General features: G+C 58.2%; 2 protein-coding genes and 5 long non-coding RNA genes across 23 annotated transcripts in view; 4 read left to right on the top strand and 3 right to left on the bottom strand.

The window, feature by feature from the left end:
• The first annotated feature begins 7,157 nt into the window (after positions 1-7,157).
• On the top strand, positions 7,158-19,274 carry GTPBP6 (GTP binding protein 6). The gene is made up of 10 exons (XM_028842021.2): positions 7,158-7,522; positions 9,161-9,298; positions 10,792-10,862; positions 11,056-11,186; positions 11,824-11,891; positions 13,016-13,174; positions 14,592-14,800; positions 16,869-17,017; positions 17,240-17,392; positions 18,644-19,274. The coding sequence occupies exons 1-10, from the start codon at positions 7,174-7,176 to the stop codon at positions 18,765-18,767; spliced, it is 1,551 nt and encodes a 516-aa protein (XP_028697854.2). The 5' UTR covers positions 7,158-7,173; the 3' UTR covers positions 18,768-19,274.
• Positions 8,676-45,365, bottom strand: LOC114674777 (PI-PLC X domain-containing protein 1). 13 transcript variants are annotated; one of them, XM_077987996.1, is made up of 9 exons: positions 45,212-45,365; positions 33,205-33,352; positions 30,114-30,250; positions 29,236-29,364; positions 28,538-28,693; positions 26,898-27,081; positions 18,604-22,856; positions 9,596-11,361; positions 8,676-9,506 (listed from the first exon to the last, which is right to left on the bottom strand). In XM_077987996.1, exons 2-7 carry the CDS (start codon positions 33,329-33,331, stop codon positions 22,618-22,620), a joined length of 972 nt encoding a protein of 323 aa, XP_077844122.1. In that variant the 5' UTR covers positions 33,332-33,352; positions 45,212-45,365; the 3' UTR covers positions 8,676-9,506; positions 9,596-11,361; positions 18,604-22,617. The 13 variants fall into 13 exon arrangements, with proteins under 13 accessions (XP_077844122.1, XP_077844117.1, XP_077844127.1 ...); XM_077987991.1 differs by having other exon boundaries at positions 8,676-11,361; positions 18,604-19,212; positions 19,326-22,856; XM_077988001.1 differs by lacking the exon at positions 9,596-11,361 and having other exon boundaries at positions 8,676-9,521; positions 18,604-19,212; positions 19,326-22,856.
• LOC144338441 (uncharacterized) lies at positions 22,698-29,953 on the top strand. Of its 2 annotated transcripts, XR_013412610.1 has the most exons (4): positions 22,698-22,830; positions 28,581-28,682; positions 29,111-29,387; positions 29,573-29,953. It is a non-coding gene; the product is annotated as an uncharacterized LOC144338441 (long non-coding RNA). The 2 variants fall into 2 exon arrangements; XR_013412609.1 differs by having other exon boundaries at positions 29,111-29,953.
• On the top strand, positions 22,878-25,502 carry LOC144338443 (uncharacterized). The gene is made up of 2 exons (XR_013412612.1): positions 22,878-23,080; positions 24,723-25,502. It is a non-coding gene; the product is annotated as an uncharacterized LOC144338443 (long non-coding RNA).
• A 3,579-nt stretch (positions 45,366-48,944) lies between the features above and the next one.
• Positions 48,945-50,921, bottom strand: LOC144338440 (uncharacterized). The gene is made up of 2 exons (XR_013412608.1): positions 50,781-50,921; positions 48,945-49,032 (listed from the first exon to the last, which is right to left on the bottom strand). It is a non-coding gene; the product is annotated as an uncharacterized LOC144338440 (long non-coding RNA).
• Positions 50,922-52,048: 1,127 nt separating this feature from the next.
• Positions 52,049-66,260, bottom strand: LOC144338437 (uncharacterized). 4 transcript variants are annotated; one of them, XR_013412603.1, is made up of 3 exons: positions 55,010-56,196; positions 54,152-54,371; positions 52,049-53,118 (listed from the first exon to the last, which is right to left on the bottom strand). It is a non-coding gene; the product is annotated as an uncharacterized LOC144338437 (long non-coding RNA). The 4 variants fall into 4 exon arrangements; XR_013412604.1 differs by having other exon boundaries at positions 52,049-53,115; positions 55,010-56,131; XR_013412605.1 differs by lacking the exon at positions 52,049-53,118 and adding an exon at positions 65,989-66,260 and having other exon boundaries at positions 53,819-54,371; positions 55,010-55,633.
• Positions 66,261-66,671: 411 nt separating this feature from the next.
• LOC144338438 (uncharacterized) overlaps positions 66,672-67,692 on the top strand; it is a 1,247-nt gene continuing 226 nt past the window's right edge. Inside the window, exons 1-2 of the long non-coding RNA XR_013412606.1 lie at positions 66,672-66,886; positions 67,538-67,692. The exon at positions 67,538-67,692 is cut by the window's right edge and continues 226 nt beyond it. This is a non-coding gene — a long non-coding RNA (uncharacterized LOC144338438). The remainder of the gene's footprint in view (positions 66,887-67,537) is intronic.

Here is a 67,692-nt window from a genome sequence, read left to right as displayed (position 1 = left end):
CATGTCCAGCTCATTTTTTTTTTTTTTTAAGAGATGGGGGTATCAGTATGTTGCCGAGGCTGGTCTTGAACTCCCATCCCCACTCGGTCTCCCAAGGCAGTGGGATTCCAGGTGTGAGCCACCGCGGGACGCACACGGACACGGCTCACACCTGCCCCTGACACAGGTATTTCTGACCCCGAATGGCGGGGCGGTCCCTGCAGGATCAAAAGGAACCTGAGGCCTGCGGCCCTGCACCATCCACGTGCCACTGCACTGACTTAAAGCTTCTCACGGGCGGGCGCGGGGGCTCGCACCTGTCATCCTAGCACTTTGGGAGGCCGAGGCGGGTGGATCCCCTGAGGTCAGGAGATGGAGACCAGCCTGTCCAACGTGGTGAAACCCCGTCTTTACTAAAAATACAAAAATTAGCCCGGACGTGGTGGCAGGTGCCTGGAATCCCAGCTACTCGGGAGGCTGAGGCAGGAGAATCGCTTGAACCCGGGAGGCGGAGGTTGCAGTGAACCGAGATCGCACCACTGCGCCCAGCCTGGGTGACACAGCGAGACTCCGTCTCAAAAAGAAAAATAAATAAATAAAAAGCTTCTCATGAACGATGAAAACCAAAATTCCCATCGCGTCTGCACCGTACGGATCCGCCTCTGCTCCAACCAGCAGGACCACAGCTGGGCTGTGACTCAGTTTCCTTACGAAAAGCACCAGGGGTGACCAGGACTTAGTCCCCCCCCCGCCCCAGGTGCCACTCACATCCCGACCTGCTCTCAGGAGCCCGGCGGACGCGTGGATCAAACTCGATCGGAGACACGCGTCTCATCCCGTTCTGGGCGGCCCACACGGTGCTTGCCCAGAGCACGTTCAGCCTATGGTTTGGTTTGGTTTTTGCTGTTTTCCAAAGCGCTGGGATTCCAGGCGTGAGCCACCACGCTTGGTGTACGGTAGGTTTTAAGTTAAAAATGTCACATTGCCGGGCACGGTGGCTCACGCCTGTCATCCCAGCACTTTGGGAGGCCGAGACGGGCGGATCACGAGGTCAGGAGATCGAGACCATGCTGGCTAACACAGTGAAACCCCATCTCTACTAAAAATACAAAAACTTAGCCGGGCGAGGTGGCGGCGCCTGTAGTCCCAGCTACTCGGGAGGCTGAGGCAGGAGAATGGCGTGAACCCGGGAGGCGGAGCTTGCAGTGAGCTGAGATCGGGCCACTGCACTCCAGCCTGGGCGACAGAGCGAGACTCCGTCTCAAAAAAAAAAAAAAAAATGTCACAAGACAGGCCAGGTGCAGTCTCAGGCCTGGAATCCAGCAATTTGCGAGGCCACGTGCGGAGACCTGCTTGAGCCCGGGAGTTTGAGACCAGCCTGGGGAACACAGGCTGAGACTCTGTCTCCATGAAAAAAAAAATAAACAACAAAAAATCACACAGTAGCCAGGTGTGATGGTGCACGCCTGTAGTCCCAGCGACTTAGGAGGCTGAGGTGGGAGGATCGCTTGAGCCCGGGTGGGAGAGGCTGAAGTAAGCAGAGATCGCACCACTGCTCTCCAGTGTGGGCAACACAGCAAAATCCTGCCTTTAAAAAAAAAAAAAAAAACGTTTTCAGGCCGGGCGCGGTGGCTCACGCCTGTCATCTCAGCACTTTGAGAGGCTGAGACGCGCAGATCACCTGAGGTTGGGAGTTCAAGACCAGCCTGGCCAACAGTGAAACCCCGTCTCTATTAAAACTACAAACATAGCCGGGCACGGTGGCTCAAGCCTGTGATCCCAGCACTTTGGGAGGCTGAGACGGGCGGATCACAAGGTCAGGAGATCGAGACCATCCTGGCTAACACGGTGAAACCCCATCTCTACTAAAAAATACAAAAAACTAGCCGGGCGAGGTGGCGGGCGCCTGTGGTCCCAGCTACTCCGGAGGCTGAGGCAGGAGAATGGCGGGAACCCGGGAGGCGGAGCTTGCAGTGAGCTGAGATCCGGCCACTGCACTCCAGCCTGGGCGACAGAGCCAGACTCAGTCTCAAAAAAAAACAAAAACAAAACAAAAAAAAAAAACTACAAACATTAGCTGGGCCATCGTGGCGTGAACCTGTCATCCCAGCTACTCAGGAGGCTGAGGCAGGAGAATGGCTTGAACCCGGGAGACAGAGGTTGTAGTGAGCTGAGATCGCACCACCGCACTCCAGCCTGGGTGACACAGTCGGACTCTGTCTCCAAAAAAAAAAAAAAAAAAAAAAAATTCTTACAGAGAAGAGGGTCTCGCTGTTGGCCAGGCTGGTCTGGAACCCCAGGGCTCAGGCAATCCTCCTGCGTTGGCCTCCGACGGTGCTGGGAGGACAGGCCTGAGCCACCGCGCCCGGCCACCTGTGGCTTTTTGTCCCCAAAATCAGACCAGGAAGAGCCACAGCTCAGGCGTGAGCTGCCCGAGTCGACGCCAGGTGGCGCCCAGGCCCCGAGCCAGCTCTGTCTGCAACGCAGCCTCATCCCCGGACCTGCTCGTCCCCTTCGTCCCAGAGCTCGACCCCCCAGAGCCATCACCCCCCGACCGCAGGGCTCACCCTCCCACGGACCCCTGGCCGCGCTCTGGGCCTGCGTGGTGGTCCGTGGACTCGCTTACGGACACCCGTTCTGCTCAGCCTCCTGACGCCCTTGGATAGCTCGGAGGACACAGAGAGCAGGTCCTAAAGGATATCGATGGCTACACACACCTCCCCGAGTTCACCACCTCGGGGTGCCCAGAGCTCCTCCCACAGCACCTTTGAAGCTCTCATTCCGTCTCAGTCTATTAACAGGGCAGACGGAGCCCAGGAGATTGTCGGCTACACACACGCACGCACACGCACACGCACACAGACGGAGCCCAGATTGACGGCTACACACACACACATGCCCCTGAGCTGTCCACCTGGGGACGCTCTCATTCCGTCTCAGTCTATTAACAGGGAAGACAGAGCCCAGGAGATTGACAGACACACACACACACACACACACATCCCTGAGCTGTCCACCTGGGGACGCCCAGAATTCCTCCCACAGCACCTTCAAAGCTCTCATTCCGTGTCTCAGTCTATGAACAGGGAAGACAGAGCCCAGGAGATTGACAGACAGACACAGACACACACACACACACACAGATGGAGCCCAGATTGTCGGCTACACACACACACACACACAGATGGAGCCCAGATTGTCGGCTACACACACACACACACACACGTCCTGACTTCACAACCTGGGGATGCCCAGAGCTCCTCCCACAGCACCTTCAAAGCTCTCATTCCGTGTCTCAGTCTATGAACAGGGAAGACAGAGCCCAGGAGATTGACAGACAGACACACACACACACACACGTCCCTGAGCTGTCCACCGGGGGACACTCTCATTCCATCTCTCAGTCTATTAACAGAGAAGATGGAGCCCAGCAGATTGTCGACTACACACACACACACACACACACAGATGGAGCCCAGATTGTCGGCTACACACACACACACACGTCCCTGACTTCACCACCTGGGGACGCCCAGAGCTCCTCCCACAGCACCTTCAAAGCTCTCATTCCATCTCTCAGTCTATTAACAGGGAAGACAGAGCCCAGGAGATTGACGGCTACACACACACACACACACACACACACACGTCCCTGAGCTGTCCACCGGGGGACACTCTCATTCCGTCTCGCAGTCTATGAACAGGGAAGACAGAGCCCAGGAGATTGACAGACACACACACACACACACACACGTCCCTGACTTGACCACCTGGGGACACTCTCATTCCGTCTCGCAGTCTATGAACAGGGAAGACAGAGCCCAGGAGATTGACAGACAGACAGACACAGACACACACACACACGTCCCTGACTTGACCACCTGGGGACACTCTCATTCCATCTTGCAGTCTATGAACAGGGAAGACGGAGCCCCGGAGAGGCCTCCGTCCCGCGCTGCCCTGGCAAATCTGGGTTCCGAGTCTGAGTTCAGCGGTGTTAAAAAACAATAGTCTACGTCCCCCGCTTGGGGCCACATATAGCAAACCCTATTTACCGCATCCGGGCACATCACGATTCCACCTGCCGAGGCCCCCACCACTGTCCTAGGTCCATCCCCAGCTTGGCGACGGTTCCAAATGCCTCCCCCGACCGCCCCCCAGTCAAAGTCTCGCTCTGTCGCCCAGGCTGGAGTGCAGTGGCGCGATCTCAGCTCACGGCAACCTCCACCTCCCACGTTCAAGCGATTCTCCTACCTCAGCCTCGGGGGTAGCTGGGACTACAGGCACCCGCCACCACACCCAGCTAATTTTTGCATATTTAGTAGAGTCGGTATTTCTCTGTGTTGCTCAGGCAGGTCTCGAACTCCTGACCTCAGGTGATCCACCCACCTCGGCCTCCCAAAGTGCTGGAATTACAGGCTTGAGCCACCGTGCTTGACCTCAGACACCTTTTGGTGCTTCTTGTTTGAGATGTGGGGTCTTAACTCTGTCACCCAGGCTGGAGTGCAGTGCTGCAATCTGAGCTCACCGCAGCCTCCACCTCCTGGGCTCAAGTGATCCTCCCACCTCAGCCTCCCGAGTAGCCGGGACCACAGGCACCCACCACCACGCCTGGCTAATTTTTCTTTTTTTTCTTTTTTTTTTTTGTAGATAAGGGGCCTTACCATGTTGCCCATGCTGGTATCAAACTCCTGGGCTCAAGCAATCCTCCCACCTCAGCCTCCTTCCCAACGCATAAATGGGGGTGACACCTCTGCGCAGTCCCCACGGTCTCCCTCATTCTGTTTTACAACTACGGTCACATAAAGTAACGCAGAGAGGCGAGCCCCGTTATTCCCCCCTTAAAACGTAGCCTGGAGCTTGCAGGACGCGGGCAGGTGGTAAAGATTCAGAGGCCAATTGAGATCACACGATTTTAAGCTAATTCAGGTGATTCTTAAGCTAATCAAGGGCCCCTTTCACGCAGGTGACTTTAAACGAATCGAGTTCTCCTTTCACAGAACTAAAAGGGGAGGTTAATTTACACAAATGCGCAGGCTACAGCCACCTGTCCTTCCTAGGGACTTCGGGCTGAAAATGTCACCTCTCGCACCGTTAATCCAAGCCCTGCAGGGCTGTTAGGAAGGGAATTAGCAGCTGGGATACCCCCATCCTACAATGAGGGGGGTTTAGCAAACCCTCCTGAAATCCCAAGGCCACAGCTTCCTGCAGACGCTTAAGGAACATGCCAAATGCAACTGATCTCCTGAAAAATGCAAGCACTGCTGGTGAGGGCTGGGGTTCCGGGACGCTTTGCACACCACAGGTCACAGTTTGTGGGGGAGCTTCTCTGGGACCGGCTGACTCTTACCGTCCCCTGGACCCAGGGGGGCGCCGCTCGCATCCTCCTGGCATCTCCCAGGCCCCTGCCGCACTCACAGCTGCACCGCAGGGGCTCCCCAGGCTGGACTCAGACCCGCTGGATCCCATCCAGGCCCCCAGTGTAGACTCCGAGACCCCTGGGATGGACTCGAGGCCCCAAAGCAGACTTCAGGACCCTCAGAGCTGGACCTCCACCCTCCAAGGCAGCATTCGGAACCCTCACGGCTGGACTCGAGGCCCAAGGCAGACATGGGGACCCCTGGGAGGCGTCCGGGACCCCCAGGACAGGATTCCAGCCCCCCGGCCAGACGTGGGGACTCCTGGGCGGTGTCCAGGACGCCTGGGGCTGGACCCAAGCCCCCAAGGCTAGATGTGGGGGACCCCCAGGGCTGGACTCAAGCCCCCAAGGCAGACGAGGGGACCCACCTGGGCGGCGCCCGGGACCCCCCCAGAGCAGGTCCCCAGCCCCAGAGCAGAGGTGGGGACTCCTGGGCGGCGTCCGGGACCCCCAGAGCAGGTCTCCAGCCCCCAGAACAGAGGTGGGGACTCCTGGGCGGCGTCCGGGACCCCCAGAGCAGGTCTCCAGCCCCCAGAGCAGAGGTGGGGACTCCTGGGCGGCGTCTGGGACCCCCAGAGCAGGTCTCCAGCCCCCAGAACAGAGGTGGGGACTCCTGGGCGGCGTCCGGGACCCCCAGAGCAGGTCTCCAGCCCCCAGAGCAGAGGTGGGGACTCCTGGGCGGCGTCCGGGACCCCCAGAGCAGGTCTCCAGCCCCCAGAACAGAGGTGGGGACTCCTGGGCGGCGTCCGGGACCCCCAGAGCAGGTCTCCAGCCCCCAAGGCAGACGTGGGGACCCACCTGGGCGGTGTCTGGGACTCCCACGGGGGAACGCCAGTCTCCAAGGCAGACGTGAGGACCCCCGGGCGGCGTCCGGGACCCCCAGGGCTGCACTCGAGCCCCCAAAGCAGACATGGGGCTCCCTGGGTGGCGTCCGGGACCCCCAGGGCTGGACTCATGCCCCCAGGGCAGACGTGGGGACTCCTGGGCGGCGTCCGGGACCCCCACGGCGGCACTCCAGGCTCCAGAGCAGACGTAGAGACCCCCGGGCGGTGTCTGGGACCCCCAGGGCTGGACTCGAGCCCCCAAGGCAGACGTGGGGACCCCGGAGCGGCGTTCGGGATTCCCGGAGATTGAAGTCAAGCCCCCGAGGCGGCGTTCCGCACCCTCGCAATCAGACTTGGACTCTACCCAGCGCGGAACGGGGTAGGACGGGAGCGGGAACGAGGCGGGTGAGGGCAGCGCCGCCGGGGCTGGGGGTCCTGGCGCCTACACGGCCGGCAGCTGCACCGGGCGCCGGGTCTGGCAGCAGCAGCCCACGCCTAATGATAAGCGGCCCGGCCCCGCCTCCCCCGCCCGCGATGCATGCCAATCACCAGCACATGATGCGGGTTGACCAATGAGGAGCCCTCCCGTGCTGCAGAGCCCGCCCCGACCGCACGCCAATCACCAGCACGTGACGCGGAATGACCAATGAGGAGCACGCCTTGTGCTGGGGCGTGGCACTGGGGAGCCCGCCCCGGCCGCACGCCAATCACCAGCACGTGACGCGGGAGGACCAATGAGGAGCATGCCCTGTGTTGAGGGGGGTGGAACTGGGGAGCCCGCCCCGGCCGCACGCCAATCACCAGCACGTGACGCGGGATGACCAATGAGGAACACGCCCTGTGCCGAGGAGAGGCGCTGGTGAGCCCGCCCCGGCCGCACGCCAATCACGAGCACGTGACGAGATCGGCCTGTGGGCAGCCCCGCCCCACGGCTCAGCCGCCCGACGCGCCATGTGGGCCCTGCGGGCCGCCGTACGCCGGGGACTGCGGCTCTCCCGCGTGGGCCGCGGCCTCCCGGCTCCGAGGGCAGCCGCGCCGTCCTGCCCCGCGCGCGCGCTCGCCGCTGTCGGCCGCAGGGGCCCCGGGAATCTGGAGGGGCCATGGGGCGGAGGGCCGGGTCTGCGGGCGGACGGCGGCCGAAGCCGCGCGGAAGACGACGAGGAGGAGCCGGAAGATGCGGACGAGAACGCGGAGGAGGAGCTGCTGCAGGGAGAGCCTCTGCTGCCGGCGGGGACCCAGCGCGTGTGTCTGGTTCACCCTGACGTCAAGTGGGGCCCGGGAAAGCCGCAGATGACGCGAGGTGACCGCGGCGGGGCTTCCAGGACAGAAACGGGAGCTGCAGATCTGGGGGCGGGGCTCTGAGGGGAGAGTCTCATTGGTGGAGATTCAGGGGCGGGGCTCCGGGGAGAATCTCATAGGTGGAGGCGCAGGGGCGTGGCTCTGCAGGGAGGATTTCATAGGTGGAGATTCGGGGGCGGGGCTCGGGAGAATCAAATGGCGATTCGAGGGCGGGGCCCGGGAGATTCATAGGTGGAGACGCAGGACGAGGCTCTGAGGGGAAGAGCTCAGCTGGCGACTTAGGGGCGGGGCTTCAGGGGGCGAGGCTCTAAGGAGAGGATCTGATGGGTGGAGATGCAAGGGCGTGGCGTTGAGGGGCGGGGCTCTGAGGGGACGATCTCCTAGATGGAGATTCAGGGGCGGGGTTCTGTGGGGACAATCTCATAGGTGGAGGCAGGGGCGTGGCCCTGCAGGGAGGATTTCATAGGCGGAGATTCGGGGGCGGGGCTCGGGAGAATCACAGGAGGAGACGCAGGACGAGGCTCTGAGGGAAAGATCTGAGGTGGGGACGTAGGGGCGGGGCTTCAAGGGGCGAAGCTCTAAGGAGAGGATCTGATAGGTGGAGACGCAAGGGCGTGGCATTGAGGGGCGGGGCTCTTAAGGGAGGAGCTCCTGGATGGTGATGCCGGGGCAGGGCTCTGAGGGGACGATCTCGTAGGTGGAGGTGCCTGGGCGGGGTTCGGGGGAGGAGCCTATGGTGAAAGGGCGGGACTTATGGGGAAGAGGGGAGGCTGTCATAGGTGGAGGTGCGTGGGCGGGGCTTCAGGGGGAGGGGCTATGGGGTAAAAGTGATGGGGCGGAGCTTATGGGGAGGAGCACGTGGGGTGGGGAGGAGCTCGTGGGGCGGGATGGGGTGGGGTCGAGCCCGTGGGATGGAGCCCATGGGGTTTGATGGGGTGAGGTCGAGCCCGTGGGGCGGAGCCCATGGGCTGGGCTGGGCTGGGCTGGGCTGGTTCTCACTGATGGGACCCGTTTCTCTTGCCCCTGGGTTAGAGGTAGGCACGGCGTGTTTGGGGTCAGGGGAGGGAGGGTGTCCAGCGGACCAATCTGTGTCCAGTCCCCCCACCCCACTCCACTCCCCTAGGAGGAAATGCAAATGAATACGTCGCTGCATGTGCCAGAGTCTCAAAAACGTTGATTTTTTTCCCCTTGGAAGCCCCTGTAGTCGATGAATGGTTTTCCTCTACGGGTGTTTTCCAAAATGGTCAGTTCTTGGAACAGCGGAAGCCCCAAACTGCTCACAACATTGCGCAGACCTCTTGCCTCTCTCCTCCCAAAACCTGCCCACGGTTCTTCAGTAATCCCTGAGCACCCCCAGCTCCCCGGTTCCCTGCTGCGCCCTCCTGGAGCCCAAATTCCACGTAAGGCAGGGTCGCCCTCGTGTCCCGCTGTGGCTCCGGCGTCCCTCCCCCGTCAGATTCCTGCTTAGAGGACCTACGGGGCACGGAGTCGTATCTGGGGACAAACGCCGGCTGGGGGTGCGTTCTCAGGGGACATTGTCTCAAGGACAGGGGGAGGCCTCCCTGGGCAGGTGTGCACGGGGGCCCCGGGCCGACCCCAAAGGGAAGCATCTCTCACGCTGGCCCTTGTGTCCCCGCAGCCGAGTGGCAGGTGGCGGAGGCCACAGCGCTGGTGCACACGCTGGACGGCTGGTCCGTGGTGCAGACAATGGTCGTATCCACCAAATCACCGGACAGGAAGCTCGTCTTCGGCAAAGGAAACTTCCAACACCTGACAGGTGGGTCCGTCCACACCTGCTCCTTCCCCAAACCTCCTTTCCTGTCCGCTGCTGCCGAGAACATTCGAGCCAGACGCACTGAAGGACGGGGGTCTCGCTGGGCCGGGGGGAAAACGGCCTCTTGGGCTGCCCGGGTGAGCCGGGAGCACACACCAGTAGGAGTCGGAGGACGCCGAGGCCGCACCTGTGTCGAGACTCACAGCCGGCCCTGGAGAGAGTTAAACTGCTAAAGGTTAGGTCGGGGCGGTTTATAGAGTCCAACAAACAGGGTGGGCAGTGGACCGGCTGTATCTCCACCTGCTCCTGCAGCCCCGACAGCCAAATCCTCCTGCTGGGTGGCTCCCCGTGCAGTCTGTAAGGCCGGGGTCCTGCACGGGATCCTTGCGCTTCCCAGGTTTTTGACCGTCCGGCTTATAGTACAGAGTGGGGAAGATGCTACTCACTTGCCCAGGTCGGGGGTCCGCTTCCCTGGGTCACTTGCCCAGGTGGGGGTCGGTTTCCCTGGGTCACTTGCCCAGGTGGGGGTCGGTTTCCCTGGGTCACTTGCCCAGATGGGGGTCCGCTTCCCTGCCTGACTCGGATGCATGTCATCCCGGCCGGGATGTGTTCACCACGTCTGTGTGTGTGTCGCACCAGAATGTGTTCACCATCTGTGTGTCTGTCCACACTGGGATGTGTCCACTGTGCATGTGTGTCTGTGTGTGTCCCTGTCGGGATGTGTCACACTGTGTGTGTGTGTCTGTGTCTGTGTGTTCCACCGGCTGTGTCCACTGTGCATGTGTGTCTCTGTGTCCTTGTCAAAATGTGCTCACCGTGTGTGTGTGTCTGTCCGTCAGGATGTGTTTACTGTGTGTGTCTCTGTATATGTGTCTGTGCGTGTCTGTGTCCCTGTTGGGATGTGTTTACTGTGTGTGTCTGTGTCCCTGTTGGGATGTGTTTACTGTGTGTCTGTGTCCCTGTTGGGATGTGTTTACTGTGTCTGTGTCCCTGTTGGGATGTGTTTACTGTGTGTGTGTGTGTCCCTGTTGGGATGTGTTTACTGTGTGTGTGTGTCCCTGTTGGGATGTGTTTACTGTGTGTGTCTGTGTGTGTGTGTGTCCCTGTTGGGATGTGTTTACTGTGTCTGTGTCCCTGTTGGGATGTGTTTACTGTGTGTGTCTGTGTGTGTGTGTGTCTGTGTCCCTGTTGGGATGTGTTTACTGTGTGTGTCTGTGTCCCTGTTGGGATGTGTTTACTGTGTGTGTCTGTGTCCCTGTTGGGTTGTGTTTACTGTGTGTGTGTCCCTGCCCGGATGTCTTCACCGTCTGCTTGTGTATGTGTGTGAGACACACAGCCCTAGAGACACACCCTCTCCCACACCGACTTCCTGGATCCTGGGTCCCGTGCTCCTGGGGACGCCTGTGACCTGGGCACTCCAGAGGGCATCGCGGGCTCATCCCGCAGTCCAGGGACCTGGACGGCCGGCCTCTGACGCGACCCCCTCTTTCTGTTAGAAAAGATCCGAGGGTCTCCGGACATCACGTGCGTCTTCCTGAACGTGGAGAGGATGGCAGCCCCGACCAAGGTACCACAGAACGTGGCTGGCTGTTTGTTCCGTATTCCCCGTGATGAAGGCGTGGACGCCACAGTGTCCCGCCGGGCGGGGGACAGATGGGGACACGGTGGAGTTAATGACACAGACGTCCTCCTTCCTCTGCGGTTGGCCACCAGCGCCTGGCCTTCCCCTGTGGCTCCTCAGTCGCTCTCTCCTTTTGTAGAAAGAACTGGAAGCCGCCTGGGGCGTGGAGGTGTTTGACCGCTTCACAGTCGTCCTGCACATTTTCCGGTGCAACGCCCGCACGAAGGAAGCCCGGCTTCAGGTGGCCCTGGCGGAGATCCCGCTGCACAGGTATCGTGACGGGGTACCCGGGCCCCTCCGTTCTGTACTCACCTGTAGGTCGTTCTGGGGGTACGTGAGGAAGAAAAGCATCGTGGGGGGCCGGGTGCGGTGGCTCATGCCTGTAATCCCAGCACTTTGGGAGGCCGAGACGGGCGGATCACGAGGTCAGGAGATCGAGACCAGCCTGGCGAACACGGTGAAACCCCGTCTCTACTAAAAATACAAAAAACTAGCCGGGCGCAGGGGCGGGCGCCTGTAGTCCCAGCTACTCGGGAGGCTGAGGCAGGAGAATGGCGCAAACCCGGGAGGCGGAGCTTGCAGTGAGCCCAGATTGCGCCCCTGCCCTCCAGACTGGGCGACAGAGCGAGACTCCGTCTCAAAAAAAAAAGTGCCGTGGGGTCACTCTGTCCGGGGCCTGATGGGCTGGTTTTCCCCGACCGCCCACCCCAGCTCCCGGCGAGGTCCCCTCGGTCTGGGACACACGTCAGTCACAGCGTCTGAGCTACACGCAGAGCGGGGGCCCCAGCACCAGCCCCTCCCTTCCGCCCGGAGGCCCCAGCTCAGTGCCCCCTTCATCTTCGCCTCGACCTCTGCTGGGAGGGAGACGGCGTCCGCAGAGAGCGAGGCAGTCTCGTTCCCACGCCAGGTCGAACCTGAAACGGGACGTCGCCCACCTGCACCGGGGAGCCGGCTCACGCTACATCATGGGGTCAGGTAACTCGGCCGCGTCCCAGGGCGTCCTGGGAATGCGGTCGTCCGTCCGCGGCAGCCACCCTCAGCCCTGGAAGATGCCGACAGGGTGGGGGCCGGCTGGGGGCTCGTCTCCTGGTGGCATTTGAGGAGATAGGAGATGATGGTGGTTCTTTGAGGTTTTGCCCAAATAGGGAGTCACAAACCGGGGATTTAAACAGCAGAAACCTATACTCTCCCATCCTGGAGACCGGAAGTCTGAGATCAGGGTGAGGACAGGGCCGCGCTCCCTCCAGAGCCTCCTTCCTGCCTCTCCCAGCTCCCGGGGGCTCCAGGCGTCCCTGGGCTTGTGGCCGCATCACTCCAGTCTCTGCGTCCGTCTCCACGTGGCCTCCTCCTCTGTGTCTGTGTCTCCTCTTCTGTCTCTTAGGACACCCGTCATTGCATTTATGGCCTGCCCTAATCCAGGATCATCTCATTTCTAGATCCTTCACTTAGGACAAACACCCTATTTCCGAATAAGGTCCCGTTCACCGGTTCTGGGAATTAGGATGTGGACAGAGCTTTTAGGAGAACCACAGTTCCATGCACTACAATTGTATCCAGTTTCCTCCGGAGGCTCTAGGGGAGGCTCCTTCCTGCCTCTCCCAGCTCCTGGGGGCTCCCGGCGTCCCTGGGCTTGTGGCCGCATCACTCCGGTCTCTGCCTCTTAGGACACAGGTCATTGCCTTAGGGCCCACCCTAACCTAGGATGGCCTCTTGAGATCCTACAAAGAGCATATTTCGATATCAGGTCCCATCCCCAGGTTCTGGGACTTCGGATGTGAAGGGGCGTCCCTGAGCCCCACTCCCAGTGACGTCCCGGGCCGGGCCCCGGTCGGAGGCCTCCGTAGTGCTCGGGCCTTGCCTTTCTCCCCGAGTCACGGGAAGCCCTCGTGGGCCTCACAGGGTGGATGCGCCCGGAGGCGAGATCCCGTTCCGCCGAGCACGGCCCTTTCTCACGGAACGGGGCAGCGTCGGGCCGCTGCTGGGGAAGGCGGCCGGGCCCCCAGATGCCGGAGCAGGAGCAGGCCCCGGGCCCTCGCGGACCCTCGGTGGCACCCCCCGCTCTTGCGTGGCTCACGCCTCCCCGTCTTGGCTGCTTTTAGGAGAGTCCTTCATGCAGGTGCAGCAGCGTCTCCTGAGAGAGAAGGAGGCCAAGATCCGGAAGGCCCTGGACAGGCTTCGTAAGAAGAGGCAGCTCCTCCGGCAGCAGCGGACGAGGCGGGAGTTCCCCGTGGTCTCCGTGGTGGGGTACACCAACTGCGGTGAGCACCCCAGGGAGGACGCGCCCAGGGAGGGTGCCCCGGTGTCCGCGTGGGGTGCACCAGCGGCCGTGAGAACTTGCCCAGGAGAGGGGCGCCCCGTGGTCTCTCTGGAGGGGTTCACCGGGGCTGTGGTGAGGACGCCGTCTACTCCGTCCTCCTATCCAGAGCATTACCGCCCCGTCTACACCACAGGCTTCCCTCCATCTACACCGTCCTCCTGTCTACACCATCAGCACTGCCCCATCTATACCACCACCGTCTACACAGTCCACCTGTCTACACCAATGTTCCCTTCGTCTACACCGTCCTCCTATCTACACCATCACCACTGCCCCATCTGTACCACCACCGTCTACACAGTCCACCCGTCTACACCACAGCGTTCCCTTCGTCTACCCCGTCCCACTATCCAGAGCATTACCGCCCCGTCTACACCACAAACTTCCCTCCATCTACACGGTCCTCCTGTCTACACCATCACCACTGCCTCATCTATACCACTACCCATCTACACAGTCCACCCGTCTACACCACAGCGTTCCCTTCGTCTACACCGTCCTCCTGTCTACACCATCACCCCTGCCCCGTCTATACCACCACCCCGTCTACACAGTCTACCCGTCTACACCACAGCGTCCCCTTCGTCTATCCCGTCCCACTATCCAGAGCATTACCACCCCGTCTACACCACAGGCTTCCCTCCGTCTACACCGTCCTCCTGTCTACACAGTCACCACTGCCCCATCTACACCATCCTCCTGTCTACACCATCACCTCCCCTGTCTACACCATCCTCCTGTCTACACCATCACCACTGCCCCGTCTATACCACCACCCATCTACACAGTCCACCCGTCTACACCACAGTGTTCCCTTCGTCTACACCGTCCTCCTGTCTACACCATCACCACTGCCCCGTCTACACCATCCTCCTGTCTACACCATCACCACTGCCCCGTCTACACCATCCTCCTGTCTACACCATCACCACTGCCCCGTCTAGACCACCACCCCGTCTACACAGTCCACCCGTCTACACCACAGCGTCCCCTTCCGTCTACGCTGTCCTCCCAGCCACAGCAGCACCACCCCTCTCTACCATCCCACCATCTACGCCATTGCCAGATCTACCCAGACGACCCCACTCCCATCCACGCCTTCACACACACACCGTCTGCACCACCAGCTGCCCTGTGTCCACACCGCGGCCCTGCTGCGTCGGCCTGAGAGCGGCGACGGCGGCTTCGTCCCACGCGTCGTGTCCGGCCCGGGGGTGCCCGAGGGGCTCGGGGGCCGTGTAGCCCGGGGTGCGGCCACCCAGGAGGGTGCCGTGGTCTCCATTCGGAGGGCCCGGGTGCCGCGCCGGGAGCTGGGACGCGAGGGTCTCTGCAGCTCCCCGACCTCCACGCCCTCCTAGGGAAGACCACGCTGATCAAGGCGCTGACGGGCGATGCCGCCATCCGGCCGCGGGACCAGCTGTTTGCCACGCTGGACGTCACGGCCCACGCGGGCGCGCTGCCCTCACGCATGACCGTCCTGTACGTGGACACCATCGGCTTCCTCTCCCAGCTGCCGCACGGCCTCATCGAGTCCTTCTCCGCCACCCTGGAAGACGTGGCTCACTCGGTGAGTGCGGGAACGCCAGGGGCCGGGCGCTCGGACACCCAGTTAGCCAGGGGCCGGGCGCTCAGACACCCACACAGTGAAGGGCTGGGCGCTCAGACACCCAGTCAGCCAGGGGCCGGGCGCTCGGACACCCACTCGGCCCAGGGGCCGGGCGCTCAGACACCCACACAGTGAAGGGCTGGGCGCTCGGACACCCAGTCAGCCAGGGGCCGGGCGCTCGGACACCACTCGGCCCAGGGGCCGGGCGCTCAGATACCCAGTCAGCCAGGGGCCAGGCGCTCGGACACCCACACAGCTACAGGCCGGGCGCTCGGACACCCACTCAGCCCAGGGGCCGGGCGCTCGGACACCCACACAGCGAAGGGCTGGGCGCTCAGACACCCACACAGCCCAGGGGCTGGGCACTTGGACACACACACAGCTACAGGCCGGGCGCTCGGACACCCAGTTAGCCAGGGGCCGGGCACTCGGACACCCACTCGGCCCAGGGGCCGGGCGCTCAGATACCCAGTCAGCCAGGGGCCAGGCGCTCGGACACCCACACAGCTACAGGCCGGGCGCTCGGACACCCACACAGCGAAGGGCTGGGCGCTCGGACACCCACACAGCCCAGGGGCTGGGCACTTGGACACACACACAGCTACAGGCCGGGCGCTCGGACACCCACTCAGCCCAGGGGCCAGGCGCTCGGACACACACACAGCTACAGGCCGGGCGCTCGGACACCCAGTTAGCCCAGGGGCGGGGCACTTGGACACACACACAGCTACAGGCCAGGCGCTCGGACACCCAGTTAGCCAGGGGCCGGGCACTCGGACACCCAGTCAGCCAGGGGCCGGGCGCTCGGACACCCACACAGCGAAGGGCTGGGCGCTCAGACACCCACACAGCCCAGGGGCTGGGCACTTGGACACACACACAGCTACAGGCCGGGCGCTCGGACACCCAGTCAGCTAGGGGCCAGGCGCTTGGACACACACACAGCCACAGGCCAGGTGCTCGGACACCCACTCAGTCTAGGAGCTGGACTCTCGGGCACCCACTCAGCCCAGGGGCCAGGTGCTCGGACACCCACACAGCGAAGGGCCGGGCGCTCGGACACCCACTCGGCCCAAGGGCCGGGCACTCAGACACCCACACAGCCCAGGGGCCGGGCGCTCAGACACCCACACAGCCCAGGGGCCGGGCGCTCGGACACCCACACAGCGAAGGGCTGGGCGTTCGGAAACACACAGCCAGGGACCCGGCGCTCGGATACCCACAGAACTCGGGGCCAGAACAACACGTGCCTCCGGGGGCTCAGACCGAGTGTCCCTGAAGCCAGCCATGCCCCGGGGCAGAGGCTGAGCGGTGGCCCCAGCCTCACCCACACTCAGGGCCGTGTTTTTGCCGCCGTGAGCCCGTGTACAAACAGGAAGCCTGGACCCCCTGAGCTCCAGCGATCCTCCCACCTCAGCCTCCCGACTAGCTGAGACCACAGGCGCGCACAACCAGGCCCGGCTCACGTTTGTACTTCGTGTAGAAACCGTCTCGCTCTCTTGCCCAGGCCGGTCTCCAACTCCTTGCCTCAAGCCACCTCCCAAAGTGCTGGGGTTGCAGGAAAAACATTATTTGTATTAAGTGCATCTAAACAAACAGAAAGGAGACGTGGATACCCCGGCCGTATACGTGGTAGAAGTGGACACGGTTGTTTTTTTCCCTGCGTTTTTCATAGTTTGTATCAGGAACCTGCCCGTAAGAGGTTTTAAATGCGAGAAAAAGCATCCTTTAAAGACAAAAGATCTGACAGGGGGATGAAGCTGCCCAAAGCTTTGAAGACCCACCGCGTGGGCGGGTGGTGGTGTCGTCATACACGGCACCCCCTCGTGCGTGGGTCTGGGGGTGCAGAGCTGCTGACTGTGGCGTGGAAGGCCGGTCCCGGGGTGTCCGAGCGGCCTGCACATAGGGGTACCTCCCACTCCCAGCCTGTCGTGGGGAGCTCGTGCCAGCCCCTCTCCCGGGCCGGTCCGCAAGCTTGGGGTCGGACACCAGGAGCTTCGCAGCTCTGACCGCGCGGCCCGGCCCGCAGGATCTCATCGTGCACGTGCGGGACGTGAGCCACCCCGAGGTGGAGCTCCAGAAACGCAGCGTTCTGTCCACACTGCACAGCCTGCAGCTGCCCGCCCCGCTCCTGGACTCCATGGTGGAGGTTCACAACAAGGTGGACCTCGTGCCCGGGTGAGTGCGGCCCTGGTGCCCGCAGGCGTCTCCTTCCCCTGCATGCACTGGGGCCGGGTGGGGAGATGCCCCGTCTCCTCCTGTGAACCGCAGCGGTGGCAGCCGAGCACAGGGAGTTGGCCCCAGGCTGTACCCCGTGGGCAGCGGACTCCAGGGCAGGACCCTGATTTCGTCCGGCCGCCCTGAGGCTGAGCGGGGCCTGTGGCACCCCCACCCCGGCAGGTACAGCCCCACGGAACCGAACGCCGTGCCCGTGTCTGCCCTGCTGGGCCACGGGCTCCAGGAGCTGAAGGCTGAGCTCGATGCGGCCGTTTTGAAGGCGACCGGGAGACAGATCCTCACTCTCCGCGTGAGGCTCGCCGGGGCCCAGCTCAGGTGAGCGGCCTGCCGGGGCAGGAGACGGGATGGTGCTGTGGATGTGCCCGTCTCTGCCACTGAGGTGGGCTTTCGGTGGGTACGAGAAGAGCTGGGGGATCCCCCGAGAGCTTTAGGATGTCCAGACGCGATGAATGGGTTTGCATCAAATGGATGTTGGTGACTGCATACAACAGGTGCCTAACCTGTGCTGACAATCGAGGGATGTAGGTCTCCCTACCGATAAGCAAGGGAGCTCGAATTGGATGCAGTGGCACAGGCCTGTAACCCCAAGACTTTGGGAGGCCAAGGCAGGAGGATTGCTGGAGCTGAGGAGTTTGAGGCCAGCCTGGGCAGCACAGTGAGATCCCATCTCTACAGAGAATAAACAGTTAACGCCAGGCGCGGTGACTCACGCCTGTAAAATCCCAACACTTCGGGAGGCTGACGCTGACGCAGGCCGATCACCCGAGGTCAGGAGTTCGAGGAACCGGCCTGGCCCACTAGGCGAAACCCCGTCTCCACTAAAAATACAAAACTTAGCCAGACCTGGTGGCGGGCGCCTTTCGTCCCAGCTGCTCAGGAGGCCGAGGCAGGAGAGTTGCTGGAACCCAGAAGGCCGAGGTTGCAGTGAGCTGAGATTGCATCACTGCCCTGCAGCCTGGGCGACAGACGGAGACTCTGTCTCAAAAAAACAAAGCAGCTGATGGAGGCGCACACCTGTCGTCCCACCTACTTGGGAGGCTGAGGTGGGAGGATGGCTTGAGCCCAGGAGGTTGAGGCTGCAGTGAGCCATGACCGCACCACTGCACTCCAGCCTGGACTACAGAGCAAGACCCCATCTTAAAAAAACGAGCACGGTGGCTCAAGCCTGTAATCCCAGCACTTTGGGAGGCCGAGACGGGCGGATCACGAGGTCAGGAGATCGAGACCATCCTGGCTAACACGGTGAAACCCCGTCTCTACTAAAAATACAAAAAACTAGCCGGGCGAGGTGGCGGGCGCCTGTAGTCCCAGCTACTCGGGAGGCTGAGGCAGGAGAATGGCGTGAACCCGGGAGGTGGAGGTTGCAGTGAGCTGAGATCCGGGCACTGCCCTCCAGCCTGGGCGGCAGAGCGAGACTCCGTCTCACAAAAAAAAACGAAGGGAAACAGAACAGTCTGATGAATGAATAGTTTGGGCTAAGCTCTTTTTAGCATCATTATTTACTGTGAAACTAAGCAAATACTTACGGGTTCTGCTTGCTTCCGTACAACCCGCGTCTGTCCCCAGCTGGCTGTATAAGGAGGCCACGGTTCAGGACGTGGACGTGATCCCTGAGGACGGGGCGGCCGATGTGACGGTCATCATCAGCGACTCGGCCTACGGCAAATTCCGGAAGCTCTTTCCAGGATGAACGGACCCCCGCGGAGGGCTGGGGAGCTGTGGCGTTGCTGCTGTGTGTCGGGTGCAGCCGGGTGTCGGGTACAGCCGGGTGCCCCCTCGCTGGCTCTGGGCCCGCCTCGTTCCCAGCCATTTGCTGGGATGAACGCGCAGGCTGGTGTCACGGCCACGGCGCCCCAAAGGGGGTCTCGCCCGAGCGTCCACTCCACACGATTCCAGCGGGCCCTCGGTGCCTGCCGTGAACTGGCTCCCCTCGGAATGTTTCCGTAGCAGGACATTAAACCTGTGTTCTGACTTCTGTCAGCAGCGTTTCCAGTTCCTCCTGCACCTGTCGTGAGCCGTGGCCCTTGGTGGGCACCGAATGGCCCCTCCGCCCGTCTGTGTTCACACACGGTCTCATGTCCCATGGTGGCGTCGGGGCAATGACTAAAAATCAAGTTTCCCGACAGCACAGAGAACTGTTCCACAAAAGTAGAAGGGAAAGAAAACAGTTTTATTAAAGAAGAAACTTCAAACCAGACCAGGACGTGTGTCACAGACCATCCGCTAACAGATGCAGGGAGAATTTCACCTGCATGCAGGCTGGAGTGCAGTGGTGTGATCTCAGGTCTCTGCAACCTCCGCCTCCTGGGTTCAAGCGATTCTCCTGCCTCAGCCTCCCGAGGAGCTGGGATTACAGGCACCTGCCACCACGCCCGGCTAATTTTTGTATTTTTAGTAGAGATGGGGTTTCACCATGTTGGCCAGGCTGGTCTTGAACTCTTGACCTTGTGATCCACCCGCCTTGGCCTCCCAAAGTGCTGGAATTCAGGCGTGAACCACCGCGCCCGGCCTGAATTAACATTTTTTTTTTTTTGGAGACAGAGTCTTGGACTGTCGCCCAGGCTGAAGTGCAGTGGTGCGATCTCGGCTCACTGCAACCTCCGCCTCCTGAGTTCCAATGATTCTCCTGCCTCAGCCTCCTGAGTAGCTGGGATTACAGGTGCGCGTCACCATACCTAGCTAGTTTTTTGTGTTTTTAGTAGAGACAGGATTTCACCATGTTGGCCAGGCTGGTCTCGAACTCCTGACCTTGTGATTCGCCTGCCTCGGCCTCCCAAAGTACTGGGATGACAGGCGTGAGCCACCGTGCCCAGCCACCATACTCAGCCTCACAACTTGATTTTTTAAAACCTCTGACCTGAAAAACGTGCCCTATGAATTAACTTTTCCTTTTTTTTTTTGTTTTGACTTGGAGTCTCGGACTGTCACCCAGGCTGGAGTGCAGTGGCGCGATCTCAGCTCATCGCAACCTTTGCCTCCCAGGTTCCAGTGATTCTCCTGCCTCAGCCTCCTGAGTAGCTGTGAACTACAGACACCTGCCACCACGCCTGGCTAATTTTTGTGTTTTAGTAGAGACGGGGTTTCACCCTGTTGGCCGGGCTGGTCTCGAACTCCTGACCTTGTGATCCGCCCACCTCGGCCTCCCACAGTGCTGGGATGACAGGCATGAGCCACCGCGCCCGGCCTGAATGAACATTTTCTAAAGACGCCTCCCGCCTGCCATCCTGAAAGCCACCAAAGCTGTGTTGGCTGCACTGGTGGTGACCAAAGTCATACACAAACTTGACTTTGTCTTCGTTGACTGAAACGATCTGTATGAATTCGGGGGTGGTGTGGAACGCTCCCGACAGACCCCAGGGTTTCCCGATGGGGATTCGGGGCCAGTGGAAGTCAGAGAGGTTCCCTGCAACTTTGGCGTCTCCGCAGGCCCTTCCCGAGCCCTGATCCAGCAGAGTCGTGGGGCTGACGTAGCCATTGGCTGCTCCCCAGGACTGCGTGTTTCTGGATCTGGGGCACCTTCATTTCCCCATTTCCCGGGTGGCAACTGGGTACCAAAAGCGGAAGCAGGTTTTTGGAAATTGAGTCATTAGGTCCCAAAGAGAACCTATTCCAGCATGGACTGGATAACCCTCTTGAGGACCATCCTGAGAAATTCTGACGTCTGCTGTTACACCATGAAATAAACGGGAGACCTCCTCGGGAAAGGGGAAGAAAAGTGGTGGCTGGTGTCCACCGTGGCTGAGAACTTGAACCAGCAGCTCCAACGAGTGACATAGAAAATGACATATAGGCCGGGCGTGGTGGCTCTCGTCCATCATCCCAGCAATTCTGTGAGGCCGAGGTGGGCAGATCACTTGAGGTCAGGAGTTCAAGACCAGCCTGGCCAACACGGTGAAACCCTGTCTCTGCTGAAAATACAAAACAATTAGCCGGGCGTGATGGTGCACGCGTGTAATCCCAGCTACTCGGGAGGCTGAGGCAGGAGAATTCCTGGAACCCGGGAGGTGGAGGTTGCAGTGAGCCAGGATCGCACCTCTGCACTCCAGCCTGGGCAACAAGAGTGAAACTCTTGGGAATTTGAGACCAGACTCTGAAACATGGAGAAATCCCATCTCTACCAAAAATACAAAAGTTAGCCGGGCGTGGGGGTGTGCCCCTGGAGTCCCAGCTACTCGGGAGGCTGAGGTGGATCACTTGAGCCCTGGAGGTTGAGGCTGAGTGACCTATGACTGCGTCACTGCACTCCAGCCTGGGTGACAGAGCAAGACCCTGTCCCTAAAAACTAAAGAAATATTGGCGACCGGGCATGGTGGTTCCTGCCTGTCATCCCAGCACTTTGGGAGGCCGAGGTGGGCGGATCACCTGAGGTCAGGAGTTCGAGACCAGCCTGGCCAAGGTGGTGAAACCCTGTCTCTACTAAAAATACAAAAATTAGCTGGGTGTGGTGGCGTGTGCCTACAATCCCAGCTACTCGGGAGGCTGAGGCAGGAGAATCGTTTGAACCTAGGAGGCGGAGGTTGCAGTGAACCAAGGTGGTGCCACTGCGCTCCAGCCTGGGCAACAAGAGCGAAACTCTGTCTCAAAAAAATATATATATACACACACGCATATATACACACATATATGTATATACACACATATATACACACACACCATGTATATACACATATATACACACGTATATATGTATATACACATGCGCACACATATACACACATATATACACACACTATATATATACACACACATACATACACACATACACTATATACACACACATATATGCGCACACACATACATATACTAGGCTTTGGTGTGAGAGCAGCCGAGGGGCTGCCTGGCTTGCACAAGGCAGGCTGGCCCCTAAGTGGGTTGTTGTCCTGTTCGTAATTAGTGAGCTGTGAGAGGTCAGTGTTTCCCTGGGTCTGTAAGGGGCCCAGACGCCACAGCAAGGAGAATACAGAAATAAAAAAAAAACATATTTCGGGCTGCCGTGGTGGTTCCTGCCTGTCCTCCCAGCACTTTGGGAGGCTGAGGTGGGAGGATCACTTGAGGCCAGGAGTTCCAGAGCAACCGGGCCAACAGAGTGAGAGCCCATCTCTATTTTGTTTTTTTTTTTTGAAATAAGTCTCACTCTGTGACCCAGGCTGGGGTGCAATGGCAGGATGTCCGCTCACTGCAACCTCCGCCTCCCGGGCTCAAGCGATTCTCCTGCCTCAGCCTCCCGAGTAGCTGGGATTACAGGCACCTGCCACTATGTCCGGTTAATTTTTGTATTTTTAGTAGAGACGGGGTTTCATCATGTTGGCCAGGCTGGTCTTGAACTTTTGAACCTGTGAACCGCCCGCCTCGGCCTCCCAAAGTGCTGGGATCAGGCGTGAGCCACCGCGCCCGACCACCCCATCTCGATTTAAAAAAAAAAAAGAAAGAAAAAGAAAACATATTATCGGTCCTATGATCCCCAATATTTGGCCCCAACAAAGTCACGGTACTTGGAAGTAGTGGGTGAAATTTCAGCCCCCGCGTCCTGAACCCCCACGTCAGCACCAAAGCAGCTTCTGGTTGAGAGCGATGACGTCCCCGACAAAGCTGTCCGCTCCGACGAAGTCGCCCGCGATGACGTTGGTGCACCGTGAGCCCGGCCCCGGGTGCTGCTCTCGGACCCACGCGCTCAGCCGGGGAAGGTTGGGCAGCGTCATCTTCTCCAGGGACTCGGACGGGTGCGCCAGGACGTACTGCAGGTTCTCCGTGAGGTTGGTGCCGGCCACGAACAACCCTCCTGCAACAGGGCGGTGGGGACGGGTTTACACCGTCAGGTGACTCACCTGCCCGTTGATCCCCCTAGTCACATGGTTGGACGTTCAGATCTCAGGAATTCGAGTTGGAAAGCATCACATCCAACAAGGAAATCAGGGGAACTTCGGTGGTGGGTGGGGCCGGGCGTGGTGGCTCACGCCTGTCATCCCAGCGCTTTAGGAGGCAGAGGCAGGCAGATCACCTGAGGTCAGGAGTTAGAGACCAGCCTGACCAACATGGAGAAACCTTATCTCTACTAAAAATACAGAATTAGCCAGGCGTGTTGGCAGGTGCCTGTTATCCCAGCTACTCGGGAGGCTGAGGCAGGAGAATTGCTTGGACCTGGGAGGCGGAGGTTGCAGTGAGCCGAGATCACACCACTGCACTCCAGCCTGGGCAACGAGCGAAACTCCATCCCCCCAGAAAAACAAACAAACACGTGGTGGGTGGTGAACAACCCCAAAGGTATCCACGTCCTAACCCCACGTGGGAGACAGAATAATGGACCCAAAGATGTCCACGTCCTAATCCCATGTGGGAGAATAATGGACCCAAAGATGTCCACGTCCTAATCCCACGTGGGAGACGGAATAATGGCCCCAAAGATGTCCACGTCCTAATCCCACGTGGGAGACGGAATAATGGCCCCAAAGATGTCCACGTCCTAACCCCACGTGGGAGACGGAATAATGGCCCCAAAGATGTCCACGTCCTAACCCCACGTGGGAGACGGAATAATGGCCCCAAAGATGTCCACGTCCTAACCCCACGTGGGAGACGGAATAATGGACCCAAAGGTGTCCACGTCCTAACCCCACGTGGGAGACGGAATAATGGCCCCAAAGGTGTCCACGTCCTAACCCCACGTGGGAGACGGAATAATGGCCCCAAAGGTGTCCACGTCCTAACCCCACGTGGGAGACGGAATAATGGCCCCAAAGGTGTCCACGTCCTAATCCCACGTGGGAGACGGAATAATGGCCCCAAAGGTGTCCACGTCCTAATCCCACGTGGGAGACGGAATAATGGCCCCAAAGGTGTCCACGTCCTAATCCCACGTGGGAGACGGAATAATGGCCCCAAAGGTGTCCACGTCCTAATCCCACGTGGGAGACGGAATAATGGCCCCAAAGGTGTCCACGTCCTAACCCCACGTGGGAGACGGAATAATGGCCCCAAAGGTGTCCACGTCCTAACCCCACGTGGGAGACGGAATAATGGACCCAAAGGTATCCACGTCCTAACCCCACGTGGGAGACGGAATAATGGCCCCAAAGATGTCCACGTCCTAATCCCACGTGGGAGACGGAATAATGGCCCCAAAGATGTCCACGTCCTAATCCCACGTGGGAGACAGAATAATGGCCCCAAAGATGTCCACGTCCTAACCCCACGTGGGAGACGGAATAATGGCCCCAAAGATGTCCACGTTCTTATCCCATGTGATACACAGAGAAGAATGCTGTTGTCTGAGGCACTAAGTCTGTGCCGTCTGTTATGAGGCTTACGGAGAGGGCTGACATTGACCAGTGATTCTCTAAGTGGAGCCTCTGCAGTAATTACAAATGCACATGTTCGGTCTCCACGGAGATCTGCTGAGCCACCATCTCTGGGGGCAGAGGGATGCGGTCTGCAAGCTGTGTTTGCGGAAGCTGCCCCAGACGTCCGTTCCAGTGCCCCGGTGTTGACCGGCTGGACTGACTCCTCAGCCAGAGACAGCAGAGTCAACAGACGTTTATGGCCAAGTTCTCTGAGTGGTTTTTAACGGTCACTTCTACGCTGGGCACGGTGGCTCACGCCTGTCACCCCAGCGCTTTGGGAGGTTGAGGCCAGGGGATCATCATGTAAGGTCAGGAGTTCAAGACCAGCCTGACCAATCGGCTGAAACCCTTTCTCCAGTAAAAACACACCAAAAAATTAGCCAGGCGTGGTGGTGTGCCCCTGTAATCCCAGCTCGGGAGACTGAGGCGGGAGAATCACTTGAACCTGGGAGGCGGAGGTTAAAATGAGCCGAGATCGGCCAGGCGCGGTGGCTCAGGCCTGTAATCCCAGCACTTTGGGAGGCCGAGACGGGCGGATCACGAGGTCGGGAGATCGAGACCATCCTGGCTAACACGGTGAAATCCCGTCTCTACTAAAAAAATACAAAAAACTAGCCGGGCGAGGTGGCGGCGCCTGTAGTCCCAGCTACTCGGGAGGCTGAGGCAGGAGAATGGTGGGAACCCGGGAGGCGGAGCTTGCAGTGAGCTGAGATCCGGCCACTGCACTCCAGCCTGGGAGACAGAGCGAGACTCCGTCTCAAAAAAAAAAAAAAAAAAAAAAAAAAAGAAACATTCCTGAAGTCTAATCTGGTTCACCTGTGAGGGCGAGAGACCAAGTTGACAAAAGCTGCTCCTTTGCCCGGCCGGTGAGCTGGGTTTTACGTTGACCCCGTGGGATGCAGCAGGACCGAGACGGCCGCACCTGCCACCATCCCCTCAGGGAGGACCTTCCTTCCTCCAGCCCTCGGGCTCCTGCCAGTGCTGCCTGCACCTCACAGCCCCTCGGTGGCTCTCTTACAAAAATTGTGAAATTCACATACTAGAAAGTTCCCTTTTTTTTTTTTTCCAAGACAGAGTCTCGCTCTATCACCCGGGCTGGAGCGCAGGGGCGCGATCTCGGCTCACTGCAAGCTCCGCCTCCCGGGTTCCTGCCATTCTCCTGCCTCAGCCTCCCGAGTAGTTGGGACTACAGGTGCCCGCCACCACGCCCGGCTAGTTTTTCGTAGAGACGGGGTTTCACCGTGTTAGCCAGGATGGTCTCGATCTCCCGACCTCGTGATCCACCCGCCTTGGCCTCCCAAAGTGCTGGGATCACAGGTGTGGGCCACCACACCCAGCTGACACGAGGAGTTTGAGACCAGCCTGGGCAACACAGTGAGGCCCCTTCTCTATAAAAGAATTAACTAAAAAAATAAAGAGTGCTGGCCGGGCGCGGTGGCTCACGCCTGTAATCCCAGCACTTTGGGAGGCCGAGGTGGGCGGATCACAAGGTCAGGAGATCGAGACCACGGTGAAACCCCGTCTCTACTAAAAATACAAAAAATTAGCTGGGCGCGGTGGCGGGCGCCTGTAGTCCCAGCTACTCGGGAGGCTGAGGCAGGAGAATGGCGGGAACCCGGGAGGCGGAGCTTGCAGTGAGCCGAGATCGCGCCACTGCACTCCAGCCTGGGCTACAGCGTGAGACTCCGTCTCAAAAAAAAATAAAAATAAAAATAAAATAAAGAGTGCGTTCACATTGTGCAACTCCGACCTCTCCCTAGTTTCAGAACATTCTCATCGCCCCAAAAGGGAGACCCCGTTTCCGTGAAGCAGTCCGTCCTCATTTCCCCTCCCCAGCCCCCGGCAACCACTCATCCTCTTTCTGTCTCTGCATTGGCCTGTTCTGGGCATTTCGTGTAAACGGATTCACACACTATGTGGCCTTTTGTGTCTGGCTTCTCTCACTGAGCGTGATGTCCTCAAGGTTCATGCCCATCAGAGCCTCGTTCCTTTTCATGGCTGCATAATATTCCACAGCGTGGATGGACCACACCTTGTTGATCCCTCCTCCCACCAATGTATGTGGACTGCTTTCTCCCTGGGTGTTTTTTTTTTTTTTTGAGACGGAGTCTCCCTCTGTTGCCCAGGCTGGAGTAGAGTGGTGCGATCTCGGCTCACTGCAACCTCCGCCTCCCGGGTTCCTGCCATTCTCCTGCCTCAGCCTCCGAGTAGCTGGGACTACAGGTGCCGCCACCACGCCCAGCTCATTTTTTGTATTTTTAGTAGAGACGGGGTTTCACCGTGTTCGCCAGGATGGTCTCGATCTCCTGACCTTGTGATCCGCCCGTCTCTGCCTCCCAAAGTGCCGGGATTGCAGGTGCAGGCTTAACCACGCCCAGTTCCTGGATTCCTTTTAAATTGTTTTCAGTCCACGTGGACCTGGCCTCCGGCAGGGCGTCCAGGAGGCCGTGTGGAATCCACCCCCAGCAGGCGCGCCCTGGTACCTGGGCGGCCGCAGCTCTTCATGGTCTCCAGGTAGCGGATGAGGGCCTCGGTCTTCGCCGTGTTTCCCCACCAGTAGGGGATTCCTGGCCACAGCTCGCAGTGCCGGCCCAGGGAGCTCTCGTCCTCGTAGGAGACGATGACCTGCTGTCCTCGGGACCACAGCTGCCGCAGCGTCGGCAGCTCCTGCAAGGGACCAGAGTTAAGGGTGCGGGGGAGAGAGGAGAGCCGGGGATACGGGGGGCACCCGCGAGAGAGGAAGGCCGAGAAGTGTGGACGCCGGAGAGGGAGGACGGCCCGACATGTGAGTATAAACCGAAAATGAAATTCTGGCCGGGCGCGGTGGCTCAGGCCTGTCATCCCAGCACTTTGGGAGGCCGAGGCGGGTGGATCAGCTGAAGTTAGGAGTTTGAGACCAGCCTGGCTGATGTGGTGGAACTCCGTCTCTACTAAAGATACAAAAACTAGCAGGGCGCGGTGGCTCACGCCTGTCATCCCAGCACTTTGGGAGGCCGAGGCGGGCGGATCACAAGGTCAGGAGATCGAGACCACGGTGAAACCCCGTCTCTGCTAAAAAACATACAAAAAATTAGCCGGGCGCGGTTGTGGGCGCCTGTAGTCCCAGCTACTCGGGAGGCTGAGGCAGGAGAATGGCGTGAACACGGGAGGCGGAGCTTGCAGTGAGCCGAGATCGCACCACTGCACTCCAGCCTGGGCGACAGAGCGAGACTCCGTCTCAAAAAAAAAAAAAAAAAAAAGATGCAAAAACTAGCCAGGCGTGGTGGTGTACGCCTGTCATCCCAGCGACTCGGGAGGCTGAGGCAGGAGAATCGTTCGAACCCGGGAGGCGGAGGCCGCAGTGAGCTGAGATCGCGCCACTGCACTCCAGCCTGAGAGACAGAGCGAGACTCAGTATCAAAAAACTTTTTTCTTTTACTTTACAAATGTTTTAAAAGGAACATTTGTAGCCAGGAACAGATGTGCACACGGGGGGCCCCGCGTACAGAACGGGGCAGGCACGTGTCTCTGCCGTTCTGAGGCTGCTGCCTGGGCCCCTGGGGAAACAACACGGACGCTGACCGGGGGTGGGGGCTCCATGGAGCCAGGAAGATGCTGTGTGTGTGTGTGTATATATACTTTTTTTTTTTTTTTTGAGACAGTCTCCCTCTGTCGCCCAGGCTGGAGTGCAGTGGTGCGATCTCGGCTCACTGCAACCTCCACCTCCCGGGTTCAAGCCATTCTCCGGCCTCAGCCTCCCGAGTAGCTGGGACTACAGGCACCTGCCACCTCACCCAGCTAGTTTTTTGTATTTTTTAGTAGAGACGGGGTTTCACCGTGTTAGCCAGGATGGTCTCGATCTCCTGATCTCATGATCCGCCCGTCTCGGCCTCCCAAAGTGCTGGGATGACAGGCGTGAGCCACCGCGCCCGGCTGGCACTGCACACATTTCCAAACGCGTCACGGGAAGCAGTTCTCACCAGGGTCCCTCCCGCACTGCGGGAGAGCCGGGAGCCCCGTTCAGCAGCTTCGCCTGCTACAGGAATCATCGCAGCACCCACACCCAGGGCGTGGCAGACGGAGTCTGAGGGTCACGATCCCCCTGCCCCGGGACAGACGTGGGGACGTCCTTCCCCCTCCTCACCCCACGAGGACACAGCATGTCCCCGAAAATATTCTTGATGCAGGCGACCAGGTACTCGTGCAGGTCCTCGCTCAGCCCCTCGAAGTTCCTGCAGGCCAGGATGACCACCTCACGCGGGTGCCGCTCCAGCCACTCCGAGATTTCCGTGAGTGTGTCCTGGGGAGGGCGGGGGGCCGGACTGAGTCCTGCATGACTCTAACACGGGGAAGGCCGGGCACGGTGGCTGACACCTGTCATCCCGGCACTTTGGGAGGCGGAGGCAGAGCTGGGCGGATCACCTGAGGTCAGGAGTTCGAGACCAGCCTGGCCAACACAGTGAAACCCCATCTCGACTAAAAATAGAAAAATTAGCGGGGCACAGTGGCACACGCCTGTCATTCCAGCTACTCGGGAGGCCGAGGCAGGAGAATTGCTTGAACCCGGGAGGCGGAGCTTGCAGTGAGCCAAGATCGTGCCACTGCACTCCAGCCTGGACGACAGAGCAAGACTCCATCTCAAAAAAAAAAAAAAAAGCAACAAAGAAATCCCCGTCACGGACTCCCAGGGGTCAGCGTCTCCTGTCTGGGTCTGCAGGTGACGTCCCCATCCCATTAAAGGCCGAGCATCTCCTGTCCAGATCTGCATGTGGCTGTTTCGTCCCCACGGGAGCTTGGCCACCTCCGGCTCTCCCCGTTGCGTCCCCCTCAGCCCGGCCGCACCTCCACCAGGGCCGTCGTGTACACCATGTGGACGAAGTGCAGGTTCTTCTCTGAGCCCTCCAGCATGTGAGCGATCCGCAGGTCCAGGTACCGCACCCCGGCGTCCAGCTGCTCCGTGACGTCCAGCGCCTGTGGACAGAGGCTGCCGTCAGGTCGGCCTGGCTGAGCGCCGCGTCTGGGGGCTCAGGGACGGGCTGCGGGATTGTCCACCCACACGTCCTGCTGTCCAGGGGGACGTGGACGTTGAAACAACAGCTGTTTGTTGGTGCTGGGAGCTCTGCAGCCACGGGGACCACCTGCCCCCGCCCTGACACGGGTCTCACCCACGTCCCTGCAGGTCCCCAGTCACCCTCTTTCCAGCTGTCACCAGAAGGGGCTGCAGTTGGGGCAGAAAGAAGGAGACAGGCCGGGCACACGGTGGCTCACGCCTGTCATCCCAGCACTTTGGGAGGCCGAGGCGGGCGGATCACGAGGTCAGGAGATGGACACCATCCTGGCCAATACGGTGAAACCCCGTCTCTACTAAAAACACAAAAAATTAGCCGGGCGTGGTGGCGGCGCCTGTAGTCCCAGATACTCGGGAGGCTGAGGCAGGAGAATTGCTTGAACCCGGGAGGCGGAGCTTGCAGTGAGCCGAGATTGTGCCACTGCACTCCAGCCTGGGCGACAGAGCGAGACTCCGTCTCAAGAAAACTAAAATAAAATAAGCAAATAAAAACAGTGTTCCCCTCTCCTCTGCCTTTGGGAAGGGGGCTCTGGGTGGGCAGCAGGTTTTGGTTTTCATCCTGTCTCCCTGGCTGGGATAGGGGCTGCGTTTTGCTGCAAAGCCACAGTCACCATCTGCCTCCTGAGCCCACAGGGCACCACTCAGACCCTACCTGGGTGACGGACCATTTCAGCACCACGGGGCGCGTGATGCAGGGGAAGGCCTTGTTCAGCAGCTGCAGCAGCCGGGACTCCTCGTGCGAAATGGGGGACTTCTTGTTCAGGCAGTAGGTCATGGTGTCGTGGCTCCCTGAGAGCAAAGCACACGCGGACATGTCACCATTGGGCCCGTCCCTGCCACCTGCTGTGAGGTGCTCGGCCGCCCGCCCACAGCACGGGCACAGGCATGGCGGGAGGGGTGGACGCCATCCCCCAAAACTCACGTCCCCCAAAACTCTCGTCCCCTGGAACCTGGGAACGAGACCTGTGTGGAAACCGGGTCTCTGCAGATATTGTGAGGTTGAAATGAGATCATCCTGGAGTAGGGCAGGCCCCAAATCCAGTGACAAGTGTCCATGTAAGAGACAGAGGAGGAGACACAGACACAGAGGAGGAGGCCACGTGGAGACGGAGGCAGAGACTGGAGTGATGCGGCCACAAGCCCAGGGGATGCCTGGAGCCCCCAAGAGCTAGGAGAGGCAGGAAGGAGCCACCCCTAGAGCCTCCAGAAGGAACTGAACACAATTTAAATGACTTGAGTGGTGATCACCAAAAGAGCTGTTCAAGTCCTAACCCCCCCCAAGAACCTGTTTGGAAATAGGGTCTTTACACATGCAATTGAGTGAAGGCTCTCAAAATGAAATCATCTTGGCTTTGTGGTGGGCCCTAAATGCAATGACAGGTGTCCTTAGGAGACACAGACCCAGAGGAGGCCACGTGGAGACGGAGGCAGAGACTGGAGTGATGCGGCCACAAGCCCAGGGATGCCTGGAGCCCCCGGGAGCTGGGAGAGGCAGGAAGGACCCTCCCCTCGAGCCTCAGGAGGAAGTGTGGTCCTGCCCATATCTTGTTTCAGATTTCTATACCTAGAACTGGGAGAAAGTTAATTTCTGTTGTTTGCCGTCTCCTAACGTGTGGTCACTTGTCATGGGAGCCGCAACAAACACAGATCTTTGTGGAGTCTGACTGATGGCTGACGTTTGCATTTGCTGCCTATGACACGTAGTTGTTGTTAAGATACGTATATTTAAATGTATACAAATACATTTATGAATATAACATTTAAATATCAACGTAAATATTGTGTATATACAGATATGTATATATCTGTATATATACAACTGAAAATGTATATGTATATATGTATATACATATATACATGTATATATACACATGCACATATATACATACACATATACACACATACACACATATACGCATATGCACATACATATATACACATATACACATATACACGTATACATGTATATATACACATGCACATACAACATACATATATACACATATACACATATATACACATATGCACATACACATATATATACGCATATACACATATACGCATATATATACATACATATACACATATATACATACACGTACATATACACATATACACATAGCTGTATATACATACACAAAGATATACATGTATATGTACTCATATGCACACATGTACACATATACACATAGCCTCATGTGTACACACGTCTGTATATGTGCATGTGCATATATGTGTGCATAAGTACAAATGTGTATACATTGTGCATGTGTATGTGCCTTATCTACATGTGTCCATGTGTAGGTATATGTGTACATGCACATATACCTGTGCGTGTGCATAGGGGCAAGCGTCTATACATACGTGTATGCATATGTGTCTATGTGCATGTATGTACATGTTTGTGGACGCATATGCATGTATGTGTATGGATAACTGTGTGTGCATATGTGCAACGTTACATATGGATATACACGTGTCTGCATGTGTAGGTGCATCTGTGCATGTGTGTGTTCATGAATATGCATAAGTATGTGTGACACATCTGCACATCTGCATGCATATGTGTGTGAGCCTACATCCATGTAGACATGTGTGCATGAGTATGTGTGAGCCTCTGTCCATGTATACATGTGTGTGTACATGTGTGTGCTTATGTGCATGTATACATGTGCCTGCATGGGCCTCCATGTGTGTGTATGTGTGCTTCCATGTGCATATGTGTGGGTACGTGCATGTGTGCATACGTGTGTGCATGTATGTGTTTATAGGTGTATGCATGTGTGTGCATTTATGTGTATGTGTGCGCATGCATCTGTGTTTCCATGTGCATGTGTGGGTATCTGCATGTGTGTGTGCATGCATGTGCATGAATGTGTGTGTGCGTGCGTGCCTGAGTGCATGTGTGTATTTGTGTGTGCATGCATGTGCATGAATGTGAGTGTACGTGCCTGAGTGCATATGTATTTGTGTGTGCATGCATGTGTATGTTTCCGTGTGTGTGCACATGTGTGCATGCGTGTGTGTGCATGCACGTGTGCCTATGTGTCTATGTGCATCTGTGTATGTGATATGGTTTGGCGGTGTCCACACCCAAATCTCATCTTGAACTGTAGCTCCCACAATTCCCAGGTGTCATGGGAGGGACCTGGTGGGACGTCACTGAATCTTGGGGTGGGTCTTTCCCATGCTGTTCCGATGACAGGAAGTCTCTTGAGATCTGATGGTTTCAGAAAGGGGAGCTCCCCGGCATACGCTCTCGTCTGCCACCAGGTAACCCGTGACTTTGCTCCTCATCCACCTTCTGCCGTGACTGTGAGGCCTCCCCAGCCAGGTAGAATGGTGAGTCCATTAAACCTCTTTCTTTTATAAATTACCCAGTCTCAGACATGTCTTTCTTCGCAGGGTGAGAACAGACCAACACAGTATGCACGTGTGTGTGTGTCTGTGTGTATGTGTGCATATGTGTGTGCATATGTGTGAATGTGTGTATGTGTGCATATGTGTGTGTGTGTGCATATGTGCACGTGTGCATGTGTGCATAGATGCCTGTGCATACGTGTGTACATGTGTGCATGCCTCTGTGTGTCCCTGTCTGCGCATGTCCATGCCTATGTACATATGTGTATGCACGTCAGTGTGATTTGCAGGATTTCCCCACACCCAGGATTGCTCCTACAGCCAGCATCTCCACTGGGGAACGCAGAGGTAACAGCCCCCGCCCCACCCCACCCCACCCTCACCTGGGATGGAGAGGTGGTGTAGAGGCACATCCCAGAGCTGGGGACACAGTGCCGACATCCAGTCCTCGTTCGCATTTCTGCAGCGCAGGTTGGAGAAGCTGCTGGAAGTGCTCACCTGCCCGCCCATCGGAGGTGAACCCTGGGCAACCTGAGGAAGAAGAAGAGGAGAGAGATTTTTTATGGTTAAAGTTGTGCTGCTTACACAGGGGTCATGGCTTCCCCTGGGAGGGGCTGGGGTGGTGGAGAGTGTGGGGTGGAGATCAGACTTCCTGAGAAAGGGGAGAGAGGGGCCGGGAGCGGTGGCTCACGCCTGTCATCCCAGCACTTTGGGAGGCCGAGGCGGGCGGATCGCGAGCTCAGGAGTTCAAGACCAGCCTGGCCAACATGGTGAAACCCCCTCTCTACTAAAGATACAAAAATTAGCCAGGCGTACTGGCGGGGACCTGTAGTCCCAGCTACTCGGGAGGCTGAGGCACCTCGTGATCCACCTGCCTCGGCCTCCCAAAGTGCTGGGATGACAGGCGTGAGCCACCGTGCCCGGCCTTCTCCCTTCCTTCTTTGTTGCCTAATAAATTCTCCGTTCCTTAAAACCACTCCACGTGTGTCCACGCCATGTCATCTAAACTGGCGCGAGACCAAGGACCCGGGTGTCCCTCCAGTCACCGGAGCCATAGCAGTTTGGTGCATTGGCCGGGAATTCATTCACGAGAGCGGTGAGGATGGGACGAATGTCACCCTCAGATCTGTCCTTTAATCTCAGGGTTGTCATCCAGCTATCCTACCGCAAAGCTTTCCTTCTTCCCTTCCTTCTCTATCCGCGGTCTCTCTGTCGAATGCACGGGAATTTTTACAGCCTAGGGAAGGAATCCTGTTGGGCCACACCAGGAAATGCTGTCGACCAGGGATACAGCTCAGGCTTCCAGGAATACGGTTCTCTCCTTTCCCCCTAAGTAAAGTTACTTGGTACTAATTCTCTAGCAGGTGCATGGTATTTCCTTTTTTTTTGAGACGTTGTTTCGCTCTTTTTGCCCAGGCTGGAGTGCAGTGGCGCGATCTCAGCTCACCGCAACCTCCGCCTCCCGGGTTCAAGCGATTCTTCTGCCTCAGACTCTCGAGTAGCTGGGATGACAGGCACCTGCCACCACGCCCGGCTAATTTTTGTATTTTTAGTAGAGACGGGGTTTCTCCATGTTCGTCAGGCTGGTCTCGAACTCCCGACCTCAGGTGATCCACCCACCTCAGCCTCCCAAAGTGCTGGGATGACAGGCATGAGCCACCGCGCCCGGCCAGTGCATGGTATTTCTAAGGCAACAGCGTCCCCTAGTGGGAACAGAAATCCTCTTCGTGGCCGGGCAGCACTTTGGGAGGCCGAGGCGGGCGGATCACGAGGTCACGAGTTCGAGACCAGCCTCACCGACATGGTGAAACCCCCGTCTCTAGTAAAAATACAAAAATTAGCCAGGCGTGGTTGCACACGCCTGTAATCCCAGCTATTCAGGAGGCTGAGGCAGGAAAATCGCTTAAACCCAGGACGTGGAGGTGGCAGTGAGCCGAGATCACGCCACTGCACTCCAGCCTACTGACAGAGCAAGACTCCGTCTCAAAAAAATAAATAACAATAATAATAATAGGCACCAGGAGGAGGCACAACAGAAAAAGAGAAACCTCAGAAGGACAAAGCCTCTAGCAACAGCTTGGCAGGCTTGCTAACTCCAAGATCTCCCCAGGTGCATCCGGTAGTTGCTAAAAGTGTGGCAGGCCAGGACATTTTAAAAAAAGGAATGGCTGGGCGCGGTGGCTCACGCCTGTCATCCCAGCACTTTGGGAGGCCGAGGCGGGTGGATCACGAGGTCAGGAGTTCAAGACCAGCCTGGATAAGATGGTGAAACCCCATCTCTACTAAAAATACAAAAATTAGCCAGGCATGGTGGCGGGCGCCTGTAATCCCAGCTACTCAGGAGGCTGAGGCAGGAGAATCATTTGAACCCGGGACGCGGAGGTTGCAGTGAGCCGAGATCGCACCACTGCATTCCAGCCTGGGCGACAGAGCGAGACTCTGTCTCAAAAAATAATAATAATAATAATAATAATGGAAAAAGAAAAATATGAGATCTGAAGCTAAACCTCATTAAAAAAAATAGCTGGGCATGGTGGGCGTGGTGGCTCATGCCTGTGATCCCAGCACTTTGGGAGGCCAAGGTGGGTGGATCACGAGAGTTCACGAGTTCAAGACCAGCTGGCCAGCACGGTGAAACCCCGTCTCTACTAAAAATACAAAATTAGTTGTGCGTGGTGGCACATGCCTGTGATCCCAGCGACTCGGGAGGCTGAAGCAGGAGAATCGCTTGAACTCGGGAGGCGGAGGTTGCAGTGGGCAGAGATGGGGTCACTGCCCTCCAGCCTGGGCAACAAGAGTGAAACTCCCCCATCTCCAAAAAAAATTTAAAAAGGAGGGAAAGAGAAGAAAAGGGGTCCTTGGAAGGTGTTTTTGCAGCTCCAAAAAACGTTTCTTGTCTAGCGTGAAAGCCCCAGCTCTCAGACCCCGCTGGGCAACCCTTAATAGGCAAATGCGAGCCGTTAAAGCTGGGCGCCGTCAACAGGCCGATTCGATTCCCACCGTTGCCGTCTTGCCGTCGCCCCCACACATTCCTGACATCCCGGCCGCCCCCACACGTTCCCGCCATCCCGGACGCCCCCACAGTTTCCGCCATCATGGCCGCCCCCACCTGTGCCTGACATCCCGGACGCCCCCACACGTTCCGCCATCATGGCCGCCCCCACACGTTCCCGCCCTCCCGGCCGCCCCCACAGGTTCCGCCATCATGGCCGCCCCCACCTGTGCCTGACATCCCGGCCGCCCCCACACGTTCCCGCCCTCCCGGCCGCCCCCACACGTTCCGCCCTCCCGGCCGCCCCCACACGTTCCCGCCCTCCCGGCCGCCCCCACACGTTCCCGCCATCCCGGCCGCCCCCACACGTTCCCGCCCTCCCGGCCGCCCCCACACACCGCCATCCCGGCCTCCCCCACACACCGCCATCCCGGCCGCCCCCACACATTCCTGACATCCCGGCCGCCCCCACACGTTCCCGCCCTCCCGGCCGCCCCCACACGTTCCCGCCATCCCGGCCGCCCCCACACGTTCCCGCCCTCCCGGCCGCCCCCACACACCGCCATCCCGGCCTCCCCCACACACCGCCATCCCGGCCGCCCCCACACATTCCTGACATCCCGGCCGCCCCCACACGTTCCCGCCCTCCCGGCCGCCCCCACACGTTCCCGCCATCCCGGCCGCCCCCACACGTTCCCGCCCTCCCGGCCTCCCCCACACACCGCCATCCCGGCCGCCCCCACACATTCCTGACATCCCGGCCGCCCCCACACGTTCCTGACATCCCGGCCGCCCCCACACGTTCCTGACATCCCGGCCGCCCCCACACGTTCCTGACATCCCGGCCGCCCCCACACGCCGCCAGCCGCGTAGAACATCATGGCGCCTGTATTTGCATATGACGGGGCTGGGCTGGGCGGGCCACGTTTTTCGCGGGCTACGTGAATGACAGGCCTGGTCAGACCAATCCGCTGAGCGCTATGCAAATCAGCCACGCCTCCTCCAGGCGCCGCGTTACCCGGGCTGGTCTCCTCCCTCCTCCCTCCGCTTTGGAGGCCCCGGTCCCTCTGTCTCCCTCCGGGGGAGCTACTTCCTTTTCCTTTCCCCCTTGTCGCCTTTTTTTTTTTTTTTTTTTTTTTTTTGAGACGGAATTTCGCTCTGGTTGCCCAGACTGCAGTGAAATGGCGCGATCTGGGCTCCCTGCCGCCTCCGCGATGCCGGGATCCCAGGCCTGAGCCACCTGCCCGGCCCTCCCTTCCCTTCTTGCCTGTTAAACGCTCCGCTCCTTAAAACCACTGCACGTGTGTCTGTGTGGCCTTATTTAATTCCACTGGAGAGGAAGAACCTGGTGTTCCTGCACCACCAGAGCCTATCACCACTGCACTGCAGCCTGGGCGACACAGCAAGACTCGGCCCCCCCAAAAAACACATATATGTATAATATATAATATATGTTTATTATATATAAATATATAACATATAATATACGTTTATTATATATAAATATATAATATATAATATATGTTTATTATATATAAATATATAACATATAATATATGTTTATTATATATAAATATATAATATATATGTTTATAATATATAAATATATAATATATAATATATGTTTATAATATATAAATATATTATAAATATATATACAATATTATATAATACTATATAAATCTATTATATTATAATTTATATATAAACCATATAATTTATATATTATATAATTTAATTATATATGATGTAAATATATATTATATAAATATATATTACATTAATATATAAATATATTATATAAATATATACAAATATATATTACATAAATATAATAATATTCATTATATATTTATATATTTTTTATGTATTAATATAATATATAATTTAATATATATTACATAAAATTTTATATATACTATATAAATGATATATATTATAAATATGTGATACATAAATTGATATGTAAATATATAAAATATAAATACATATAAATATATAAAATACAAATATATAATGCTGAAAATAAGGGAAGAGACTTTTCATAAGGGCATTTTAGAAAGCTTGTAAATTCTTTCTCTGCCTCTGAACTGTATATAACTTTTTGGGTTTTTTCTTTTTTTTTTTTTTTTTTTTTTTTGAGACGGAGTCATGCTCTGCCCCCCAGGCTGGAGTGCAGTGGCCGGATCTCAGCTCACTGCAAGCTCCGCCTCCCGGGTTCCCGCCATTCTCCTGCCTCAGCCTCCCAAGTAGCTGGGACTACAGGCGCCCGCCACTTCGCCCGGCTAGTTTTTTGTATTTTTTAGTAGAGACGGGGTTTCACCGTGTTAGCCAGGATGGTCTCGATCTCCTGACCTCGTGATCCGCCCGTCTCGGCCTCCCAAAGTGCTGGGATTACAGGCTTGAGCCACCGCGCCCGGCCGGGTTTTTTCTTTTCTTTTTAAATACAGAGTTTCAGTCTTATTACCCAGGCTGGAGTGCAATGGCGTGATCTAGGCTCACTGCAACCTCCGCCTCCCAAGTTCAAGCAATTCTCCTGCCTTAGCCTTCTGAGTAGCTGGGATTACAGGCGCCCGCCACCACACCTGGCTAATTTTTCTATTTTTAGTAGAGACAGGGTTTCACCATGTTGGCCAGGCTGGTCTTGAACTCCTGACCTCAGGTGATCCGCCCGCATCAGCCTCCCAGAGTGCTGGGATTACAGGCGTGAGCCACTGCGCCCAGCTGTATGTACGATTTTTTTTTTTTTAAAGACAGAATTTCACTCTTGTTACCCAGGCTGGAGTGCAATGCCGCGATCTTGGCTCACTGCAACCTCCACCTCCCAGGTTCAAGCAATTTTCCTGCCTCAGCCTCCGGAGTAGCTGGGATGACAGGCGCCCGCCACCACGCCTGGCAATGTATGTAAGATTTTTCAGGGCTAAATCAGCCAGTTGAGAGTTTCACGTCTCTGCAATGTTCCCTGGTGGACCAGGGGCCTCCTCTTAGAAATAAGACCTGGAGGGGCCAGGCGCGGTGGCTCACACCTGTCATCCCAGCACTTTGGGAGGCTGAAGCAGGCGGATCACGAGGTCAGGAGTTTGAGACCAGCCTGGCCAACATGGGGAAACCCCATCTCTACTAATAGTACAAAAAGTAGCCAGCCGTGGTGGCGAACGCCTGTAATCCCAGCTACTCAGGAGACTGAGGCTTCAGAATCGTTTGCATCCGGGAGGCGGGTGCTGTGGTGAGCCGAGATCACACCCTGCACTCCAGCCTGGGTGACAGAGTGAGACTCTGCCTCAAAAAAAAGAAAAAAGAGGCCGGGCGCGGTGGCTCACGCCTGTAATCCCAGCACTTTGGGAGGCCGAGGCGGGCGGATCACGAGGTCAGGAGATCGAGACCACGGTGAAACCCCGTCTCTACTAAAAATACAAAAAATTAGCCGGGCGAGGTGGCGGGCGCCTGTAGTCCCAGCTACTCGGGAGGCTGAGGCAGGAGAATGGCGTGAACCCGGGAGGCGGAGCTTGCAGTGAGCCGAGATCGCGCCACTACACTCCAGCCTGGGCGACAGAGCGAGACTCCATCTCAAAAAAAAAAAAGAAAAAAGAAAAAAGAAAAGATAAAAGAAACGGGACCCAGAGGAAGGGAAGACGCCCAGGCCTCCTGGGGAAAAGGAGACAAACTTCAGCTCAAGCTGCAGACCCACCTTGGGCCCCAGGCGCAGGGGGACTTCGGAATTCGAATTGTTGATCTTGAGCCCAGAATGAAAGGCCTGGTCTCTCCCTGGGCCGCAAGAAAGGACGAGATCCTCTGGGTCTGCAGCTCCTGGCGGCTGCCCGTGCTGCCTTCTCGTCCACACTCAGGCAGAGATTCCCAGCTGGCTGCAGGTTTTGTTTTTATTTACATCTTCCCAAAATCCCTTCCTCCCAGACCCAGCTAACTTGATAAGCTCAGGCCTTCCCGGCTGCCAGGACTGGGCGGGCGGGAGGGAGGGAGGGAGGGAGGGAGGGAGGGTCCCCAGAGCCTGCAGGGCCCAGGAGGAGGAACCCATTATTTATCAGCTCAGCCTCAGGCTCTTTCTTCAAGAGTAGCAACCACACCTGTGCTGTGGCTCTGGGTCCCCAGGAGGGTGCTGGCCCCTTCTCTGCAGCCGTGCAGTGATCTGCCTGGAGCAGCCCAGGAGGGCCGCTGTGAACCTCCGGATGCCCAGGGTCCCAGGGCCGCAGGGTGGAGGGGAGGTTAAAATGCAGGTCTGTCTGGGTGGGGCCCAGCGGCTCAGGCCTGTCATCCCAAACACTTTGGGAGGCTGAGGCAGGTGGATCACCTGAGGTCAGGAGTTCGAGACCAGCCTGGCCAACATGGTGAAACCCCGTCTCTACTAAAAACACAAAAGTTAACCAGGAGTGTGGCAGGTGCCTGTCATCCCAGCCACTCGGGAGGCTGAGGCAGAAGAATCCCTTGAACCCGGGAGGCGGAGGTTGCAGCGAGCCGAGATGGTGCCACTGCACTCCAGACAGGGGGATAGAGCCAGACTCCCATCCAAACACAAAAAACCTTCATCTCCACACCCTCTTTTTTTTTTTTTTTTTTTTTTTTTTTGAGACGGAGTCTGGCTCTGTGGCCCAGGCTGGAGTGCAGTGGCCGGATCTCAGCTCACTGCAAGCTCCGCCTCCGGGGTTTACGCCATTCTCCTGCCTCAGCCTCCCGAGTAGCTGGGACTACAGGCGCCCGCCACCTCGCCCGGCTAGTTTTTTGTATTTTTTTAGTAGAGATGGGGTTTCACCGTGTTAGCCAGGATGGTCTCGATCTCCTGACCTCGTGATCCACCCATCTCGACCTCCCAAAGTGCTGGGATGACAGGCGTGAGCCACCGCGCCTGGCCCACACTCTCTTATCTTAATGCAGATATTCCTTTCTACAAATAACTCCTCTGTGTGCGCGTGTGTGTGTGTGTGTATGTGGAGCGACAGGGTCTTGCTCTGTTGCCCAGGCTGGAGTGCAGTGGCACGATCTCAGCTCACTGCAGCCTCCGCCTCCTGGATTCAAGTGATTCTCCTGCCTCAGCCTCCAGAACCGGTGGGATTACAGGCCCCTGCCACCATTCCCAGCTAATTTTTCACATTTTTAGTCGCGAGTGGGTCTCACCGCGTTGGTCAGGCTGGTCTCGAACTCCCGAGTTCAGCTGATCCGCCCGCCTCGGCCTCCCAAAGTGCTGGGATGACAGGCTTGAGCCACGGCGCCCGGCCTAATAAGAGCTCTTTCAACCAATTGCCAGTCAGAAAAATTTTAAAATCGGCCGGGCGCGGTGGCTCAAGCCTGTCATCCCAGCACTTTGGGAGGCTGAGGTGGGCGGATCACAAGGTCAGGAGATCGAGACCACTGTGAAACCCCGTCTCTACTAAAAATACAAAAAATTAGCCGGGCGAGGTGGCGGCGCCTGTAGTCCCAGCTACTCAGGAGGCTGAGGCAGGAGAATGGCGTGAACCCGGGAGGCGGAGCTTGCAGTGAGCTGAGATCGCGCCACTGCACTCCAGCCTGGGCGACAGAGCGAGACTCCGTCTCAAAAAAAAAAAAAAAAAAAAAAAAAAAGAGAGACTCCAGTTTGTTCTGTCCTCACAGAAATTCTTCTGCCTTGAGATGCTGTTCATCTGTAACCCTATAGCCCCAACCCTGTGCTTGCAGGAATGTGTGCTCCCTGTGCTTGCAGGAATGTGTGCTGTGTTGACTCAGGGTTTAATGGATTTAGGGCTATGCAGGATGTGCTTTGTTAAAGAAGGGCTTGAAGGCAGTCTGCTTGGTAAAAGTCATCACCGTTCTCTGATCTCGAGTACCCAGGGACACAAACACTGCGGAAGGCCGGCCGCAGGGACCTCTGCCCGGGAAAGCCAGGTATTGTCCAAGGTTTCTCCCCATGGGACAGTCTGAGATATGGCCTCGTGGGAAGGGAGAGACTGACGCCCATAAAGGGTCTGTGCTGGGGAGGATTAATAAAAGAGGTCGGCCTCTTGGCAGTTGAGACACAGGAAGGCCTCGGTCTCCTGCTGGTCCCTGGGCAATGGAATGTCTGGGTGTAAAACCCGACTGTACGTTCTATTTACTGAGATAGGAGAAAACCACCTTAGGGCTGGAGGTGAGCTGTGTGTGCTTGTGGCAATGCTGCCGTTTCATGTTTGCATTCCAGATGTTTGCATACGAGATGTTTGTATAGATGTTTGTATAGATGCTTGTATCCGTGCAAGGCCAAGGCACAGCACCTTTCTTTAAACTTATTGATGACACAGAGATCTTTGTTCACATGTTTTCCTGCTGACCCTCTCCCCACAGTTACCCTATTGTCCCGCCACTTCCCCCTCTCCCCTCTCCGAGATGGTAAAGAGATAATGATCAATAAATCCTGAGGCAACTCAGGGACCGGTGCCTGCCTGGAGTCCCTCAGCGCCGGTCCCCTTTCTCTATACTTTGTCTCTGTGTCTTATTTCTTTTCTCAGCACCTGACACACAGAAACCCCCACAGGTGCGGAGGGGCCGGCCGCCCCTTCAGATCCGAACCTTTGGCTGTCGTTTTCCATGACCTCCCCAAGTCCTATCAACCCACCCCTTCCCCATCTCCCCCTTTGCTGACTCTCTGTTCGGACTCAGCCCACCGGCACCCAAGTGAATAAACAGCTTTTATGGCTCCCACGAAGCCTGTTTGGTGGTCTGTTCTCACGGACACGCTTGACAGAGCCCAGGTTCCTCTTACACGTTCTGATTCAGGTCTGCCGTCTCCTTAAAAGGCATAAAACCAAGCTGTCCTCGACCACCTGAGGCCCAGGGCGTCAGGACCTCCTCAGGCTGGGTCACAGGCTCGTTCCCAACCTCAGCAAAAAACACTTTTTTTGTTTTTTTTTTTTTTAGGACGGAGTCTCGCTCTGTCACCAGGCTGGAGTGCAGTGGCGAGATCTCGGCTCACTGCAACCTCCGCCTCCCGGGTTCAAGCGATTCTCCAGTCTCAGCATCTTGAGTAGCTGGGATGACAGGCACCTGCCACCACGACCGGCTCATTTTTGTATTTTTAGTAGAGACGGGGTTTCACCGTGTTAGCCAGGCTGGTCTAGAACTCCTGACCTCGTGATCCGCCCGCCTCGGCCTCCCAAAGTGCTGGGATGACGGGTGTGAGCCACCGCACCCAGCCAGCAAAACACACTTTCGAAATGTCCTGAGGCCTGTCTCGCATACTTTTTGGTTCAGAAGACTCGAGGAAGCTGGTGTCTCCCAAGATAGGCCAGACCCAAAGGTGAACAGTCACATCCTCTGTGTCATGAACGGTTCCACCAACTCCGGCTGCGGTCATCCTCCTCCCCTCCCGGTCATCCTCCTCCCCTCCCGTCACAGTCCCTCCCCTCCCGTCAGAGATGCCTTCATCACACCCCAGGTCCCCGGACCACTGAGGGGCGTCCCCTCCTGTCCCCACGTCCCCCGACCCCTCCCCAGACACCCCAGGTCCCCGGACCACTGAGGGGCGTCCCCTCCTGTCCCCACGTCCCCTGGCCCCTCCCCAGACACCCCAGGTCACCGGACCACTGAGGGGCGTCCCCTCCTGTCCCCACGTCCCCCGACCCCTCCCCAGACACCCCAGGTCACCGGACCACTGAGGGGCGTCCCCTCCTGTCCCCACGTCCCCCGACCCCTCCCCAGACACCCCAGGTCACCGGACCACTGAGGGGCGTCCCCTCCTGTCCCCACGTCCCCCGACCCCTCCCCAGACATCCCAGGTCCCCGGACCACTGAGGGGCGTCCCCTCCTGTCCCCACGTCCCCCGACCCCTCCCCAGACATCCCAGGTCCCCGGACCACTGAGGGGCGTCCCCTCCTGTCCCCACGTCCCCCGACCCCTCCCCAGACACCCCAGGTCCCCGGACCACTGAGGGGCGTCCCCTCCTGTCCCCACGTCCCCCGACCCCTCCCCAGACACCCCAGGTCCCCGGACCACTGAGGGGCGTCCCCTCCTGTCCCCACGTCCCCCGACCCCTCCCCAGACACCCCAGGTCCCCGGACCACTGAGGGGCGTCCCCTCCTGTCCCCACGTCCCCCGACCCCTCCCCACACATGACAAAGTTGAACAGGAAGGAGCCCCGGGTGGCCCCCAGTCCCAGCCACGTCTGCCATCTCATCCGGATGGCACATGGGAGTGGGGTCTGAGGCCGCCCCGCAGAGCACTGATCCTTCCTGGGGGATGTTCTCTCCACCCTGGTCCTCTCCACCCGGGTCCCCTCCACCTGGGTCCCCTCCATCCTGGTCCTCTCCACCCGGGTCCCCTCCATCCCGGTCCCCTCCACCCCGGTCCCCTCCACCCGGGTCCCCTCCACCCCGGTCTCCTCCACCCGGGTCCCCCCCACCGTGGTCCTCTCCACCCCGGGTCCCCTCCACCCCGGTCCCCTCCACCCCGGTCCCCTCCACCCCCGGTCCCCTCCACCCCGGTCCCCTCCACCCCGGTCCCCTCCATCCCGGTCCCCTCCATCCCGATCCCCACCACCCGGGTCCCCTCCACCCGGGTCCCCTCCATCCCGGTCCCCTCCACCCGGGTCCCCTCCACCCGGGTCCCCTCCACCCCGGTCCCCTCCACCCGGGTCCCCTCCACCCGGGTCCCCTCCACCCCGGTCCCCTCCACCCGGGTCCCCTCCATCCCGGTCCCCTCCACCCCGGTCCCCTCCACCCGGGTCCCCTCCACCCCGATCCCCACCACCCGGGTCCCCTCCACCCCGGTCCCCTCCACCCGGGTCCTCTCCACCCCGATCCCCACCACCCGGGTCCCGTCCACCCCGGTCCTCTCCCCCCTGCGGCCTTCGCCGTCGCCGTGGGACTGCACAGATGACGGACGGGCCGAGCCGCCCGGTGACCCGCCAGCCAGGTGAGACACCTACACCTTCCCGCCCGCTGAGTCCTCGGGGAGGCTCACGTCCCAGAGGCGTGAGTGACCGTGACCCGCACCTGGAACGCACGCACGGGGCGAATAGCTGCTGGGTGAATCCACGGAAGGACCTGCGTGCTCAGATCCCAGCAATCCCCCCAGTCCACCGTCCCCACAGTCCCAGCTGCCCCGACCTGTCCCCATCCAGGCCCCGGCGGCCGAGTGAGGACGTCCGACCGGTCCAGCAAGCCGTGGCCCCCAGGCTCATTCCCTGACCGTCCCGGGCCGTGTCCACACCGGCTCTGGCCCAGCAGACAATTCCGGGCCTGCGAGGGTCACAGGCCACGGATCCCAGGCGACCGTCCCCCGGCCCGTGCCCCCGGCTAAGGCTCCCGGGAGGAGGAGGAGAAGGAACCTGAATGATGGAAACGCGGGTTCCCGATCCCCAGCCCGCAGCGGGGCTGTCCCCCGCCCCCACGTCCCCCGCAGGGGAACCGGCATCAGCAGCACGGGGTGGACACACTCACCTTCCAGCCGCGCGAGTCTCAGAGCTCCTGGCCGCTCCCGCCGGTGTCTAAGGGGGACTGTCCCTAAAACACACCCCGGCCGCTGCCATTGGCTGGCACGGACATTCCTGCCGGAGGAGGAGGGACGTCCCGCCCCGCCACGCGTCTGTCCCCACCCGGCTGGGCAGTGAACTCCGCCCCGAATTCACACGGGGACCCAAATGCCCAGGTCAGCGCAGGGGCCGGGGTCCCCCAGGGAACCCAGCAGTGTCCCCGGAGTCCCCCAGGGTCAGGGCAGGGGCCGGGGTCCTCACAGACCAGGAGTGGGGGCAGGGGCCGGGGTCCCCCAGGGAACCCAGCAGTGTCCCCGGAGTCCCCCAGGGTCAGGGCAGGGGCCGGAGTCCTCACAGACCAGGAGTGGGGGCAGGAAGATCCCCCCAGGGAACCCAACAGTGACCCCGGAGTCCCCCAGTCAGGGGTTTGCAGACAGCAAGGACGTCCCCAAGCTGTGTTCAGAGGGGCCCTTGCAGGGGACATGGAGGTTCTGACGGACGGGCCCCACTCGGGCCACTGTCCGCAGCCACGGTGGGTCCCCCGGAGCCCCCAGGTCGAGGTGAACAGGTGCTGTCCTCTGAGCCCCGGGGACAAGGCACGGGACCGGCAGACTGAGGCCTGCAGGCTCTGGGCGCCTTGGCCAGCAAACCCACCGGGGTCGTCCCCTGCAGGTTCCCACCTCTCCCGGCCCCCGTGGGCCTCGTCTGGGTCCTGAGCAGCCTGTGACGCCTCCGTGGGTGGAAGTGGGTTCTCCCAGCGCTGCCCACGCCTGGGATCTCTCCCCCGGGGCTAACCAGGAGCCCGGGTCAGGGGTCTGTCCGGGGCCCGTTCCTGCCTCCGCCCAGCTGCTTCCCGTCCACTCTGCAGGTGCTCCCCACGCACCCCGCTGTCTCCCACCCCAAGCTGGATGCCCGGACGGGGCCTCAGACAGTGCACGGAATATTCGGGGCGGCTGCTGTCCTGGCACAGGGACATCTGATCGGCCACCGAGCCACAGGCCACCGGCCTCTCTGCCTCTTTCCATCCTGCCTCAGGCCCCGGGGGCTCCCCACACTCCGCCCTCCTGCCTGCTCCTCCTCCCCTCTCCTCCCTCCTCCCCCTGCTCCTCCTCCCCTCTCCTCCCTCCTCCCCCTGCTCCTCCGTCCTCCCTCTGCTCCTCCTCCCCTCTCCTCCCTCCTCCCCCTGCTTCTTCTCCCCTCTCCTCCCTCCTCCCCCTGCTCCTCCTCCCCTCTCCTCCGTCCTCCGCTGCTCCTCCTCCCCTCTTCGCCGTCCTCTCCTGCTCCTCCTCCCCTCTCCTCCGTCCTCCCCCTGCTCCTCCTCCCCTCTCCTCCCTCCTCCCCCTGCTCCTCCTCCCCTCTCCTCCATCCTCCCCCTGCTCCTCCTCCCCTCTCCTCCCTCCTCCCCTGCTCCTCCTCCCCTCTCCTCCGTCCTCCCCTGCTCCTCCTCCCCTGCTCCTCCTCCCCTCTTCTCCGTCCTCCCCCTGCTCCTCCTCCCCTCTTCACCGTCCTCCCCCTGCTCCTCCTCCCCTCTCCTCCCTCCTCCCCCTGCTCCTCCTCCCCTCTCCTCCCTCCTCCCCTGCTCCTCCTCCCCTCTCCTCCGTCCTCCCCCTGCTCCTCCTCCCCTCTCCTCCGACCTCCCCCTGCTCCTCCTCCCCTCTCCTCCGTCCTCCCCCTGCTCCTCCTCCCCTCTCCTCCGTCCTCCCCCTGCTCCTCCTCCCCTCTCCTCCGTCCTCCCCCTGCTCCTCCTCCCCTCTCCTCCCTCCTCCCCCTGCTCCTCCTCCCCTCTCCTCCGTCCTCCCCTGCTCCTCCTCCCCTCTTCGCCGTCCTCTCCTGCTCCTCCTCCCCTCTCCTCCGTCCTCCCCCTGCTCCTCCTCCCCTCTCCTCCCTCCTCCCCCTGCTCCTCCTCCCCTCTCCTCCATCCTCCCCCTGCTCCTCCTCCCCTCTCCTCCCTCCTCCCCTGCTCCTCCTCCCCTCTCCTCCGTCCTCCCCTGCTCCTCCTCCCCTGCTCCTCCTCCCCTCTTCTCCGTCCTCCCCCTGCTCCTCCTCCCCTCTTCACCGTCCTCCCCCTGCTCCTCTTCCCCTCTCCTCCCTCCTCCCCCTGCTCCTCCTCCCCTCTCCTCCCTCCTCCCCTGCTCCTCCTCCCCTCTCCTCCCTCCTCCCCCTGCTCCTCCTCCCCTCTCCTCCGTCCTCCCCCTGCTCCTCCTCCCCTCTCCTCCGTCCTCCCCCTGCTCCTCCTCCCCTCTCCTCCCTCCTCCCCCTGCTCCTCCTCCCCTCTCCTCCGTCCTCCCCTGCTCCTCCTCCCCTCTCCTCCGTCCTCCCCCTGCTCCTCCTCCCCTCTCCTCCGTCCTCCCCCTGCTCCTCCTCCCCTCTCCTCCCTCCTCCCCCTGCTCCTTCTCCCTCCTCTCCCTCCTCCTTCCTCTCTTCACTGAGACTCCCCGTCTCTGCCCACAGCCCCCTGCGGCTTCCTCTTGGCCCATCTGTTTCCTTCCTTCTGCCTCTTTCCCCCTTCGCCCTCCTCCCTCCTCCCTTCACTGAGGCCCTGCGGGGACACCAGCCACCTGTTCTCCGCCTCCTTCCGCAGCCCTGGGAGAGCCACAAAATGACCTGTGCCCTGGTGTGACAGGGAGCAGGAGGGCGGCTTCCACGCCTCCTCACACAGTCACCGGGCCCGGCCCTTCCTCCCTCTGTGTCCTGGGCGGCCAGTTGTGGGCTGGACACCAGGTGGGGACATCATGTGGGTGGAGGGACGTGGGGTCCAAGCCTCGGCGCTGCCTCTTTCCTGCTTGCCGAGGGTTGTGAATGGTGCTTGAGTGAAGTGGGCCCAGAGTGAGCCCCTGTCAATTGCTGGGACTTCCCTGTTGACCGTGCCCTTGTGCCCGGCAAGGGGTGTTTGCAAACCCCTCCCAAGGCCGGGCACGGAAGCCCTTGGTCCAGGTGCTTCCCGGAATGGAAAATTCTCTTCTCCACTAGAAAATCACATGAGGCGGGGTTGAGTTTCGAATATTCAGGATGGGGAGCAACCCTCCCACGCTAGGAGAGACACCAGACGGAGATAAAGCTTTGATTATTTGCCAGTCCCGGGTCTGCGGCCTGAAGGCGCCCCCGACGCAGAGATGAAAGGTTGGATGATTTATGGGGTCCTGGTCAGGAATGCAGCAGATAGACGGACCCGCGGCCACCACCTTCACTGGGCCCAGAGCGTTATCCCATCCTGTTTCCGGCAATTCTCACCGGTGGTTTAGAGCGAGAAGGGAGGGTTTCTAGGAGGCTACAGTGTGACCAACAGAGGGTCCCTGTGGGTCATCGCCGGGAACAGAGGCACAAACCTGGGAGCCCCGGACACAGGTTTCCAACAGCACCGGGCAGCCGGCGGCTCACGGGGCCTCAGGCCGGGCCGTGACGGGCTGAGATCACAGCTGCGTGAGCCGAGACTGGAGGCCACGTGAACTCATCCGCAGGTGCGATTCCCGAAGCTGCTGTGTTCTGAGCTGTGACTTCTTTAAAACCGTCACCAGGCCGGGCGCGGTGGCTCACGCCTGCAATCCCAGCACTTTGGGACTGAGCCTAGTTCAGGAGTTGGAGACCAGCCTGGACAACATGGTGAAACCCCGTCTGTACTAAAATACAAAAAAAAAAAAAAAAAAAAAAACTGGGCGAGGCAGCGTGCACCTGTAGTCCAAGGTACTCGGGAGGCTGAGGCAGGAGAATAGCGGGAACCTGGGAGGCAGAGGTTGCCGTGAGCCGAGATCGCGCCATTGCACTCCAGCCTGGGTGACAGAGCGAGACTGTCTGAAAAGAAAAAAAAGAAAAGGAAGTTACAATAACCCAGAGAGAAACTTCAAACGGGACCCTGATGAAAGAATCTGCTGCTTTTATTTTTTTGCTTGTGCAAACAGTAGCTGCTAATGTCAGAGGGGTTCAAACCGGAGCCGCTCCTTCTTGGGCTACTTTCCTGGGCTTCCCAGTCATAGGACCACATAAGAGGTTGACACGGATACAGGTCCCAAAGATCCTGCTGATAAAACAGGTTGCAGGGCCAGGCGCGGGGGCTCACACCTGTCATCCCAGCACTTTGGGAGGCCGAGGCGGGTGGATCACGAGGTCAGGAGTTCGAGACCAGCCTGGCCAACACGGTGAAACCCCGTCTCTACTAAAAATACAAAAATCAGCCGGGCGTAGTGGCGGCGCCTGTAGTCCCAGCTACTCCGGAGGCTGAGGCAGGAGAATCGCTTGAATCCAGGAGGTGGAGGTTGTGGTGAGCCGAGATCGCACCACCGCACTCCAGCCTGGGTGATGGAGTTACAGAGAGAGGCTATCTAAAAAAGAATAAAAATAAAAATAAAAATCCTGCCAAATTGTGATTGCACTAAACGCCACTCCAGTGCACACTTTGAAACGGGTAAGTTGACATTATATAATTTCACATTGCACGATTAAAACTAAATATGCAAACTGAATGCAAAATTCAGGGATTAAATTGCAAATTGAATGATTAAAAATAAGTATTGGGTATGAATAGGTTCCCTTTTCTGAAGAATAGAGGAGGTAAGAAAAGAGATTCTTTTCCTTTTTTTTTTTTTTTTTTTTACTTTATAAACATCTTTACTGGGGCATTTTTATTTTTATGTATTTATAATGATTATTTGTTGGAGAGACAGGACCTGGCTGTGTTGCCCGGGCTGGTCTCTAAATCTGGGCTCAAGCCATCCCCACACCTCGGCCTCCCCAGGTGCTGGGATGACAGGCGTGAGCCACTTCACCGGCCTGTTTGCGTTTTGAAAACAAGCTTGCATCACCTTTTAGATAACAATTAACTACGGATAACCTCAACGGACCCCAGCAGGAACTGGCGTCTCGGCTGCCCCTTTGAGGCCCTCGGCTGCCCCTGAGTGGGGGCCCTCTAGGCAGCCCCCAGGAACAGGTGGGGCCTGCATGGTAACCCCCAGAGACCCCCACTCCTGGCATCCTGCAGGGAGGGAGCTGGCAAGCCGGTCCAGGCAGGTCCCACAGGAAAAGACTGTTCTCCCTGGGCTTGAAACTGCTTTTGCAAAAACAATTTTTTTTGAGACTGAGTCTCGTTCTGTCCCCCAGGCTGGAGGGCGGTGGCGCGATCTCGGCTCACTGCAACCTCCGCCTCCCGGGTTCAAGCCATTCTGCTGTCTCAGCCTCCTGGGTGGCTCGGACCACAGGCACCTGCCATCACACTCGGCTAGTTTTGGTATTTTTAGTAGAGACGGGCTTTCGCCACATTGGCTAGGCTGGTCTTGAACTCCTGACCTTGTGATCCACCCCCCCCTCAGCCTCCCAGAAGTGGTGGGATGACAGGCGTGAGCCCCTGCGCCCGGCCCGCCAAAATCGTACGTGAGCACATCCGGACAGTGAAGGGGTCTGAACCTCACTGAGTCCGTCTTGCTTCGAACCTCCCAGCTGTCCTTCCTCCCTCCAGGGTGTCGGCCACAGTATCTTTGGGAGGAACTTGCTTTATAGTCGTTTAGCTTGGAAACAAACACGATAATAGTCCCTTTCCCAAAGCAAACCTGCTTCTTGCCCGGGGACGAGACTGTGTTTACAGGACTAACAAATTAGCCGCTGGATTGGAAACGATGGATTCGGACTCAGGCCGCTGAAGGCTCCAAGACTCTGGCCGTCCTCGAATTGCTCCTGGGGAGACATCCCTCTTGTGAAAGCGACGGTCGTGCTGAGATATGTCCCCGCGCTGGACGGGGCAGCTGGTACCAACCGGCTCCTCTGGTCTGTGGCCGCCACCCAGGAACTGACTCAGCTTTGAGTCCCTGTGACCTCATCTCTGACCCAGGCGATCAGCACTGCCCACTTTCTGACCCCCTAACCCACCAAATTGTCCCGGAAAACTCCCCTCCGGTGAGGAATAAGGACACGCCGGCTGCAATAGCAGCTCTGTGGTGGTGTGTCTTTATCCAAGGAGGATAAAGGAAACCCAGCTCCGGGGGGCACCAGGTCACAGCCGTGGCTCGGGCAGGAACCCCAAGGTCAAAGGACAGCAGGTGCCGGCCTTGGAAGGGAGCGGCTCAGATTCCACAGAAGCCTCCAGCGTCCTCGTCCCAGGCACAGGCCGTGCTCCACGTGCCGGCGGTGGGAAGAATGGAGACGCGTTGCCAAGGCCGGGGCACGTCCATCGCCAGAGGGCACAGGTGCCAAGGGGCCCGGCCGGCCCAGAAGACAGGGCCCCGGAACCCCAGGTCCACATCACGGCCGGAGCTTGCCCAGAACCATTTTCCCTGTTGATTCCCAAGACGTTCTGTGTCCCAGAAAGCTGCTTGGAAACCCACACGCAGTGTCACCCCAAAGCCCATCCCTGGACTTCATGAGCTGCGGCTCGAGACCCTATTGTTCATTTTTTTTTTTTTTTTTTTTTTTTTGAGACCTAGTCTCATTCTATCTCTCGGACTGGAGTGCAGTGGTGTAATCTCAGTTCACTGCGGCTTCCGCCTCCCGGGTTCAAGCGATTCTCCTGCCTCAGCCTCCGGAGTAGCTGGGATGACAGGCACCTGCCGCCACACCCGGCTAATTTTTTTTTTTTTTTTTTTTTGAGACGGAGTCTCGCTCTGTCACCCAGGCTGGAGTGCAGTGGCGCGATCTCGGCTCACTGCAAGCTCCGCCTCCCGGGTTCACGCCATTCTCCTGCCTCAGCTTCCCGAGTAGCTGGAACTACAGGCGCCCGCCACTGCGCCCGGCTAATTTTTTTCTATTTTTAGTAGAGACGGGGTTTCACCGTGGTCTCGATCTCCTGACCTTGTGATCCGCCCGCCTCGGCCTCCCAAAGTGCTGGGATTACAGGCGTGAGCCACCGCGCCCGGCCTAATTTTTGTATTTTTAGTAGAGATGGGGTTTCACCAGGTTGCCGAGGCTGGTCTCAAACTCCTGACCTTGTGATCCGCCCACCTCAGCCTCTCAAAGTGCTGGGATGACAGGCGTGAGCCACCGCGCCCGGCCAAAGTATTTTTTAAAGCTTTGTCTTGTGGTAAATCTCACAGCAGACGAAAGCAGCTCGATTCATACAATAACCTGGCGTTGGCCTCATGGTGGCAGCAGCGAGCAGCCGGGGCCTCCTGTGGTTCCTGCATCCGAGCTCCCGGACTCCCCACCCTCCTGTCCACCTGCCCGCCTCAGGGGATGGAGACAGGTGGGTCACCTGAGGTCAGGAGTTCAAGAGCAGCCTGGCCCACGTGGCGAAACCTCGTCTCTACTGAAAATCCAAAAAGTAGCCTGGCGATGGCTCACGCCTGTAAGCCCAGCACTTTGGAATGCAGGCTCCAGGGGGCATGGAGGGGAACAGGGTCTGTGGGGTGTAGGCGGGGGACACAGGATCTGTGGCGCATGGGAGGTGTGGCAATGCAAGCTCAGTGGGCCATGGAGGGGAACAGAGACTCGGTGGGGCAAGGGGGTGGGGGGTGAGGGGTGGAAGAGAGAGTCTGTGGGCCGCGGGTAGGACAGGAGTGGAAGAGGCTCCATGGGGCATGGGGGTAAGGGGACCCAGGTCCTGTAGGGTGGGGGAGACACAGGCTCCCCAAGTGTGTGTGGCTTTACGAGGCTCCACAGGGCATGGAGGGACCGAGGCTCCGTGGCGTGTGGGTCTGGTGGTTGAGCTGCCTGGGGAGCTGCCTGGGGAGCTGCCTGGGGTCGAGGGCCCCGAGGGAGGCGTGGAGGGACCGAGGGTCCTAGGCTGCAGGTGTCGCAGAGGCTTTGAGATTGGGGACCCAGAAGGAGGGTCCCAGGCGCTTGGGCGGCCCGAGCTGCAGACACTGACGCTGTGCAGACGCCTCCTGGTCCTCAGAGATGGGCCCAGTCAAGGCCCACGAGGTCAGGAGTTGGAGACAAGCCTTTGTCCCCGGGCTGCTGTAACAGATAACGGCAAACCGAGAGCTTAAAACAGCAGAAGTGTACTCCCTCCCAGTTCCGAATGCCCCGATGGTGTCATTTCTTTTTTCTTTTTTTTTTTTTTTTTTTTTTTTTGAGACGGAGTCTGGCTCTGTCGCCCAGGCTGGAGTGCGGTGGCCGGATCTCAGCTCACTGCAAGCTCCGCCCCCCGGGTTTACGCCATTCTCCTGCCTCAGCCTCCCGAGTAGCTGGGACTACAGGCGCCCGCCTCCTCGCCTGGCTAGTTTTTTGTATTTTTTAGTAGAGACGGGGTTTCACCGTGTTCGCCAGGATGGTCTCGATCTCCTGACCTCGTGATCCGCCCGTCTCGGCCTCCCAAAGTGCTGGGATTACAGGCTTGAGCCACCGCGCCCAGCCGGGTGTCATTTCTTAAATGTGTTTGGCCTTCGTGTATCTTGGTATTTTCTGTGGGAAATGTCTTGTCAGATGGAGCCACCTTGGTCTCCAGATAGGCCGTGGGGCTGGGGACCTGGGCCACTCACTGGGCACCTGGCAGTAGCTGCTCTGGGCTGACCCCAGCTGACCCCGGGTGTAGGAATTATCATATGTGTAGGGTGAGCACGCCAGCCACACGCTTCCTCCAAGGGCGCCTTTATGGATCCACAAACCTATGCATGGCTTCTGGTTGGTGAGATACAGTAGCTTCCTTCATGCAAGGTTTCACTTTTATTTTTATTATTATTATTTTTTGAGACAGGGTCAGCCAAAATTCCATCCCCAGAGCCCCTAGGAGACCCTGGCTAAAGGGAGCCTCGAATGCTCTGGCTGGCCCTGGCTTCTGGGGAGAAGTGGTGGAGGTCTGCAGGGAGAACCCTGAGACCCTCGTGTCCCCAGACCAGGCATGGCCAGCGGGAAGCTCAGGGCAGGGGCACTCAGGGGAGCAGGTGCTGCTCAGAGACCTGGCGGCCCCCACTCTGCTCACAGGACACCTGCCGGCAACATCCCCCGCCCCAGCACAGAACTCCAGCCTTTTCCACAGCTGAACTCTGACCTGCCGCAGAGCCGTGCTGCCGAGAGTCCGGGAAGAGGCAGCCCTCCCAGGAGACCAAACGAGGTTCCTCAGCGGTGGGCACCACGCGGGACGTTCCAGGACCTCCGCGGCGGTTACCGGGACACCAGCCGGGTGCATCATCCAAGCAGAGCAGCAGAAGCAACCAGGAGCTCCCCAGGAGATGAACAGATGAACAAATTCAGAACATCCGTGCAGGGGCCTTTGAAAACAGTATACTAAAAAATAGATAGGGCTTAAGGACAGTATCTCCAATTAAACTTTTAATAAACTCCCGTAGGCGCCAAGAAGGCGGGCAGATAAAAAAGAGCATAAAAACAAAAAAACTGAGTAAAAGGTTACATGTGAGAAAAGAAAGTTTGTTTTGCACTGCATTCTTTCTACTGACGTGGAGTTTATAAAATATAAATAAAGTGAGGCGGAGGCTCTGAGGACGGCCGCCATGTTCTCTGTGTGTCTTTATCTTTTGTGTGTTCTTTCATTCTCCACCACCCCCGGCACAGACCCCAACACACCCGGGGCACGCATGAGGACACACACGGCATGGGAAACACACATGGGAGGGTGAACACGGGAGGACGCACACTCGCACACTCGCACACTCGGGAGGGCGCACACGGGAGGAGGCACACAGGAGGACGCACTCCTGGGAGGGTGAACATGGGGGGGACGCACACTTGGCAGGCACACACGGGAGGATCCACACGGGAGGACGCACACGGGAGGGTGCACACGGGAGGAGGCACTCCCAGGAGGGTGAACACAGGAGGATGCACACAGGAGGGCGCGCGGGAGGACACACGGGAGGGCGAACGCAGGAGGGCGCACGCGGGAGGGTACCTGGGCCAGCAGTGGAGTCATGGACCAAGTAAACGCAGTTGTCCACAGCAGAGAATAGGCTTCATCCATAGTCAGGTGTGAAACTCGGAGGCCTGCCACAGCACAGAGGAGCTTCGTAGACACCACGGCAGCGAGAGACGCCAAACACCAACAGCCACCTGTGCTGCGATTGTGTTGCCACGAGACGTCCAGAACGGACGAGTCGCTACACACAGGGCACAGGACACTGCTTGCCTGGGGCTGGAGACGGGGCGTGGCAGAGGCCCATAAAAGCAGGGGATCCTGGCCAGGCGCGGGGGCTCACACGTGTCATCCCAGCACTTTGGGAGGCCGAGGAGGGCGGATCACTGGAGGTCAGGAGTTCCAGACCAGCCTGGCCGACATGGCAAAACCTCATTTCTACTTAAAAAAAAAAAACAAAATTATGGAGGCGTGGTGGTGCACACCTGTCGTCCCAGCTACTCGGGAGACTGAGGCAGGAGAATTGCTTGAATCCAGGAGGGGGAGGCTGCAGTGAGCTGAGATCACACTGCTGCACTCCAGCCTAGGCGATCAAAAAAAAGAAAGAAAGAAAGAAAGAAAAAAGCAAAAAGCAGAGGATCCAGTGGAGGCGACGAGAACATCCTGGAACGAGACACAGGCACGGGTTACACCACACTGTGCTGCACAGAAAGGCACTCAGTTGGGCACTTTGCAGAGCTGCAGAGCCGGGCCCTGAGGCTCCCAGTCCGTGCACGTCCCCTCTGCAGGCCCCGGTCAACATGGAGTCGCCCGGGCCCCGTTCAACATGGAGTCACTCAGGCCCCGTTCAAGATGGAGTCGCCCGGGCCCCGTTCATCATGGAGTCTCCCGGGCCCCGTTCAAGATGGAGTCGCCCGGGCCCTGTTCATCATGGAGTCGCCCGGGCCCCGTTCAACATGGAGTCACTCAAGCCCCATTCAAGATGGAGTCGCTCAGTCCCCGTTCATCATGGAGTCACTCAGGCCCCGTTCATCATGGAGTCGCCCAGGCCCCGTTCAACATGGAGTCACTCAGGCCCCGTTCAAGATGGAGTCCCCGGGCCACGTTCAAGATGGAGTCGCCCGGGCCCTGTTCATCATGGAGTCGCTCAGGCCCCGTTCAAGATGGAGTCACTCAGGCCCCGTTCATCATGGAGTCCCTCAGGCCCGTTCAAGATGGAGTCGCTCTTGTTCCAACGCCTCTGACAGGTTTTCACGGTGTAAGTCGTGGCTTCTTAATGAGCAACAGGAATGGTGACATTGGAGTCTCCACTGTTGACAAAAAAACCAAACTGTAAAATATTTGAATAGGTTTTCTCCGAGCCAAATGTACAAGTGACCCTGGCCCGTGACAAATGTAGAAGTAACCTCGGGAGCCTCAGGAGGGTCTGAGAACACGTGCCCGGGTTGGCTGGGTTCCAGCCTGATTTTATACGTTCTGGGGAGACAGAAGTTATAAGCAGAGGCATAAACCAGTGTAGGGAAGGTGCATATTGGTTCTGCCCCGAGACGACGTCTCTCAAAGTGGAGACTTCTAAGTCATCGGTGGATTTTAAAGACACCCTAATTGGCAATTGGCTGAAAGAGTTAAGCTTTGCCTGAAAACTTGACGTCAGCATGAAGAAATGCTTGAGTTTAGATGAGGAGTTTTAGAAAGCAAACTTCCCCCACAACAGACGGCTTCGAGGGCCATTTTGAAGTACGTGAAAGAAATACGTTTCGGGGTGAAAGCCTTTGACGTATTTTAACGCCTGCTCTCTGTCATGCGATGCTATACTGTAGCCGGACGAGCCACAGACAAAACTCCTCAGACACCGGATTAAAGAAGGAAGAGCTTTTTTATTCGGCCGGGAGCGTCGGCAGACTCGCGTCTTAAGAGCCGAGCTCCCTGAAGAAGAAATACGTGGCCGTTTTAAAGGCTTACAACTTTAAGGGATCCATGTAAAAGGGTCATGATAAATCAAGCAAGCATTGAAAATGTGACGGGGGGTACATGCATCAGCTAACAGAACATAAAGTTTTCCAGTGCTTTCTCATACAATGTCGGGAATTTACAGATAACACTAGTAGTTTTGGTCAGGGGTTAATATTATTATTATTATTATTTTAACCGCCAGGGCCAGATGGTGGCGCCAAGGTCGTCTAACTATTTATCTTCTGTTTCTTTTTTTTTTTTTTTTATACGGAGTCTCGCTCTGTCGCCCAAACTGGAGTGCAGTGGCCGGATCTCAGCTCACTGCAAGCTCCGCCCCCCGGGTTTACGCCATTCTCCTGCCTCAGCCTCTCGAGTAGCTGGGACTACAGGCGCCCGCCACCTCGCCCGGCTAGTTTTTTGTATTTTTAGTAGAGACAGGGTTTCACCATGTTAGCCAGGATGGTCTCGATCTCCTGACCTCGTGATCCACCCGTCTCGGCCTCCCAAAGTGCTGGGATTACAGGCTTGAGCCACTGCGCCCGGCCTATCTTCTGTTTCTTTCCAAGTTTTTGCTTTCTCCCCCTTCTCCTGTCTTATAAAGTAGGGAAAAGGGGAGACAGGGAAAAGCTGGGAAGGACAACAGGAGAAGTGGTGGTCTCATTCTATAATACTAGAGTCCGGTTGGAATTTGATATCTTATTGCTACAGCGAGTCCGTTGTGCCCACGGTACGATCTCTGTTTTCACACGAATGCTGGTCAGTTGTGCCTGAGTTCCAAAGGGAGGATGGTATCACGAGGCCTGTCTGACTCCCTCTTCCTGTCACAGCCTGAGCTACCTTTTCAGGTTCCTTTGGGATCCCCTTGGCCAGAAAGGGGGTCCATTCAGTCAGCTGAGGGGCTTAGAATTCTATGTTTGGTTTATACCAGTATCAGGAGGTTGTCTGAGAGACACCAGCCCCTCCCACCCCCGCAGGCACAGGCTGGAAAGCTTCAGACCCGGGGCAGGCCGGCGCTCAGGTGCAGGGCGCTCAGGCCACGGCCACAGGGATGGTCCAGACGTGGCTCTCCAGCCGTCCTCGGACCACACACTGATTGAGGATTTCGGGGGTCCCGATGCAGACTCTAAATGTTGCCAGTCTGGTCTCTAAGGGTGTGTGTATTTTCTGGGGCCGCTCCAGCAAACAGGGCTTAAAAGATATTTATCCTCACGGTGCTGGGGGCAGAAGTCAGAGGGCCGCGCTCCCTCTCGAGGCTCTAGGGAAGGCTCCTTCCCGCCTCTCCCAGCTCCTTGGGGGCTCCAGGCGTCCCTGGGCGTGTGGCTGCCTCCCTCCAGTCCCTGCCTCTGTCTCCACGTGGCCTGCTCTCTGTGCGTTTTCTGTCTTTCCCCTTCTCCGGTAAGGACACCACGCATTGGATTTATAGCCTACCCTACTCCTGGATGACCTCATCTCAGCTTGATTACATCTGCAAGTATCCTGTTTCCAAATAACGTCCTATATCTTTTGGGGATATCTTTAGGGCTTGTTTGCAAACGAGGCACCTGGCAGAATCTGGCCTGAGACTTGCTTTTAGGGCTCTCTAACTCTCCCCGTTGCACCGTCTTCACGTGATTTTCCAGAGCACCCATGGGCGGCGTGTTGGCCCGCACAGAGCCCTGCTTGCTGTGAACGTCAGGACTTCCTGCGGGATCTCTTTAGGTCTGATCGGAAGCCCTTTGACTTGCGCCCTGACTGTGCTGGAGAATTCAGAGCCGGCTGGCTCCTTGCTTGTGGCCTGGGAGATTTGTGAACACGCTGTACCTTCAAGATGCCGCCTGGATCTTCCTGCTCCCTCCCTCGGGAGCCTCGCAGGGACGCCGTCTCGTTGTAGTGTTTCAGTACAGCACCCAGGAGAACTGCCGGGGAAGGGAAGACACCACAGGCCATAAACCACAGAAACTAGACCTGAAGTGGCCCCACGTGGCCCTCAGTCAAGCGGTATCCAGATTCTTCACCCTGAGGCACTTTACCTTATTTATTATTATTATTATTATTATTATTATTATTATTATTTGACATGGCATTTCACTCTTGTTGCCCAGGCTGGAGTGCAGTGGTGCGATCTCAGCTCACTGCAAGCACCTCCTCCCGGGTTCAAGCTATTGTCCTGCCTCAGCCTCCCCAGTTGCTGGGATTATAGGCTCCCATCACCACGCCCAGCTAATTTTTTGTATTTTTAGAGACAGGGTTTCTCCATGTGGGTCAGGTTGGCCTCGAACTCCCAACGTCAGGAGATCCGCCCACCTTGGCCTCCCACAGTGCTGGGATGACAGGTGTGAGCCACTGCGGCCGACCCCATCTTATTCTTTTTCTCTCACCAGGGACCCCAAATTTGGAACCATAATCACGTTTATTGACATCATGTTAAATTAAGCTTCCCACATTTATTAATAAAAAAAATCATTAGCCTGGCCTTTTTATTTTAATTTTACTTGATTTAATTTTGTTTTTTTGAGGCAGGGTCTCACTCCGTCACCCAGGCTGGAGTGCGGTGGTGCCATCGGGACTCACCACAGCCTCCACCTCCTAGGCTCAAGCAATCCTCTTGCCTCAGCCTCCTGAGTATCTGGGGATTATAGGTGCACACCATCACACTCAGCTAATTAAATAAATTTTTTTTTTTTTTTTTTTTTTTTTTAGCAGAGATGGGGTCTCACCATGTTGTCCAGGCTGGTCTCAAACTTCTGAGCTCGAGTAATCCTGCTTTGGCCTCCCAAAGTGCTGGGATTACAGGGATAAGCTACCACACTCAGCTTTTATTTTGTTTAATGGAGGTAAAAACCAGATAATATAAAGTTAACCCTTCCGACTACTTTTTTTTTTTTTTTAGACAGAGTCTTGCTCTGTTGCCCAGGCTGGAGTGCAGTGGTGCGATCTCAGCTCACTGCAACCTCCGCATCCCGGGTTCAAGCGATTCCCCTGCCTCAGCCTCCCGAGTAGCTGGGATTACAGGCGTAGGCCACCACGCCTGGCTAATTTTCTTGTATTTTAGTAGAGACGGGGTTTCACCGTGTTGGCCAAGACGGTCTGGATATCCTGACCTTGTGATCCACCTGCCTCGGCCTCCCAAAGTGCTGGGATCACAGGCGTGAGCCACCGCGCCCGGCCCCTTTAAACTATTTTCAAGGATACATTTCAGCAGTGTTAATCATATACGCATTGTTGTATAACAGATATTTACAACTTCTTCATCTTACGAAACAGAAACTCCGTCCTCATCGAACAAGGGCGCCCCATTCCCCCTCCCCCAGCCCCTGGCACTCACCATTCTACTGTCTGTGTCTATGGATTTGAGTCCTCCAGAGACCTCGTAGGAGTGGGGTCACACAGCGCTTTTGTGTCTGGCTTATCTCGTTACCCGCAGGTGAGTCCGTGTGGTAGCCTGTCTCACCATTCCTTCCTTTTTAGGGCTGATTCCTATTTCATTATATGTGAAGGGGTGGCCTGCCCCTCCACACCTGTGGGCGTTTCTCGTCAGGTGGGATGGGATTGAGAAAAGAAAGAGACACAGAGACAACGTATAGAGAAAGAAAAGTGGGCCCAGGGGACGGGCGCTCAGCATACGGAGGACGCACTGGTCTCTGAGTTCCCTCAGTATTTATTGATCATTATCTCTTTACCATCTCGGAGAGGGGAGAGGGGGATGTGGCAGGACAATAGGGTAACAGTGGGGAGAGGGTCAGCAGGAAAACATGCGAACAGAGATCTCCGTGTCATCAATAAGTTTAAGGAAAGGTGCTGTGCTTTGATGTGCAAATACAAACATCCCACAAACATTTTCGTGCATTAAAGAGCAGCATTGGCCGGGCGCGGTGGCTCAAGCCTGTAATCCCAGCACTTTGGGAGGCCGAGACGGGCGGATCACGAGGTCAGGAGATCGAGACCATCCTGGCTAACACGGTGAAACCCCGTCTCTATTAAGAAATACAAAAAAAAAAAAAAAAAACTAGCCGGGCGAGGTGGCGGGCGCCTGTAGTCCCAGCTACTCGGGAGGCTGAGGCAGGAGAATGGCATGAACCCGGGAGGCGGAGCTTGCAGTGAGCTGAGATCCGGCCACTGCACTCCAGCCTGGGTGACAGAGCGAGACTCCGTCTCAAAAAAAAAAAAAAAAAAAGAGCAGCATTGCCACTAGCACGCACAGCTCACCTCCAGCCCTAAGGCGGTTTTCTCCTATCGCAGTAAATAGAACATACAATCGGGTTTTACACCAAGACGGTCCATTGCCCAGGGACCAGCAGGAGACCGAGGCCTTCCTGTGTCTCCACTGGCAAAGAGGCCTTCCTCTTTTACACTGTTGTTTCACGTGCAGAAATGTTTAACCTCAATGTTGGACCATCTGTCTGTTTTTGCTTTTGTTGCCTGTGCTTGTCTGGGCTTTTGAGAGGCCCGAGGTAAACGGCAGGCGTTCCTGTACCCAGTTCATAACACTGAGCCCAAAACAAAGGAAGCGACACAGTCATGAGCTAGTGTCTCGCCCTGGCAAGAATATGTATGACTTTTGCTGAGAATTTTCATTAATGTTTATTTTGACACAACTTCAGAGTTACATGAAGGCAACGATACGGTACAAAGAATTCCTTCCCATCGGGCATTCATATTCCCCAAAGGCTGGCAGTCCACACTGGCTTCACTCTGGATCAGAGCCAAGTGGAGGGACCACTGTGTCTGTGGGCTGGTTTCCTGGGGCTCTGTAACCAGTGCCCAGAAGCCGGGTGGGTACGTCAACAGGAATTTATCATCTCCCAGCCTCGGAAGTAGATGTTGAAGCCCTAACCCCAGTGCCTCAGAATGTGAGTGTACTTGGCCTCATAGTGTTAGCCCGAGGCTGTCAGAGTGTGCCCTAAAGCAACCTGCTGTTCTCGTGAGAGGGAAGAGGTGCCAGGGATACTTGGGCACAGTGAAAAGACCCTATAAGCACAGGCCAGATGGCGTCCGCAAGCCGAGGAGAGGGGCTTCGGGAGGAACCAGCCCGACTGAGGACACCTTGTTCTCAGACCTCAGCCTCCAGGACTGTGGGAAGGTAGTTTTCAGTGAAGCCCAGCCCTGAACACTCACACAGACGGGTACATTTACTGTCCCTGTTCTTTTTTTTTTTTTTTTTTTTTTTTTTTTTTGAGACGGAGTCTTACTCTGTCGCCCAGGCTGGAGTGCAGCGGCCGGATCTCAGCTCACTGCAAGCTCCGTCTCCCGGTTTACGCCATTCTCCTGCCTCAGCCTCCCGAGTAGCTGGGACTACAGGCGCCCGCCACCTCGCCCGGCTAGTTTTTTGTATTTTTTAGTAGAGACGGGGTTTCACTGTGTTAGCCAGGATGGTCTCGATCTCCTGACCTCATGATCCGCCCGTCTCGGCCTCCCAAAGTGCTGGGATTACAGGCTTGAGCCACCGCGCCCGGCGGTCCCTGTTCTTCTGCCAAGGAAACTGAGGCACAGAGAAGTTTAGGGAACTTGACCCATATGAGAGAACCAGTCATGGTCAAGCTTGGGTTGGAACAAACCACCCTTTTCGCAGCACTCACGCTCTTAGGCACTACACGTCTCCTTGGATACGCTGGAAAAACAGAATACTGCAGCACACCGCGAACACGCAACGTCACAGTAACAAAGACGACACTGAGTCTTCAGCAACATGGGAATGCGTCAGAAGAGTACGGGGGTCTCTCATGGATGGCATGAATAGAAGACCCCTAGAAAGGAAGACACGGCTCAGCCCACCACCCTCAGGGGAAGGTGTTGGTTCTGCTCTACCTCCCAGTAGTTTCCCACCTCCGACAGGGGAAGGCCTCAGTGCCTAGGAGACCTCAGTACCTGGAAAGTCTCAGTACCGAGGCGACCTCAGTATCGACGAGGTCTCAGTGCCTAAGAGATTTCCTTGCCTAGGAGACCTCAGTACCTAGGAGGTCACAACACCGAGGCGACCTCAGCACTGAGGAGGTCTCAGTACCTAGAAGGTCTCAGGACCTAGGAGACCTCAGTACCGAGGAGGTCACAACACCGAGGAGGTCTCAGTACCTAGGAGATCTCAGTGCCTAGGAGACCTCAGTACCTAGGAGGTCTCAGCACTGAGGAGACCTCAGTATCAACGAGGTCTCAGTACCTAAGAGATCTCCGTGCCTAGGAGACCTCAGTACCTAGGTCTCAGCACCGAGGAGGTCTCAGTACCTAGGAGATCTCAGTGCCTACGAGACCTCAGTACCTAGGAGGTCTTAGTACCTAGGAGATCTCAGTGCCTAGGAGACCTCAGTACCTAGGAGGTCTCAGCACCGAGGCGACCTCAGTATCAACGAGGTCTCAGTACCTCGGAGGTCTCAGCACCAAGGCGACCTCAGCACCGAGGAGGTCTCAGTACCTAGAAGGTCTCGGGACCTAGGAGGTCTCAGCACTGAGGCAACCTCAGCACCGAGGAGGTCTTAGTACCTAGGAGATCTCAGTGCCTAGGAGACCTCAGTACCTAGGAGGTGTTAGCACCGAGGCGACCTCAGCACCGAGGAGGTCTCAGTACCTAGGAGATCTCAGTGCCTAGGAGGTCTGAGCACCGAGGCGACCTCAGTACCGACGAGGTCTTAGTACCTAGGAGATCGCAGTGCCTAGGAGGTCTCAGTACCTAGGAGGGCTCAGGACCTAGGAGGTCCCAGCACCAAGGCGACCTCAGTACCGAGGAGGTCTCAGGACCTAGGAGACCTCAGTGCCTACGAGACCTCAGTACCTAGGAGGTCTCAGCACTGAGGAGACCTCAGCACCGAGGAAGTCTCAGTACCTAGGAGATCTCAGTACCTAGCAGGTCAAACTGAGAGACGAAACGTGGAAGGGAGGTTGTCACGGGCTGGGGGAGGCGGAGTGGAGAGCTGTTCATGGAAAGATGCGAACGTTCTGCAGACCGACGGTGGTGCCGGGCGCACCACGCCAATGTGCTCAGAGTCCCACCGACCTGCGCCCTGAAGAAGGCCAGCATGGCCAACTCCGTGTTCTGTACACTGCGCCACAGGAGGGAACAGAGCCGTCGGGAGAGAGGGAGGGAGAGGAGCGAGCGCGCCAGCCCCGCCCCGCCGCGCAGCCCCGTCCAGGCCCCGCAGCTCGCGCAGGGTCGGGTGTCCCCGGGCCGGCTCCCCCCGGGGCTGGGCCGCTGCGGGAACGGGGTTGGGCCAAGGCAGCCGCGGGTGGCAGCAGCAGGCGCGGTGCGGGCTGGGCCGGGCTCCGTGGGCCCCTCCGCCGCCCTCTCGGTCCGCACGAGGGCCCCACTCGGGCTCGGCCGGGCTCCGGGGACGCGGCCTGGGGTCCGGGGGCCGCGAGCCTCCGCCGCTCCTCAGCCTGGCGGTCCCGGGCGCTGGCTGGAGCCGCAGGTGCGCGTCAGGGGCCGGGCTGGGCGCCGAGGCCCGCAGAGGGGCGCAGAACACGGGCTTGGGCCCCCGCAGAGGCCGCCAGGGGGCCGCGGTGCGCCTCCCACCCGGTCACCTCGGTGCCAGCCCTGCGGCCTCAGGGTAGGCGGACCCACGGCCCTCCACGCCCTCCCTCGCTCGCGTCCTGCCCGGCTGGGAACTCCGCGGGGTCCCGCCGAGTCGGGGACGGGCCGCCGCAGCGCAGCAGCTCACCTCTGCGGTCTTCCCTCACTCAGCTCTTCGCCTTCAACCGCTTCGGCTCTTTTCGTCACCCCTCTTTACTCCTCGTTCCTCTTCGTCACTTTCCGTCATCTCCGATTAGGCTCGGCCTGCTTCAGGTCGCCAGTTCGCCTTCCTCTTTGTCGCCCTCGGATCATTTCCGTGACTCTTCGTCAGTATCCGTCAGTCCCGGTCCCTGTCTGTCCATTCTCGCCACTTTCCGTCGCTCCCCGTCGCTCCCCGTTCATTCTCCGTCACTCTGCGTCACTCTCCGTCAGGCATCGTCTACCTTCGTCACTCCCCGTCACTCTCCGTCGCTTTCCGTCGCTCCCCGTTCATTCTCCGTCACTCTGCGTCACTCTCCGTCAGGCATCGTCTACCTTCGTCACTCTCCGTCGCTCCCCGTCGCTCTCCGTTCATTCTCCGTCACTCTCCGTCACTCTCCGTCAGGCATCGTCTACCTTCGTCACTCTCCGTCGCTCTCCGTTCATTCTCCGTCACTCTCCGTCACTCTCCGTCAGGCATCGTCTACCTTCGTCACTCTCCGTCGCTCCCCGTCGCTCCCCTTCGGTCCCCGTCGCTCTCCGTTCATTCTCCGTCACTCTCCGTCACTCTCCGTCAGGCATCGTCTACCTTCGTCGCTCCCCGTTCATTCTGCGTCACTCTCCGTCAGGCATCGTCTACCTTAGTCACTCTCCGTCGTTCCCCGTCGCCCCCCGTCACTCTCCGTCACTCTCCGTCAGGCATCGTCTACCTTAGTCACTCTCCGTCGTTCCCCGTCGCTCCCCGTCACTCTCCGTCACTCTCCGTCAGGCATCGTCTACCTTCGTCACTCCCCGTCACTCTCCGTTGCTCCCCTTCGCTCCCCGTTCATTCTCCGTCACTCTGCGTCACTCTTCATCAGGCATCGTCTACCTCCGTCACTCTCCGTCGCTCCCCGTCGCTCCCCGTTCATTCTCCGTCACTCTCCGTCACTCTTCGTGAGGCATCGTCTAACTTCGTCTAACTTCGTCACTCTCCGTCGCTCCCCGTTCATTCTCCGTCACTCTCTGTCAGGCATCGTCTACCTTCGTCACTCCCCGTCACTCCCTCGCTCCCCGTTCATTCTCCGTCACTCTGCGTCACTCTTCATCAGGCATCGTCTACCTCCGTCACTCTCCGTCGCTCCCCGTTCATTCTCCGTCACTCTCCGTCACTCTTCGTGAGGCATCGTCTAACTTCGTCTAACTTCGTCACTCTCCGTCACTCTCCGTCGCTCCCCGTTCATTCTCCGTCACTCTCTGTCAGGCATCGTCTACCTTCGTCACTCCCCGTCACTCCCTCGCTCCCCGTTCATTCTCCGTCACTCTGCGTCACTCTTCATCAGGCATCGTCTACCTCCTTCACTCTCCGTCGCTCCCCGTCACTTTCGTCACTCTGTCAGGCATCGTCTACCTTCGTCACTCCCCGTCACTCTCCCTCGCTCCCCGTCGCTCCCCTTCACTCCTCGTAGCTCCCCGTCGCTCTCCGTTCATTCTCCGTCACTCTCCGTCGCTCCCCGTCACTCTCCGTCACTCTCAGGCACTCCGCGTCGCTCCCCTTCGCTCCCCGTCGCTCCCCGACGCTCTCCGTTCATTCTCCGTCACTCTCCGTCAGGCATCGTCTACCCTCGTCGCTCTCCGTCGCTCCCCGTCACTCTCCCTCAGGCATCGTCTACCTTCGTCACTCTCCGTCACTCTCCGTTCATTCTCTGTCACTCTCCGTCACTCTCCGTCAGGCATCGTCTACCTTCGTCACTCCCCGTCACTCTCCGTCGCTCCCCGTCACTCTCCGTCGCTCCCCGTCGCTCCCCGTTCATTCTCCGTCATTCTCCGTCACTCTTCGTGAGGCATCGTCTAACTTCGTCTAACTTCGTCATTCTCCGTCACTCTTCGTCAGGCATCGTCTAACTTCGTCACTCCCCCTCGCTCTCCGTCGCTCTCCGTCGCTCTCCGTCAGGCATCGTCTACCTTCGTCACTCTCCGTCGCTCTCCGTCGCTCTCCTTCACTCTCCGTTCATTCTCCGTCACTCTCCGTTCATTCTCCGTCACTCTCCGTCAGGCATCGTCTACCTTCGTCACTCTCCGTCGCTCTCCGTCACTCTCCGGCTGCTCCCTTCCCCGCACGCCGGCTGCAGAAAGCCTCATGGCCTTTGCCGGCTGTAGCCCTTCTCCGTCCCTCTCCGGTGCTGCTGTCTCTGTGAGTCCCGCGTGATTTCTGCTCGGCCCGTGACTCTGTCTTCCTCCCTTCGCTTCTGGGAGAGTGGCCTGAGCCCTCCCGAGACGCCTCTCCCCGCTACCCGGCCTGACGGATGGTGAGGAGCGGGGGTCTGGGGGTGGTCCCGAGGGGAGGAGCTGGGGGTCTGGGGGTGGTCCCGAGGGGAGAAGCGGGGATCTGGGGGTGGTCCCGAGGGGAGGAGCTGGGGGTCTGGGGGTGGTCCCGAGGGGATGAGCTGGGGGTCTGGGGGTGGTCCCGAGGGGAGAAGAGGGGGGTCTGGGGGTGGTCCCGAGGGGAGGAGCTGGGGGTCTGGGGGTGGTCCCGAGGGGATGAGCTGGGGGTCTGGGGGTGGTCCCGAGGGGATGAGCTGGGGGTCTGGGGGTGGTCCCGAGGGGAGAAGAGGGGGGTCTGGGGGTGGTCCCGAGGGGAGGAGCGGGGGTCTGGGGGTGGCCCCGAGCAGAGGAGCGGGGGTCTGGGGATGGTCCCGAGCGGAGGAGCGGGGGTCTGGGTGTGCTTTGCATGGGGTCTCCCTGTGGTCCGGAGGGTGGAGCAGGGGGTCTGGGGCTGGTACTTATGAGAGGGACAGGGCTGTTTCTGTTTTTGGTCCGTTTCCCATCTGTCCTCGTGATCCGGACAGGTGGGGCATAATGGGAGGGTCAAGGTGAGGGGAAGGAAGGCGTGGCGGCCTGGTCCCGAGGGGCAGGAAAGGGGTTCGTGGTGCGGTTCTGACGTGTGACCCCATCCACAGGAGAATGGACACCTCAGACTCTCCCATCCCTGGCCATTGGCGTGGCCCAGGAGCTGCCTTCCCTGGCTGTGCTCGAGGCTCACTGGAGGGAACTTCGTTTTCATTGTGGGAAATTTTTAAAAAGTCTCTTACAGATCTCAGTGAGTTCAAAGCCG

Source organism: Macaca mulatta, chromosome X (genome assembly GCF_049350105.2).
Source record: "Macaca mulatta isolate MMU2019108-1 chromosome X, T2T-MMU8v2.0, whole genome shotgun sequence".
Classification (NCBI taxonomy): domain Eukaryota; kingdom Metazoa; phylum Chordata; class Mammalia; order Primates; family Cercopithecidae; genus Macaca; species Macaca mulatta.
This window is presented reverse-complemented; position numbering and strand designations above follow the sequence as displayed.

Coding starts and splice junctions, on each gene's coding strand:
- GTPBP6 (XM_028842021.2), top strand. CDS start 7,174: ATGTGGGCCCTGCGGGCCGCCGTACGCCGGGGACTGCGGCTCTCCCGC. Junction 14,801..16,868: donor TGGAAGACGTGGCTCACTCG/GTGAGTGCGGGA, acceptor CCCGGCCCGCAG/GATCTCATCGTGCACGTGCG. Junction 17,393..18,643: donor CTCGCCGGGGCCCAGCTCAG/GTGAGCGGCCTG, acceptor GTCTGTCCCCAG/CTGGCTGTATAAGGAGGCCA.
- LOC114674777 (XM_077987990.1), bottom strand. CDS start 33,331: ATGGGCGGGCAGGTGAGCACTTCCAGCAGCTTCTCCAACCTGCGCTGC. Junction 29,365..30,113: donor TGAAATGGTCCGTCACCCAG/GTAGGGTCTGAG, acceptor CTCTGTCCACAG/GCGCTGGACGTCACGGAGCA. Junction 27,082..28,537: donor ACATGCTGTGTCCTCGTGGG/GTGAGGAGGGGG, acceptor GGTCCCTTGCAG/GAGCTGCCGACGCTGCGGCA.